This window comes from Melanostigma gelatinosum (genome assembly GCF_949748355.1).
Source record: "Melanostigma gelatinosum genome assembly, chromosome: 17".
Taxonomy (NCBI): domain Eukaryota; kingdom Metazoa; phylum Chordata; class Actinopteri; order Perciformes; family Zoarcidae; genus Melanostigma; species Melanostigma gelatinosum.
Window position 1 is genome coordinate 15208115 of NC_136650.1, and position 72089 is coordinate 15280203.

At 42.6% G+C, this 72089-nt stretch overlaps 3 protein-coding genes across 3 annotated transcripts in view; 2 read left to right on the forward strand and 1 right to left on the reverse strand.

Moving 5' to 3' along the window:
- Window positions 1–3017: 3017 nt before the first annotated feature.
- Window positions 3018–44392, reverse strand: kcnh8 (potassium voltage-gated channel, subfamily H (eag-related), member 8; the record flags this gene model as incomplete). The annotated part of the gene is made up of 16 exons (XM_079287581.1): window positions 3018–3608; window positions 7945–8024; window positions 8297–8412; window positions 8676–8983; window positions 9970–10008; window positions 11172–11386; window positions 15676–15925; window positions 17196–17395; window positions 18619–18828; window positions 21247–21451; window positions 24347–24504; window positions 24635–24872; window positions 26116–26243; window positions 28139–28270; window positions 31118–31351; window positions 44317–44392. The coding sequence occupies 16 exons, from the start codon at window positions 44390–44392 to the stop codon at window positions 3018–3020; spliced, it is 3180 nt and encodes a 1059-aa protein (XP_079143707.1).
- Window positions 44393–51827: 7435 nt separating this feature from the next.
- On the forward strand, window positions 51828–63432 carry satb1a (SATB homeobox 1a; the record flags this gene model as incomplete). The annotated part of the gene is made up of 11 exons (XM_079288563.1): window positions 51828–51909; window positions 52583–52744; window positions 52901–53077; window positions 53151–53277; window positions 54582–54705; window positions 55880–55991; window positions 56503–57041; window positions 58416–58613; window positions 59762–59917; window positions 61529–61732; window positions 62539–63432. The coding sequence occupies 11 exons, from the start codon at window positions 51828–51830 to the stop codon at window positions 63430–63432; spliced, it is 2775 nt and encodes a 924-aa protein (XP_079144689.1).
- A 3095-nt stretch (window positions 63433–66527) lies between these two features.
- Window positions 66528–72089, forward strand: part of tbc1d5 (TBC1 domain family, member 5) — a 23397-nt gene continuing 17835 nt past the window's right edge. The window contains 3 exon segments of the mRNA XM_079287786.1: window positions 66528–66594; window positions 71300–71351; window positions 71874–71992. Coding sequence (XP_079143912.1) covers window positions 71893–71992 — 100 coding nt within the window. The 5' untranslated portion in view covers window positions 66528–66594; window positions 71300–71351; window positions 71874–71892.

Here is a 72089-nt window from a genome sequence, read left to right on the forward strand (position 1 = left end):
GCTAAACCCACAAATAATCATCCTCAGTGTAAACACACCCCCATCCACCTGCAAGTTTATTCTCATGAAAAAACACACAAGAAATGATCGAAGTGGGGGATATTTTGACCTTTGCTCTTCATTTTCACTTTCCCTAAAAGCACTTGGAAGTGTAAGCAAACACACGAAGAGAAAACACTGCCACATAACCATAAAGTATATGTCATCATCCCCACTGATGTATCTATCTAATTCAGACAGATCCAGTATTCCCCTCAATCCACTTCCTGCAAACACACACACACACACACACACACACACACACACACACACACACACACACACACACACACACACACACACACACACAGTGGAGCAGCATTTTGCCAGGTGAGAGCAGCTGGACCTATGACAGACGTGTCAATGTGAGCCACAGCACGCATACTTTCTCATTTTTCACCCAACGCCCACGTCAACAATGCATGAGGATTGCATGCGCTTTCACCTCAGATGAACCGTGGCAGCAGCTAACAAAAGACAGACACACATGCATGCACAAAACAAATACACACTACTTCTACAAACAATGTGGACAAACAACAGTCTTGTATGACAGAGGTCTGGCATCATTAACTTTGTGTGTTTTGTTGGCGAGTCCAAGAACAATTAATTCAGCAACAGCTGTTGGAGGGATTTCCATAAAACTCTGCACACATATGCAAGTCTCCCTCACGATGAATTATTATGGCGTTGGGGTTCCCTAAATGTTTCCACTGCCGTCATCATCAATGTTTTAATACGTCCAATACTTTAGTATGTGACCAAAAACTCCCATAAATGACATTCCCATCGGCTTCAGCTGTAGGTTCCTTATTGTTGGGTGCTAATGAGCAAACGTTAGCGTGCTAACATGCTAAACTAATATTGTGAACATGGTTAACCCTTTGGCTCAAAGCACAGCCTCATATGTCTATAGACTTTTACATTTTGAAGTGGCATAGCATAATTTACAGCTGGTTTATCTGTAGTCCTGACATCATAAATTTGTCTGGATGTCAGCAGATTATTGCAGAAACCGAGGCACAAAGAAAACTTTGATTTGCTGGAGGAATCGGCTTTGAGCCATCTCATCAAGAGTGATTTGTTTTTTTATTTGAATGTCCATGAAACTGATCAGGAAGTAAATTTTACTCTGCATGAGCAGACGTTTTATCCACGGACTTCCAAAACACAACAATTGAGCGAAATGAAGGCCTCTGATAGCCACCAATCATTGTATTGCAATGTACATGTTAAGGTTTTAAGGAATATACTTGTATCTGTTTCGTAAAAGAGAAAAAGGGGGACTCCTGATGTGACAATCTCATAAGCTCCATCATGCTTTAATGAATGTTTCTGTGAAAACTGAACAAAAACAACAAGCCAGGGGAATAACAGTCATATTTTTCATTTATTAACATAACAGTTATTTTTTTTATCTAATAATATCAAAATGCTGTGGGAAAAAAGATGTTTTATTACAGTACATTCCATTTGCAGAGAAGCAGATGCAAACCAACATGAAGTCAAAAGAGTACAGTAGATCTGTCAGGACAAGAGTTCGGATCTTTTTCCTGGTTTAAGATTGCATTGGCTGGTACCAGCAACCAGCACCACCATAACTTCATATACACACTCTTCATATCCCACACTCTTGCATTACTTCAGGTAAAAAAATACATCTTTAGTGTTGATACATTCATAGAAATATAAAAGCCTCTTTATTTCTTTGTTGTGCTTTTATATGGGAGTATTGCCTTTGCTCTGAACAGCTCTGAGATCTCAGAGACGGTAACCCTGGGTGGCGATCGGGGATATGGCCTCCAACGTGGATCAGGAACCAATTTAGTATCGGCACTTTGCTCCAGGCCACTTCACAACAGGGGCGACTACATTGTCCCTAAATTGCCCAGTTGTTGGACTGAGCCAACATACGATAAATATGCATCAGTAAATGCCAGGTTCAGGTAATAAACGATTGAACCGTGGTTCCTTTAAATAGATAGATAAATGGCAAGCTGGATTTCCACAGGGTGTCATGCAGCATGTTAACGTGTGTCTACAGGCACCACTCGAAAGGCTTGGAAAGGCATGCAGAGAGCAAGAGAAAGATAAAGAAGGAGGGAGAGAGAGTGTAGGTGTGTGGAGAAAAACACTGGAAAAGAGAAGCAGAGAGGGAGAACGGGTCCTTGTGCTCAGTGTGACAGACGACAGCAGGGGCTGTGCTGCCCGAGGCACAACATACCCTCCAACCCCCCCCCCCCAACATCTCCATAACCAACTTCCTCCACCCTCTTCCCCTGAGGGCCAGCTGTAAAGAGCACAATACGTCCCATCTCACTCCATTCTGTGCTCCCAGTCCAACCAGCCTCAACAAGCCACGCACTGGTACACACAATCCAGAGCACCATGTGGGGGTTGAGTGTGCAAGGTTTAAAAGGAGAGGAAAGGCCAGAGATAGGAGGTTGGGGGGATGGATGCTAAGAGCCCCCATCCCTCCCCCTCCTTGTCTACAAACCCCATCACCACTTACGATGCTTTCTCCCCTTCCAACCAGACCAGCTGACCTGAAACCATCAACAGCATGGAGCAAAAAAAAAAGGGAGGACTGAAAGAACTCTCTCCTCCGCTGCATCCGTTTTGTCTTCCATTATGATCCCAACACCCCCCAACCTCAAATTGGGGGGTGTTGGGGGTGAGCTGTGCCCAGAGAGCTGCCACGATACAGATCCTCGACTGATCCAAACCTCTGCAGCTTGTCTAACGACACTACATTTCTATAAGGTAAAGCTAACGCACCTAAACCTTCTGTACTTGTTTTCATGCAACAAGATTTTTAAACACGTGCCTTTAAAACAAAAGGAATCAAAGTTGAATCCCTGCAAATGCCATCCAATAATATGATATGATCAGCCTGAACTTCAGTTCAGGAACATATCCCCCCCAAAATATCCTGGATTGAGTCCTGCACAGTCCAGGAAAGTTCAGATGGAGTGCTGCTACAAACCCTTAGTTGGGTTGTGGTAGGTGTCCGCAAGTCCAGATTGCAGAGAGCACCCAGAGCTCTGATGAGGGCCCTCATCTCCCCCGTCCTGTGATAGTGGATTGTGGTCTCTAGAACTGATGGAGACAGAGACCCCGTCTTTGTAGTGGGAAATCTCTGGTGAGCTGAGGGGCGAGGAATGCAGGTGAGGCTCTGAGATGACGGGCTGTAGTTGAAGTGCAGATAAGTTGCGAGTTGGAGGGGGAGTTGAGCTGGGGATTGCAGAGCAGCGCAGCTGGAGGTCCTGGGATCTCTGTGTGAAGACGTCTGTGTGGCATATCGCACCATGTTGCTGAGGGATAGTGAGGGGAGAGGAGGGCAATGAGATGGGCATGTTCGTCCAAATGGAGGCAGTCTGAGAGGAGCATGGTGAAAGGTAAGACATAGGAGGGGTAGGATGGGGCAGGTACGTGAGGTGTGCTGGGGAGTAGTGCGTTGGGCAGACTACTGTAGGTTGCGGCGTTGACGACATGAGGGTCTCCATGAGTTGGGCCATTCTCCTCATGACTTGTCCAAGGTCGGCCACTTCCCTCCCGAGGTTACTCACCTGCAGAAACAGACAATTTATATTTTTAGAGAAGAAAAATGAATGCCTCGTGCATCCTCATCCATGGGTGGGGTGTGGCATGAAAATTAAATTATAGGCACTCAAGTGGATGGTTAGAAAGAAGGAAAGAAGACGAGCAGTTTTTGTTTGGTAGTGGCAGAGTCCATTATTCCTGCACTGGATTATTTGAATTTTCTAAAAAGAAAATTCGACAGTGGATTAGTTTATTAAATTCAATATTTTTGCAAGTGTTGCAATCATTTTTTACTCATTCCTTATAATAAAAAAAGTTTACACTTTTACATTACACTTGTTTACAGTCCTGTTATCTGTTTGTCGTGCACTTTATTTTATATTCTTTTAAATTATATTGTAAATTTTAATATGTTTCTATTTCTTGCACTGTTGATTGTTGTTTATTATTCAATGTTATTGTCTCATGTTATGTACCACCTGCCATGACAAATTCCTTGTATGTTACATACATTGACAATAAACGGTTCTGATTCTAATTCTGATTGTGATTTAAAAAAAACCTGTTTCTGCTCTACAGGTATTTGCTTTCGTATTAAATTGCACTTGCTATTACCGTTATTTCGTCAAAGTCAACCAGGTGTCAGGATCCAGGGTCCCTGTCTGACCTGTTCGGTGTTACCTCTGTTTCCCCTGATCTCCTCTCCTCATGTGTTCTGTCATTCCCCCATTTGTTATTGTGTGCCATGTGCTCTCTGTTTGTCCTCTGCCTCCAGACGCCTCCCATGGCCACACCCTTGAGTGTGCACAGCTGAGGACACTCCAGCCGATCACCTCCTGCTGCCTGACACACCAGACTCAGGGCCCACTAATGAGTCTCCTGTCACTACATAAGCTCTGGCCCTGCAGTCTGCGGTTGTCAGGTCGTACCGTCTTTCACCCGCGTCAACCCCGTGGCGTCCTCTGCCCTCCTTGGGTGTACGGATTACACTCCGCCGCTCTGCCCTCCTTGTGTGACACGGACTACTCTCGCCGTCAAGCTGCCAGCCCTCCGGTGTCGAGCCACGGGCCTCACACCGTCGATCTGCCACTCGGGTGTCGGACCACGGGCTCCACACCTTCACACATTCTAAATAAAACCTGTAAATAGTAACTTCTGTCTCCTGTGGTCTTGCGTTTGGGTCCTACCTGTGAACATAACATAACACCAGGACCCAAACCAGGGTATCCAAACCTATGGCCTCTACTTCTATAACTCTCAAAGTGGATTCACTGCCACATACAGTAGTTGACGTTTTTGGTGTAATCAAGACAAACTTTCTCGGGAAAAACATACTAATTAGCAAGAACAAAAAGCCGCAGGGTGTACTTTACATCATCATGAATTTGGTATTTTCAGGTCAATCATTTTGGGTCAAAAATATTTCTGTCTCCTGCCTGCCGTTTAGCATGTTATCATCGTGCTGCTATAATTGGTCATTACACTGAAGGGTGGGGGGGGGGGGGGGGGTGGTGATGATTAGCTGCTCTCTGCACGTGGCGTGTCCACAGAGGGCACGACCAGGAAGCCCTGCCAATGTGCCATCTGCTTCTAGCAGTCAAAGCACTCACGACCATTCATCATGCCAATCATGCACATCAGTGCTACTGGAGCAGCCCTCAGCAGGACACACAACTCCAGGTGGGAACTGCTCCAGTCGCGGTGTGAATACGGCAAGAGGTGATCGAGTACATTGTGATCACGACAGACCAAACAAGGCTTCTCTCCTCTTCTCTGGGAAACATGGACACACAATGTTACGTACTGTACACATATGTGAATTTGAAAAGTTGTTACGAATTCATTGTCGTATCAATGAACATTTAATTGTAAACTTGATTACATTTCTACATTCTTTAACATCAAGGTTGTTGATCTACGATACTGAGTCGCACACAATAGTTTAAACAGACACATGATACATATTCTCTCTCCTCTCTCGCCCTCTCCTCTTCCTCACGGAGAAGCTGATAAAAGCCAGCATGCGTCTAAACTCTGGCTCTGATAAAAATAGAAAAGCTGAGAGCGACAGGACAGTCCAATCTGACACGCTGTCAACAAGATTCTCGTACTCCCACCTCAGAGACAACCGTCTGTGGAGATAGTCAGACAAAAGAGCAGCCATGGATGACGAGAACTCACTGCAGCTACAGGTACGTGTTACGCCCAAAACATATAGTATTAGCATCTTGAGATCAAACAATGCTGAACTTAACCACGAGAGGTATAAAAAAATATCAGAAAACTCACTTTGCTGGAGAACCTTGGCCTTTAGCTGTTGTAGTAAGCAGCATGGACAAAAAGGGACAGAGGGGACGACTTCCAAAAGGTGACGGATGCTCTAAAAGTATTTTTTAGGGAATCATCACCCCTTAGCTCAACTGAGTGTTTTCTGCATCATTCAACTCGTTGTTATCGTCGTATGGCACGCGGCTTTAAGATTTTGGTTCACTTTCAGCAGTCTCATTAACCTTGTTTACAGCTACTCAGCATGCTGTGTATGCAAGATCAGCACTAAACAGCAGACAAAAAATGAGCCACTTGCTGGTGTATAAATGCTGGTGCAGCATTTAACAGCCTAAGAAGACAGAATGTGTTCCACCATTGGTGGAGACCAAAGCAAAGCAAAAATATAATGAGTATGTTCATCCGGTAACCAGAAACACGCCTCTAAATAACTGCTGTTGCTCAGTGTCTGTCAGATGTGTGGCTAGATAACACGCACATGATGTGTGAACACAATTGTTGCTTTCAGTGTTTGATTTTATTTCCCACTGTTCATTTACTAAAGTAGGCCACCACTGCTGTGCATACGTGTGTGCACCTATGTCTCATTGTCAAGCCTCTTCTTGCAATCATGAGTGCAATTACTTAGACTGTTCAGGCAAAGCTCTCCTTCCTCCAGCTCTCCTGTGTAGCTGCACATTATGATTTCCATGACACGGTACACAGTTTCCATGTTAGACCTCTCTTTGACTGCACTAAGTGTACTCATTCATCTCCCACAATGAACCCTCCAGTGGCATAGATGTAGCATAAGGCATCATTTTTCACACATTTTGTAGTTCATTAAAACACTGCCACTTTGTTTCAGGTCAGAATCAGCAAAGACCTTTACAGTTGTTTTTTCAGGTGGCAATAACTCATATTTAAAATTGCAGTTTGTTGTATTTGTTTGTTAAGAAAAATAACACTGCCAACCACCACATTGCATGTGTTTGTTTGTGAAGTTAAGTGTGTCTAATGGATTTCTACCCACAACTGAGATGTAGCAACAACAACTGGAGTGGAACATTAGCTGATTTTATATGCACTTGATGAGAAACTGTGCATGAGTTCACCACAGTACTGACAAACAGTAATTGGGAAAATCAATCCTTTTTTCTCCGCAAATCATATACGGTACATTATAAAACGTCCCTGTGTGTGTCAAATAACAATGGCCTCATTTGTCATTCATATTTGAGTTTGTGTAGAATGAATACAGGGTCTAAATACACACAACCCCTTTCATCTCCAACGGTGATCTGAGTGGATGGATCCAAGAGAGGATTACCAACCTACAAGACCATGCTGAGAGACTTCCTGTCAAACACCGGTAACCCGCAGAGCCACAGACAGGACAACAGAGCCAACAGTGTGTAACTGTAAAGATGCTGTGCCATTATCTGTCTTTTCATAAAAATATCTGCCTTCTCCCCTTTCTCCCTCCACTTCCTTCTCCTCATGTCTCTTTTTCTCTCTCCGCCTCTATCTGCTCATCCCAGGACAGGCTTAGCGGGAGCTAGCAAACACCCCTTCTCACCTGCTAAAAGTCTAATGTCAATTTAGCCACCCGCCAATCAAAACCATAGGCAACAGCACGAGAGGCTGTGTGTCTGCGTGAACGGATTATTTCAAGCTGGACAATGAACCACCAAAGCCTACAAAACCTCAACATGTTATATTGTACAACGTGACTGACGAGGCCCAGTAGGTCTGATGTAAAAAGAAAAAGCTGCAAACGAGACACTGGGGTCAGGATTTCCTGAGATTCACCAGACTGATTAAATGTAAGGCTCATGAAAACACATAAATGTAGGGTTTAGGTATTAAAAAATGATAACTCTCCGTAAGGCCTCATTATAACACCACATCCTCGAGCAGACTTTTCTACAATGTCACTATTACTTCTCACAATCCTTTTACCTGTCTTGTGCCTGACATGCTGATTCAGCCATATGGCTCGTACTTATTGAGCCCACCTGTCTCTCTCTCTCTCTCTCTCTCTCTCTCTCTCTCTCTCTCTCTCTCTTACACAGACACACACACACACGCACACACCTGCTGGTCGAGGTGTCGCAGTTGTCCTCTGGTCTCTTCGGCTTTAGCTGCTAACTCTGCTGTGCTGATCTGCGGTATATCTGTGACACACATCAGCAAGTTACAAATCACTCCACGGATAAGAGGTACAAATTTACACCCAGCAGATGTTGCATCAAGGCAGCTGATACATACTGGAGGCATTGACAGGAAGTGCAAATTCCCATTAATCACCCTCATTATACAACATCACTGCAGGCATGTGGATGTTCAAATGTTTTCACTTCCCAGAATGTGGGAAGATGAAGATATTGTAGACGGTATCAGGTCATATTTGTGAGGTAAATTGCTGAGTAGTGTAGTATGGGAGGACCTGTGGCGGACGCTGAGGCACTGGTTGGTTCATTGACAGGACAACCTCGGCTGGTAGAGAAGGGGAAAGCCAGGGAACCCTCCGTCCCCTCACTGTCGTCAGTACCGTCCACTATCCTGCAGAGAGACAGAAATGTGTGTGTGTGTGTGTGTGTGTAGGAAGGTAAAGATTGGTACTGATGATGTAATCGGATAATTTAGAAACAACATTGACGTTACCAATTAATAATATGGTTATTGTAACATTGTTGTATTGTTTCAAGTTTCATGGTCTAAAAATATCATCGTTTGTACCAAAGGTACTGTGTTAAAGAATGACAGAAAATGGACCCAACACAGAGTCACAGGGAGGCAGACAAATCAATGGCGATCAAACTCACCTGGGGCTGAGGTTGGACGGGTCTAAAGTGGTCAGAGTAATTTCCTGGATCTTCCTCCGAGACCTCCTAGAACTCTGTACCGAGGTGTTCTGGCTGGATCGGCTCAGCTGAGACTTCCCACCCGTGTCCCAGAGGTTCACCGCCTGTTTCCTCTCAGATGATACAGACACAGACATGGCCTCATCTTCCTCCTCCTCCCCCTCCTCATCCTCCTCCTCCTCCTCCTCCTCATCTTCCTCATGTTCCTCCTGTACCTCTATGATGCGTGGATAGCCCTGAACCACTCCTCCATTCCTTCTCACCCCAGACTGTAAATTAAATGAAAAAACAAAACAAAAAGAATTGTTGAGGCATTGTTGAGAATTAAAATCTATTCATGACATTTCAAGTCATCTGAAGCGTCAGCCTTGATTATGTCAAATGCCTCTTCTTGAAAAAACTAAAAAAAAGCTCTTCTGTAATCAGCTTGCTCTGAAGATGCTGAATACGCTAAGCTGTATTTATACCATGGCCCTGAAATACACAATGGTGTTTTGAATAAATAAGTGTGCACTTAATATGCAAGGAGCAGAGCACTCAGCTGGATTTATGAACGACATGGTTGACCAAAAATCCCCAGACCAACATTTTAGACTGAAACTGTGACCTGCAGAGTAATGAAGGCAACAAAAGTGAACTCTGACATCAGTCTTGTGCCCTCTTTTGTCATGCATGGGTCTGCAAGTTGAGCAAAATTGCAAGGACGCTGATCAAATATACTGATGAAATAATGAAGTAGCTCGTAACAGTAACCTATAGATCAGCCGGCGATGACCCAACTCTCTTCAAAGGAAGCCAACACCTGCGTGAGGTTAATGGCTCCGACAGCTGAATTGATCAAAGAGCAGCCCGACAGCGTACAGATCTATATCACCCTTTATTCAGAGGAAGAATGATTTAATGACTGCCAACACAGAATTGATCTTTCTCCTCCCTAAACCTACCAAGACAAAAGATCTCTCTATCAGAACTATTAATTCCAAAAGAGTGATTGAGTCCATCATTAGCGGGTCTACGCCCTGCAGACTTTCATAGATTCAGAAGAATTGATCTGCGGTTGAATGTGAATTTGATTTTTATTGTTTCCTATTGCGGGCTGATTAAAACGTTGCGGGCTGGCATCAAGAAATAGGGCGAGGTGATCGAGGTCGGACAAGCCTTTTGGGTCAATGGTACCCGTGTCACAATCTATTGCCTTTAGATTGTTAATCATCAATCAGTGTTTGAGTGTGTTACAGTGCTCGCGGTGCATTACCTGAGTATCCAGAGCTGCTGTGGAGAGTCGGGCCTTAATCTGGAAGAGAGCCAGAGAGGAAATATACAGTAAATGAACTGCAGGAAAAAGCAATCAAGATGTGGCCTTTCTTCTCTCAGTGTTGAATTACGGGGGAGCTATTTCGCAACGCTCAGCAGTAAATTTGACAATACACTATATATACTAAGACTATATGGCTTGAGGTGATCCAATGATGGAAAATAATTCCCCTCAACACACTGATGCTGGTGTGTTGTGCTCATGTATCGTATAGTAATATTCGTGCAATCTCACCCTCTCAGCCACAAACACATCCTCTGACTCCTTTCTTCGTTTTTAACACATACTCGGTCCTGAGACTTGGGCTGCCCTCTCTGCACATTAGCTTCACCTAAAAGCCCAGCGGCAGGTAGAGTGCATATGTGCGCAGTTGTGTGTGTGTGTGTGTGTGTGTGTGTGTGCATGTGTGTTGGTGTAAGTGGTCCAGTTGTGTTTGGGCTGGAGAGACAGAAATACCCAAATTAGAGCTCCTACAAGTGCCCCGGCTATTTTTCTTTCTTTCTCACACACACACACACACACACACACACACACACACACACACACACACACACACACACACACACACACACACACACACACACACACACACACACACACACTCACACACACACACAAACACACCTTCCTCTTTCCTCTCACCCAACACATCAGTCATTCTCACACATTATTGCAGGACCATCATTCATTATAAAGAGAAATTGGCATGTGTATAAAGTGCTTGTCATGCATTGGTGGGCTTATAGGGCTCATTCATTTCTGTTTTTTTTCCCAATACAAAAAAATGAATATATCAGGAACTATCAGAGTTTATGTAGATTATCAAAACAATGGTAAAAATCGGATGAAAAAAAATGAAGAATACAAAAGTCAACAATAAAATGACTTGTTGTGTTTCTTCATGAGAGTCCAGTGCATAATCAACACCGCATTTGTATTTACTCCACACTCCACACAGTATGATTGTCAGTGCATAGGGACATGAAATCAAGTGGAAAACCAAGTGATGAACCAAGCTGCTCATTTGAAAGAATCTGCAAAAAAAACAACAACAGTAAACCTCAGTTATACTGTATTGATACCATTCAGAGACTGCGGCAACTTGGCGACTTGGAGAATCTATACTTATTGGATGGACTTACATGGGTCTCATGTCCCTCCCTCAGATTGTATGTGAGGTCCTGTTGGATGTCCTGGACAAAGCGCTGCGAGTATTCAGGGTAAAGATCCAACACCTCGTACAGCCCCCTGAGGTTAACACACTGCAGGTCACAGTAGGTCAGGGCTTTCACGTCCGCGTTGGTTTTTATCACTCGGTCGTCTAAGGACAGGTTGGCCCCGATCAGATCGCCTTTACCTGCTCAGAGAGAGAGAGACGTGGACATGGGTCAGAGTAAGGGGTCACAGCATACCGATTTTTCTCTGGTAAAAGGGTATGAGGATGTAGTCTCTGTAGTTTCTCTCATGTAAATGTCGATATGATTTAATTCAGTGGTCAAGTGATTCATTGATGAACTACAAAGCTACAAAGACAAAGCAAGTGTCATGCTAGAAGAGGATTAACACCAGCCTGGCTAAAACAAGTTCATATTAATCGTTTAAAACGGACCAGCAGCGTATTAATAAAAAGATTGATGAAGCAATAAATGATACAATTCCTCTCTTGGGTCTGCCATAATCTGCCCTGCCTTTGGGTTATGTTTTTTTTAAACTTTCAAGTCATTCATTCATGTTTAGTGTTTTCTGTTTTATTTTGTCGCCTCTAATTTCTAATATCGCCTCACTTCCTGGCCTTTATTGTCTGCCCCGCCCCAATTACTTTCACCTGTCCCTCCTTAGCTCTGCGGTCACCTGACCTGCTGCTCCTGTTCCCACTACCCCAATTTCTGGAGTACTCAGTTGGTCACTATTTAAACCAGCCCAGTTCCTTTTTTGTTGTTGTTGCTGGATGGAGTTTTGTTTGTTTATTACCTGCGTGCCGTTACCTGCCTGCATCTTAGACTCTCGGTCTGCAAGCCTCTTGTTTGTTGAATCATTCAACTGCTCCCGTCAGCCTGCCTTTGTGTGTGTGCTTCCCCTGCTCTCCTGACTGTAACACGGCCTATTTCCGTCGACTAAGACCAGACAGTCACAACTGAGGAAAACATGAGGAAATGAAATTGGCATCAAGACCGTACTTCCACAATCATTTGAGGTCACTGTGTTTTATGCTTTTTCCAACTGAGACTGTTGTGGTTCAGTTGTGGCTGAAGGCAACTCTGAGTTATATTTCAACTTGTTGCAGCTTTTTTCACAATACATTCAAATAAAGCTGACAAGAAGCTTTTCTTTACACTTCTTACACTTTGCACTCTACTGTCTGTTGTCCATCAATCTGACACTTGTCAGATTATGTTAAAAGCACAACTGGTCATCTGAACGCATTGAGAACTTGATGACGCAAACGAGATGAAACTCATGAGGTATTGTTGGGGAATTTACATACCACCAAAAAAACAAAAAATAAGAATTAAGTAGACTGTACAATGTACAGAATATAATGATTTACAGTTTATTATTTAAAAAACATAATCACTCTTACTGTTTTTAGTAAATTTGAGTCTTTGAATGAAGTTGTGCTGACAGCTGTTTCCTGTTCTCATACAGAACGAAGCTGTACGAAGTACCACGTTCGTGTTAATGCCCCTTAAGCAGTGATGAAATATGCATTACGGTCACTGTGAACCGTGAACGCTGTTCAATTTCACCGAAGCTGATGGAGCAGCAGTCGTGACTGTCCCCCCCCTTCTCTCTCCCCCTCTCTCGCTTTAGCGCCTATCTCTCAGTCCATTCCTCGCTTCAACCATTACTTCTCTCCCTCCCTCTCTCTGTTTCTAGATTCCTCTCTCCTCCTGACATCTGCTTCACTTTTAATACTGTCCGTCCGTTCTGTTGTCTCTCTTCTTTGCTGCTTCTTTCCTTGTTTACGTTCCTTGCGTCTCGTACTTTCTTGCTTCCTTCCCTTTGTTTTCTGTCTTCTTACTTTCCTTCTGCCTGTTTTCATTTCATTCTTTCTTTCCTTGTCTTTCCCCCTATTTCGTTCCTTTTTTTATTCCTCTTTTTTCTTATTTCCTCCAGTCCTTTTTTCTGTTATCCCTGTTTCCTCCCTTCCTCATTTCTCTATTTTGTGTTTCCTGTCTTTTCTTCCTTGCTTCCTTACCTTCTTCTTTTCTCTGGTTTTCTTTTCTTTTGTTCCATCCCTTCTGTTCTATGTTCCTTCCTTAAATTCTTCCATTGTCCAGGTTTCCGTCATATCTTCTTTGCTCACTGCGTTCCTTCTTTTTCCGGTGCTCCTTCTCCTCCTTTCTTCCTCCATTCCACTTCTTTCTATGCTTCCTCCATGTTTCCCATATTACTTTACTCCATTGGGTTTCCTTTCCTTTCCTCTGTCCTTCCTTCCTTTATACCTGTTTACCTATTTTTCTTCCTTCTTGTTCTTCCTCTTTCATTCCATTCTCAAATATTTGCCCCCGCCTTCCTCCCGTTCCCCTCCACATCTTAACTCAGCTGAAGTCTCTTGTGTATTTTAAATTTACTCTCAACTTTCCTCCCTCCCTCCTTTTTTTCCTCTTATCTGTTCCTCTCATCCTGCAGCCCCTCCTCTTTCTGTCACGCTATCCCTTTACCTTCAATCCAGTTGTTTCATTTGTTTCAGAGATTCTACTTCGGTCATTCTCTCTTCTCTCCACCAACCACACTTTTTCCTCACCCTCTCTCTCAACATGGCCTCTCTAGCTCTCAAACACTCTCTACTCGGAGGTTCTGAGCTGTGGCTACAGACTCGTGTCCTCTTCTTTGTCACAACACAGGAACGAGTAACAGTGATTTGTTCGCCTTCAGTCAGACACTCGATGCCACCTGACCTCCTGCAGTCAACAGGCAAGCACAAAGCACACAGACAGTGCTCTCCCCCCCCCCCCCCCCCACACACACACACACTTTCCTGACACACACGCTTGTGCCAGATTGTTCTATAACTCTGTGTCATGAAGGTCAGATAGCAAAAGCCATTCAGGTCACTCTGTACAAGAGGCTGTGTTACACAGCAGATGTGAGTAGTTGGAAATACAACGAGACTGCGGGATGTTCGCATCTTGTTTCAGATGCATTCAGCACCAAGAGACCTGCATGATGGCTATGGGGCTTTTCATTACATACTCAGACGATCGCACAATGTGTATGCATAACTTAAACAGGAAATTCTCCACCAGGTAGAAATGTGTGCAGATGTACTGAAGGAAGGGTGTGATGATGACAGATCATTTTCTGTGAGAAGAGCAGCGCTAAATTAGTTCCAAAACCAATTCTCCAAGTAGTTTCTTTCAATGAAGATGAGAACGGTACTCGAACGATTCTTCTGGGCAGAGCCATAGCTGTTTGACACTGCTTCCAGTCTTTATGCTAACCTAAGAGCTTTTGATATTACAAATATGCATTTGGTTGCAAACACAGTAACGAGATTATCATCTATTAAGCAGTCCATCTGCTGTGGTCGAAGTCTCTGCTGGACCAATTTCTTCATCTAGTTAAATATAAATACGTGTATAAAAAAAAAAGTCAGTCGTTTCTTTCAACAGTCCTTTCTTCCATACAATCGAATTAAATTTCCTGTCATTAGAACTTCGCATAATAACCTCTACGGCATTACTAGCACAACTCTTTTTTTTTTAATCATCATGATTACTATAGTATGATGACTGAAGATACCCAAACATATTTTCTTAGTTTGAGCTGAATTGCAGCTTCAGCAAATGTTTTACAACCTCGTTTCTCCATTAATGAGAAGCACATTTGGAATTGCTGAATCGGTTATACCACCACTGAAATACACTGAGTATTATTCTGTTTCTGTAAAATGCAAACAAGTCAATGCTGGCAGGTGATATAATTAGCATGCTGCCTTTAAAAATCAAATATTAATTCAACACTGTAACTGAAAAATGCATCCAATGGTGGCTTTGAGTAGCCTATAAGGACTGATTTCACCCATCATGGACTGGCCCGGACAGCATTGAACTGGCCTAGACGAGATGAAACTGAAATTGCCTGACTCCGATGAAATGGACTGATGAAATAGACTCGACTGAACCGGACAACACAGATTGAACTGGACAGGACTGAATTACAATGCCGTAGAACAGACTTGACCATAATCTGCCAGACATAGACTGGACTGGATTAACCTGTATGGGATTGCACAATCATGGGATGGTCTGAATGTTGTATATAACATAATATATACTTTATATATATATAATATAACACAATCTGGGGTTGAATGTTTGTGTCTGTTTTCAACATCTCACCCACGTATTAAACCAGCTCCCCCATCTTGCATGCAGAGGTAAGTCTTTGACTAACTACTAGAACATAATATTGAAATAAATTTGCATCTATCTAGGGTTGCTTTTCCAGGAGTTTAGTAACAATCAGCTCTAGCTGTAGCCTAAAGTTTAGGCTATAGTGATGCTCCTAGTTCTAAAGACAATGATGCTCATTTGACAGCTTTATCACAATAAGCCGCGCAGAGCTTTAATATGAAGTTTGCTGCCAAGAGTTACTTTGTAAAACTATAATCCTTCTTCCCCTCCCATTCCTTTATCGTACCCAGGATGGCCAGCACCATGCCGTCTTTCAGAACCTCCATGGATCCGGAGCAGACAAAGAAGATGGCCTGGAGTGCGTCGCCCTGTCGGAGGAGGTACTCTCCGGGCGCGCAGAAGGACGTCTTGATGTGCAGCGAGAGGGAGCGCAGGCAGCCGCGACTGGCAGAGGCAAACAGCGACAGCTCCAGGATCTCCTTGTTAAGGTGCATGGTGATGTCGGATCGCAGCTCGTCCGGGAAGTCCTTCAGCAGCTGTAAAGATGATGGGAGGAAGAAAGAGAGAGAGAGAGAGAGAGAGAATGAGGCAAGAGTGAGGCTAGCAGGACAGCTGTGAAAGCACAGCCATGCTGCAACTCAGTGATTACATTTCCAGCCTCGGTTGCCTATGATTTGATTCCTAAGCTATACCACAGGAAACATTAGTGTCAAGGCAAGTTTATTCACACAGCCCAAAGTCAATTGTTTGCCTGAGAGCGTTTTTACAATCTACACAACACACAAAACCCTATTCTCTTAGACCCTAAGATATAATGAGAAAAAACTTCCGACACAATTTAAAAACCTCCCTCTTCCAGGACATTGTTGGAAACAAAACCAACACGATTGGTTTTCTATGTCCTATAGTAAAGATACAATACATTTATGAACTCGTTGGAGCCTAACACCTTGATCAGAATAGGCATGTCTGTTAAAAAACACTGAATCACGAATATTTCTAATATGCTGCTGTGTAAATCAACACAAATACAAAGTTGCCACACGCACAACACACAAATGCGATCTGAAAAGGCCCGTCTCACAGTTCAAAAAAAGACAAGTCAAATCATTGAATATCATCAGTCTGTACGTCTCTTTGACCGGACTAAGATCTGGAGCTCACCGTCATATAGAGTCGATCAATGAGTCATCAGAGCCAGGCTGACTTTAATCAACAGGCCCATCTATAATTCATCTGGCTGGGATTCGTCATCATCGCTCCATCTCAGCGCTGGTCTGGGCTCTGACAGCTGTCTCGCAGGCATTCACAGCCTGGGGGGACGAGCTGCTATTAGACGACTAACGGTTTGCCTCCTTTTGCCTCGGTTTGTCAAGAAATGGTGTCGTTCCCCCTCCTTTTCTGTTTGTCTATTCTCTGAGCTGTCCTCATGCCATAATGTTGTTTATGTTGTTCAGTGCCATGTCCCGTTGTCCCAGTTTCATGTGTATTGACATGCATGGTCCTGGAATCATGTTACCTAGATCCCCACACATCTCCAATTTCCATACATTCATCGTACGTTGCACTCAAACTGAGTGTGACTTCAACTACAAGCATGAGGATGAGGATGAGCATGAGGATCATGCAGTATTGATCATATTATCACTTGTATGATGGGTTTGAATGTGGATGATGAGGATTGAGAAGTATGTGATCTTTCAGATGAATTAATGATCCCTGTATGTTGGCAAAAACAGGAGTTAACAGAAAAAGGAGGGTGAGGTTTTACACTAATGTAAGTGTGTATATGTGCGCGTGTGGTACCTCATTACAGTCGATGCCGTTGTTGACCGACCAGGTGGTCTGAAAATACTCCAACATTCGCTGCTTGACGCTCTGCGGCAGGTGATGGACACGTATGAAGTCCTTGAGGTCTTTGGTTCTGGTGTGGTACTGGGACCACCGTGAGTACATCCTCTGGATAATGGCTGTCACATTCCCAAAGACCAATGCATGCATCAGTGCTGCAGGTGTAGAAGCAGAGGACAGGAAATGGATTAGGGAGAGTTAGACAGGGGAGAGATCATTTTCAGTTCCACGACAGAAGTTCACTTCTCACCTGGATAGATTAGCACGGTTCCATGGAACCTGCTCCGGAGCAGGTTATGTTGGCGATAACTCGTATAAAAGCACCGCCTACTGACCAATCAAAGCTCTGTACGGAGATGTATATGCAGTGGGACATGTCGTAGTCGTGTCTTACAGAAACAAACTGGATGCAGCATTACTTTGCTCCGGTTACTGTAATGTACGCTGTGGGAGATTATAAAGTATGGAAGTAAACCTTCTTACTGCTTTGAATTGTGTTTTTATATTTACTTTTTCATTTGCTCACAAGTCACACCGCCAGAGTGCAGCTGAAGGAATAAGAGTGCATCCAAGCAACATATCAACTTAACAGAATACACACATGTAATTATGATCAGATCTATCGTGCTCGAGATGAAGCAGTGATATTAAAGATCTGTTCATTTACGTATTCACAAATGTGGAAATCTGTGGGATTCCACAGTAATTTTTCTACGACAAGGACAATATTAGCTACTTCTACATCCAGAAATGATGCATGAAGAGTGAAGATTGTGGACACAGTGGCAAAACACAAATGTTTTTTTCACAAGAATCTCAAGCTGCTCTTCACTCTAACGGTGACATCACACACTCTAAGCTGTGCAATACACACCCATTATAAAGTCAGAAAAGGGCTGAAAAATCATAAAAGTTAAATTGCTGCAGTTCAAAAAGTTTAAAAGATATCGGAAAGCTGAATTACGCGGCAACATTTTAAAGTTGAAATGGTGTCTGTAGCTGAAAGTATGAGGAAGTTGAAGGATTTGAAAGTTGAAGAAGTTTAAGAGGATTTGAAAATCTTCTTCATAGAAACCCATTCAAAAAAAAGTTGCAAAAAGCTTAATAATTCAAAAAGTTTAAAGGTTAGAAAAAGTCATAGCAGAGATGAGCTGAAGGAGCTGAACATTTTGATAGTTGAACGGTTTCTGTAGCTTAAAAAATGAAGAAGAAGAAGGGGGACGGAAGAAATAGTGGAATAGTTGGAATGCTTAACAGCATTCCAACAATTACACGCTATGATTGTATATGCTGTAAAATCACTGTGGACCCAAAAGTAATGTGACCTCAAAAAACAAATTTGATTTGTAGACAATGCTGATGTGTGCATTCTGTGTACCTCCTATGAGCATGACGCAAATAGAGAAGATCTTTTCGATGTCAGTGTTGGCCGACACGTTGCCGAAGCCCACGCTGGTCAGACTGCTGAGGGTGAAGTAGAGGGAGGCGATGTAGACGCTGCGGATGGCGGGGCCACTGCCGGTCCCGTTCACGGCTCCTATGGCATAGTACGGAGACTCCAGGCGCTTCCCCAGCTCATGGAGCCATCCTGTATTTAAATGGAGATAGTGAAGGATAGAAGGAGCAATGGATGGTTATAGCTGGTATCGAATGCACTCTCATTGTGTTTTACAGTAACATGATTACAAAAGTCAAACTTGCGAGAATATAAGGACAACGTATCTGTTCTGAGCAGTTTTTATAGTAATTTTAAACAATCAAAAGGTGCCTTATTACAAAACCTTCCATCTTGCAAAGTTTCCAATCTTCTAGCATTCCTGAAAGTCTCCATGCTATCACTACAAGTGCACCATGTAATTAGTTGTTTTTTTACAATGAGCTGCAGTGTTCATCTCAAAGCGCAGTGCAGTGAAGCATACAGACGCAGACAATGCTAGCAGCATTGTTTCCAGGAAGTTGTGGTGAGCGGTGCTTTCCTCCGTCCTGCATCTAGAACGACGCACTTAACAGTGGAAGCACACACACAAGCACCTGCATGGAAGCAAGCACACACACACACACGCACACACACACACACACACACACACAGCTGATGTAATTGTAGCTGTCATATTTTCCATCCAATACGGATTTTACAACAGACTTAAGGAATCAATAAAATCGATGAGGAAATCATGAACTTAATTTCGCAGTTAGCTGAAATATTGAGGAACCAAGACAAACACCCGATCAACCCGATGAGGCATGACGATTCAACAACATAGTTATTAGCAGGGACCTCTCAATACAATATTTGGGGTCAAGTCGATTGCTCTACGAGGCTTATCGTATTACAGTGTATCTTCAGAAACAGAAACACGTACATAAACATCTACCTTGATTTAAAAAATGAAATAGAACTGCAGGTTTTAAGCATTGATAGCTTTTCAGAGCCATTGTTCTTTTGGAAATAATGAGCAATGAAACTTCACCATTGAATAGAATAGAATTCATACTATCTTTATCCCTTTAAGGGGGACATTTTTCTCTGCATTTGACCCATCCCTGTATACAGGGAGCAGTGGGCTGCCAATGACAGGCGCCCGGGGAGCCGGGGGTTCAGTGTATTGCTCAGGTACACTTCGACACGTGACACGTCCCAGTCGGGGATCGAACCGTTGACCTTCCGCTTCCCAGACGACTTCTCAACCCAGTGCGCCACGGTCGCCCCAAAACGTGTCAATGAGCCCAACACATGAAGTACATGAAGCAGAAATGAAATCGGAACACACAAAAATGCAAGTGGACATGGAATACATGCAAGATTTATGTGCTGACAAATGTAAATAAAATTGCCATTCTTTTATTGATGCCAGAAGATCAATAAAAAATCAAAATGTCTTCTTTAAAGCCTTTATTCGGAGCCTCAAGCCGTGAGTCATTTATTCCATCGATTATTGCTCATAAAATTCAATACGGAGCGCGGCTCTGGATGACAGATCCCTCGGATAGAACAATGGAGATGAAAGGAAACCACATTGTCTGGCTTCATTACTGCACGCATAAAGTAAAACAAAAACCACAGACAAATACATGTGTATCAAGAGCATGTCATGCTTTGAGTGCCCATTTAAGATCACTTTAAGAAAACTGCCAATATTGCTGTGGGTCTGAGGTTAAGCCCCTGCCTTCTCGAAAATCTCTCACCGAAAGCCTCAACTGCTGTTAGCTTTCAGTGCCTTCTGTCTCAACCTGTCATGGTTGATGCTAAGGCCCTCATTCCTTTAGCATCATGTGCGGTACACCATACATGCCATTCAACTCTCACCACAGCAGCAGGTAGCACTCATTTAGATTCACACTTTGATGTTCGCTGCAGCTCAACCGCTTTTTGACCTGGATTATTTCTTCAGAGTAACTGCATTAATGTCAGAATTCTGTATGATAATGCAGTCGAGTGTCTCTTGGGACATTCGTCATTTTCATTCATTTTGGGTCATGTTTCGTGCTGAATCAGCAGATTCAGTGTCACGCTAACAAAGGCCCTGTTCACACCTAGAATTTATTAACATGCGTCTTAGGTGATCCAATCGCAAATGTGAATGAACCCAAGACGCATTGCGGACACATTGAGATCCGATGACTCAGACCACATCCGGAGGTGGTCTTAACCACGTATGGCCACGTTCTTTTAGCAGTCGGTATGTGAACGTGTCCAGTGCCACGTTGAACTGACGTCCTTTGCGTAAGCAGAAGTACGTACTCATACGTGCGTATCAAATTGTGGAAGATGGCTTCCTCGCTACGTGCAACATTTTTGTAAAGCCCGTGGAGTGCGTAAAACATCTTGCGCGGTTTGGTTTGCCTGGAACACGCTAAGAATTAGAGCCGGTCTGTATTGTTTTGATTTCTTCTTCTTTTAATTTCCTGCAGACCAGACACGGTTTTGTTTAGTTCGTTTTCAAACATCAACAACTGAACTTGGAGGTGTTTTTTGACTTCTGGGGATTATTTTTCCTTCACTCACCGATATCCCAGTTGTAGGCGTTGGCCTCCATCTCCATCTTGCCGATAATGTACCAGATGCAGGCCATCCAGTGGGCCAGCAGGGCGAACATGGACATCAGCAGCGTCAGGACCACTGTGCTGTGCTGCGAGTAGCGGTCCATCTTCTGGAGCAGCCGCAGCAAACGGAGCAGACGGACTGTTTTTAACAGGTGGACCACTGACACCTGGGGATAAAGAACAAGCACCCAAGGTGAATTCATTCTAAGGATGTTGTCATATACACGGGTATCATTTGTGAGGCGTACATTGAAGGTGCCACTAAAACAAAGCATTGTCTTCACCTCCCTCTCCACGACCATAGCTCCTGAGGGCAACATGGTTAGTATTCCTCGCAAAGCAGTGATTCAGTATCACAACTACATAACTCCCTTTTCATTTCTTGAGATTTGAAGGTGTTCTGCTGAGGGCAAAGTCAGAGAGACACACAGATATGAAGAGAGCGAAACAGAAACTGTGAAAGTGAGGAGCAGGCGCCGATCGTCTCCCCGTCTTACAGACAGTTAATCTCAGGGGAAGAGTGATAAACCAGCACACACACACACGCTAATAACACTGCCTGAAGTGGTGAAAAGCTCTTAACCATGCTTCATGTCCTCTCCAACATTAGTGGCTGCTCATATTCTCTCATATTCTGTAATTATACCTCGACAATTGCTTGCAAATACATCAACATAATGATCTTTATGAAGATTTTCTGATGCAGGAGTCCTTGATTATAAAACGACCCATTAGAGCAATCAGGCATTGCTCAAAGGTGTGGTTTAAATTTGTTTTTATCTCCAATGCATCACCGTACAGTATTTCTCGACTCGTGCTTCCTTCATTTTCTGTCTTTGCTCACTCAAACAACTTCCCGCGACGGACTTACGCACACAATGTTCCCTCAAAGTTCCCTTTTACTCCTTTCCCACTGTAGATGTGACGTGAATGTCATCTATTGTGCACCTGCTCCTCAGGCAATCTCCACTGACAGTCTATCATTTGGGGCTTGCCATCGTGTATTCCCTTCGGCGATACACACACGTATACACTCACACGGATGTATGTCGCGTGTGTATTTGTGTAGTGTGTGTGTGTGTGTGTGTGTGAAGGGGTGGTGACTGGGGACAGGTGGAGACTGAAAAAGTGGGGCGGATATTCGGAAAAGGAATATATAATGTAATAACTATAATAAATAGACAGGGAAGTTAGACATGGGCAACAAAGTAAGGATGGCAAAAGAGGAGAGAGGAAATGTGTGTGTGAGAGAGAGAATTACACAATCAGCGCATTTAAACAAAGCTAAGAGGAGGAGATGTGAGAACAGTCCTGATCAGAGGTCGTGTCTGTGTCTCCAGTATGTTTCGTGGTGGCTTTTTCCACACTCTGGCTGTGAGAAATAGAGAACTGGTGCAGCTCGAGGGGTAATGAAGCCTCCTCCTGAGCCCTGGGGAGAAGCTCCAGCTCCTCTCCACCATCTATCAACACCTATGGAGAGAGCAGGCTGCGCCACGTCCCATTCTCCTCCAACAGAGACACTTCAAAATGTGCAGCTGCTCACACAAAAAAAGGGAAGAAATATGACGGTCCGGTGAGGGGATTATCTGGGAAATATGAAAATATGAAAAGGAAATATGTGGAAAAAAAGCAAAGATGACAGAGATACGACAAAAACAAAAGGAAGACGAACACCAGGGAGGGACAGCGCAGAGGCCCCTTGGCTTATTTCCGTGAAAGATGGCTTCTGTCCTCAAAGAGGACATCAGTCTAAATGCTCCGTCCTGAGAGAGGACATCACGCAGAACGCTCAGCAACTACTGGCCGCTGGCGCTCTGCCTGGCGGCGGCAGGGGAACTTGTGGCTCAGTCGCTCTACACCCGGATCCCATCCTACGTACTGATATGTACAGCTATTTTCACTCGATACGTTGCAGGAGGGCAGTTTATGTTGCCAATAATGAGAACAAAATCGAGCCATATGTCCCTCGACTGATTGTTCATGGAACAATGTGTCTTGTTTTAAAATTTAATTTAAAAAGAAACTTCAGAAAAGGGACTTTGTTCATTTGAGTCTTTTGTCATCTTTGTTTCTTTCTGAGCTTGTCTGTCTGTGTCTTTTTGTGTTGGTTCTAATGTTGTTTGTATGACTTATATATGTGTCATAGGGATGTCATCTCCAAATTACATTTTGTCAAGTTAATGTCCATTAGTGTAACTTTTGGATATTGTGTTGCGTATCGTGTTGATTTGTCACTATATCTGTTTTTTTCATATGCATCCAAGTAAGAATATGACACAACAGCTAATGGGGATCCAAATAAACAAACTTTGAAAGCTAGCGATATGAGATCCAAAACTGTAGATTGGACATTTTGACTTGCATTACAGTGATTGAGTGAGTGGAAACAGCCTCTATTTTCCTACATTAGAGGCTGGAAAGCAACAACTTCCATAAGCAACCCATCAAAAACCCCCTGACTGTGCAGTGGGTGATATCATTCAACCACAGACAAGACAAGAACGTCTACCTAATTGCTCCAGATCTTTGTTTCTTCCAACATTCAAGTACTCTTAAGGGGCCCATGTAGTCAACCAGAGAAGAAAAAAAGGTTTTAACGACACAGGTTTGATTGTTTTCTCAGCCCTTGTACAGTTTGTGGAATCAATACGCAGAATCAAAGAGGCGCTCGAGCAGCGCTGGAAACAGTCCATGCACTCTATTCTCATGAAATGTCAAATGTGCTGGAGGTGTTGCACTTTATAACGGATCTCTGTTGACGGGGATTAGAGACTGGGTCTCTGTTACTGGGCAATCCATCACTCATGAGATTTCGATTTTTACATGTTATTCCATTCATTTGTATATATTTACTCTTTTTTATTCTCTCTTCCTTCCTTCCACGTTTCTTTTCACTTTTTTAGGAAATTTTAATTTAAATTTGATATAAAATATTAAAATACAACTTTTATTGACAAAAAGTTAGATCCAACGAAGTATTAAATCAACAATGTGAATGTACAGTAGCCGACTGATTATGCATTAAACATTGGGGGTTAAGCACCAAGCCAACTGTTACTCACCACGCTGACTTTGAAGGCATAGAGCAGGTCAAAGGGCAACGCGGCCACCAGGTCGATGACGAACCATGTGGTCAGGTAATGGATGCAGATCTGCCGAGCGTCAAAGATCACCTGGCCCGATTTGCTGACATAACTGGTGCGAAAATTACAAACGATGTCTGGCAGGAAAGACAAATGGAGGTGGGAGTTTGGTTATTGTACATTCTGGTTGTTATTCCTCTATAATTGCACTTAAATTAGATTGAGTAGCTAGTTTATGATTCTCAGGTCTCCAATTGTGAAACTGACCGATGATGAACAGTATCTCCACTGCGATGTCACTGACAGTTGTGCTGCGGGTCAGGTCGTCATCATCGCCGATGAAGCACACATTGTAGGGCACCGTCACAGCCACGTAGAAGGTGGCGAGTAGAATCAGCCAATCCCAACCCGCTTTGAACGTGCTGTAGTGGAGTAAGATGAATTTCGATTTCTTGGCATCTGCTACCTTGTACTCCGGCAGAGCAGGCGGATCCCCAAACACATTCTGGACAGGACAGGATAAGAACACAGATAAAGTAGCAAAACGTTACCTCCACTTGTTTTGGTGGTCCCATATGGTTTTGATTTAAGCACTTCTGGGATGCCCGTCCTGAAGTTTTGGGCATTTTGTATTTTATTTGAAGCCAAGAACCTGAATCTACAATAATAACAATCTAATTCTACAGGCTACATTCATAACATAATTGTTGGAATGCTGTTAAGCATTCCAACAATTATGTTATGAATACTACTGGATACTACTGATACTACTACTTCTACCACTTCTTCTAATTACTAATACTTCGACTACAACTTCTACTACTACTGCTACTACAAATATCACTACTGCTACAACTAGTACTTATTCAAATGCCACTAATACTTATACTGCTAATAATACTTCTACTACAACTAATACTACTACTACAACAAATATCACTACCGCTGGAATTCTTTTAAGCTACAGAAACCGATCGAATATCAAAATGTTCAGCTCTTTCAGGAGAGGGGTGACATAACTTCATATTTGTAATCTTTCAACTTTTTTGAATTATTCAGCTTTTTGCAATTTTTTAAAAATTGGATATCTATTTTCAGCAATGTTTTTGAGATTCATTTCAGCTTTCAGCATTCCAACGCATTTTCAGCAGGAAATGCATTTTCTAGTTAAGAACTGCTTTTTTAATTGGCTGGTTAAACTTGTGGTTGAATTGTGTTTAATTGCAGTTCAAGGACATGGATTCAAATGATGTAGCTATTAACTAACTGATATTCAACAATATTAGTTGAATCAATTACAAAATATAAAATGAAGCACCTTAATCACAAAAAAAGAACTAACTACAAGCTATTTAAGCTCATGCTATTTGTCTGGGACTTTACTTCTTTTTAACACACTCTCGGCTCTCGTCAGCCTTGTTTCTAGCTGCAGAAAGCAGCTGTTTTCAGTGGAAAGGTTAAGTACCGTATGTTACCTGCTTAGCGTCAACCGGCTGACATAGTTAGCGACTAGCGAGTGAACACGCTGTAATGGAGCATTGGGCAGTTTAACAGCCAGGCGATTGCCTCAGCAGTAGGTGAACACCAAAACAGGGCTAAAGGAGAGCGAATATAAATTCATGAGCTTCATGCTTCAACTAGCAGCATTGAGCTTCTCATTTCCTACATTACAATCCACCCACGACCACTCTTGAGTGATCTTTCACCCTGTTACGTTTTTCCCTGTTGTTTGAAGAGACCGATGATACCTTGTTGAGTTTGATCTTGCTCTTCTCTCTGCTGTGGAGGTGACCAGAGATGTGGTAGAGCACCGTACTACTCCGCAGACGAGCCGAGCTGAATTGAGAGCCTGTTTTCACCCTGCCGCGCCGTCGCTCTGTAAACACACACAAATACACAAAAGTTAGTGCACATCTCCCCCCCCCCCCCCCTACAACAATACTTTACCCCCCAATGTTAACTCCTGATGACTGAATCAGTCATTATGGTGGATGGAATACACAATATCCCGCCCTGAATGAGAAAACATGAATATGGAACAGGACGAATGTGTCATTTCTCAGCAAATTGAACAATTCCTGAGTGAATTTTCTTTTCGTAAATGCCAAAGAACATCTGTTACCTGTTGTGATTTACATTATTCAGCCATAAATATTGGTTATTGTGTAAAAACACGATCTCCAGCTAAACAGTGCAATTTTCAGCTTTGATAAGTCGCTACTGGGGCAGAGAGGCACTTAAGTGTATTGTGGTACATTCTCTGTGGTTGATTGCCACTCGGGTGGCTTTGTGTGTGTGTGTGTGCGCTTGCGTGTGTATTTCTTCCAAGTGTATTGTAGTAGATAAAAAAGTGGATGGTGTAGGAGTGAAGTGTTCAAACTGAGCAGATGGGTAATGGGACAAGGCACTTTATTGCTGCTGGGTTCTGGGCAACATTCTGAACCCACAGGACTGAGGCCAGATTGGCTTGAGGGGGATAACGGCAAAAACAAAGCTGGAGAAAAGAAGCGATAAGTGTGTTTGAGTGTCCTTTTGGAAAGTGTGCGCGCGGACCCCGGACTATAGGCGAACAGACAGGGCCCATCCATAACGCGGTGCGGCCTTGGGGGACGCGGCACGGCAGGAGCACAGAGACAGAGAAGTGCTTATTTTTTAGAACTAATGAATTTCCCTACACTTCCATAGCCCTTCTTGTAGGGGTAGAGGAGAGGAGTGTAGGTGGGGAGGGGGTTATGCAGGCGTGTAGGGCAATCAGGGGAGGTGGGACTGTCGTGTAAAAGCAGCTGTAGAGGAGAAACAGAGGCGATGGAGAGAGAGTGAGCGGGTGAGGAAAGGAAGAGAAGGTGAGGAGAGGAGACGGGGTGAAAAGAGAGGAGACTGAGTTTCCCCACTGCCCACACTCTAACTGGGTCTGTCTGGGTCTGTCCGTCCTTGAAAGGCTTCCCCAGTACAGATGGAAACGCCCCACTAATGCCATAGAGTCTGTTTACCTCCAGGTTCTTCATGTTTCTCTTTCTAAACACCTTTAGTGAGTTTATATCTGTCCGTTCATCATTCATATAATTCTTCTCTCTACGCACTTTGTAACTTTGGCCTTATACAAGCCAAGTTTAGTTATTCGGCATGACGTTGTACAATACAAAGGTGTGTCTTTATAATCTAATCTCGTGATTTTGGCTCATCCGGCTGTGCATTTTAAACAACCCTGTCTCACAATAATTATGTTTGTATATGTTCCAACTGCAGCTACATTTTGAAAGTTGTGTTCACTATCTCATGTTTTCTTACAAAAGTACAAAAGGTATTAGCATCAAAATATACTTAAAATACCAAAAGTAAGAGTATACTCATTAAAATGGCCCTCATCACATATATGTACGGTAAGCCTGTATCACTGTATTATGATTATTGATGCTTTAATGTATTCATCATAGAGATCTAGCCTTTTCATTTCTTTTCCCCATGCTTCTACCCACCACAGTCTCACAAAACCCGGTTGCAAACACTGCTGCAATCATACAGACTTTGTATTACAATGGACACTTCGGATTGTTTTTGTCCAAAATAGCCGGCACTACGCTAGCAATTTGGTGTGATGGATAAAAAATGGTACACACTTGTAGCACTTAGCAGTGGCCTCAATAACTAAAATCCACATACTAAAAACAAAGAGTACACATTTGAGAGCTTCGTATAGTGAGTGGAACCGTTAGAATCCATTCAACAACAATAACAACCCATCTTCCACACGACATGCATACTCATGCTGACCTTCCTTCTTGTCCTCGTGGATGGCTTTGACTTTAGTGTCAGTGATGTCCTTAAATGAAGCCAGAAAGAGCACCACGTCTCCCTTCTCATTCTTAATTGGCACAATGTCCAGCAGGCACCAGAACAGCACAGCTAAAAGAGAGAAAGACACTTATTCACATTTTTATACGCCGTCTCTGATCGCCCTCGGAGTAGATTAACCATGTGTGTGTGGAGCAGAACAGTTTTGATCCCCAGATGTATTAGTAACCCTCTCTACAGTCAGAGGTCCCAGAGAAGCAGATCTTTAAATGGACCGAGTCGCTGTTCCCCAGCCGCAGAAACAGATCAGCCCATCTCTGAGGTCCCGTCTCCTGCTCGATGGATTGCTGTTCAGAGGAACTGCAGGTCAGCATGTGTGTTTCTGCACCAGCGTCCGTGTGCTTGTGGTCATTAATGTGTCACTTTGTTTTAGTTTTATTCATCAGAAAGATATGAAAGGAAACTGATTATGTATTATCATTTTGTTCATCCGTCTTTAATACATACAGCTGCTAAAATCAATATTTTATATGAACAGTAGATTAAATGACGATGTTTAAATGTAAACGGGGTTCGCTTGTGGTGACCAACCCACTGATAACTAACACCAAACACAGCAGTTCCCTTCTGCTCTACGGAGCATTTTAACCTCTCTAAGCATGTTGAAGCTCTCTTGAACCTGGTTTACATCGAGTTAGTTAAAGCGACTAGCTGGTGAAGTTAGTCGAGCATCTAGCAGCGTGAGAGACAGATGTTCTAACATGGATGCTAATGTACCAACGCTGGTGTATAATGGTTTTTTGGGGGTTTTCGTCTGAGAACTTTAACCCGTTCGCAGTGCGTTTTAAGTTCATCAAGTTAATTGAAACATTTTTGGTCGCCTAAAATGTCTTATTCAGCGTTCGCTTGTAATGAGCTCCAACCTCTCGTATCGTTTCTGGTTGCAAAAAGCCAAGAGGGCGACGGCCAAAATGCCAAAAATTGATCAGATGTGGGGTATTTTTCGTGTTTCCTCTTTGATAGTTTGTGTATATAAGGAATTCTTTATTCGAGGGCCAGCTTATATTTTTGTCATCTGGTCACCGTTTACCTTAACCCTCAAATACTTGTTGTGTAAGATGGATCTCCTCAAAGCAGCGGTCATGGTCTACCGTTCATTCTTTTCTATTCAGAGACTGGAAGTAAATTGCTGATTACAAGGGAATTCCCACGGAGTTCCCTCCCATCACTCCCACTCACTTCCTTGCCTGGTGATGACTCAATCACAGCGTGTGTGTGTGTGTGTGTGTGTGTGTGTGTGTGTGTGTGTGTGTGTGTGTGTGTGTGTGTGTGTGTGTGTGTGTGTGTGTGTGTGTGTGTGTGTGTGTGTGTGTGTGTGTGTGTGTGTGTGTGTGTGTGTGTGTGTGTGTGAGAATGTCTGCACGCCTGCGAGACGAGGCAGCACTATCAAGCATGCAGCGAGAGAAAGAGCGGAATGAGACATCAAGCAGCAGGGACAGAGAAAAAAAAGAAAAATAAGCATTGGGAGACAGACAGACAGACAGACAGAGACAAACAGTATTACTGTATGTAAATGGTAAAAGGAACAGAAGGGAAATGGAGATCTGTTGGGGGGGGGCAGAAAAGACAACAAAGCATGAGACGGAGTGGCGTAGTAGACGGTCACGTCTGTGCTGGTATTAGCAGAGCTTTAACTTTCAATCTCAATGCTTATAGTTATATCTGCAGAAATGAGAACGCTTGCAGTGTTGATATCTAAGTTACTGACTGTCAGAGGTCAATTTTCAATAACATTTAGGGGAACCAAACTATGGAATGACTTTTCCCACCTAACAAAAGAATGTCCCTCTATAAAATGTTTTAAAAGATGCCTAAAAGAAAATCTGATTGCTGTTTTGTAACAGTTTGTTTATGTATTCGTTTTCATGTCTTTCTTGTTTTAGCTGTTACATTACACACGCACACACACACGCTCACTCACACTCGACACAATGACATCTTTTTCTTTTCTTTCTTTCTTTCTTTGTTTTGTTGTAATGTAATGTCTGATGCATATTTAATTTTTTCTTTGTAATTTTGTAAAATTTTAATGTTATATAGGTGGAGGCTTCAAATAAGCCCAGTTGGCTTTCTGACTCTTCCTGGACTGTGATATTCATTTATTTCTGTTATGTTTGATTTTTTTAAATTTCGTTGTTTGAATTGTGCAAAATAAATAACTCTAACTCTAACTCTATCTGTACTGTATTACAAACAACTGGTTTCTCTTGATTTATGACGGAGCAGATGTAACAAACAGAACACAACTGCAAGAACATGAAGCATAAATGTGAAGAAAACTCAAATAATCATGCAAGGGCACATGGCACCATCCCACACCACTGATGCCGAGATGTGCTCATTATTTTCGGCTTCATTTTGTTCAATGGCCAGCTGTCTATTCAGCGAGGCACACGTCAAACCACACCACGGCGAGCTGCCGGGCTCAGTGTAATCAAAGGAGACACGGGTTGAGGAGTCACGAGCTGACGGCTATGAAAGTTTAATGCGTGTCAACGTTAAATGATAATAACTGGAGGACTTATGTGACTGATTGCTTCGTTTAATGGCCTTTTAATGAGAATGAGCCAATAAAAAAGTTATGCACTCATTAATCCAGCCACTGCTTCGTCTATCCACGGGTCCATATCAGCCAATTTAAATGTGACTTCCCCAGAAATAGCCACAGAGAACTGCCATCCATTTATGGAAATACACAGGCAAAGTCCAGCATGGTACCCGCTCTGTCTGTGTGCACTCTAATGGCTTTCTGTGCCTGTCTACTTGCCTCGGTTCCAACAGTTAATTGGTAAATGGTATAGGAAGACTGGGAAGTGATTAGATATGAGCACTAGAGAGCAGCAAAACGACGACGATTGAACCAGCGACTAAAAGCAACACTGTGTTTCCACTGCTTACCTGTCTTTTTGTAGAACATGATCTCATCTTTAAATTCCTTTCGCTCCTCCAGGGAGTCGTCGATGCTGAGGATGATGCTTTCGCTGCTCTCTGGCCCGTACAGGAACTTACAGGCACAGCTCTTCTGCATGACCTCGGCCCGGGAGAAGCCCGTAAGCTCGCAGAAGCCATCGGAGCAGTAGACGATGGGAAAGCCCTTCAACACCTGTGCGTTAGCCAGGATGAAGTTGCTGTCTGCAGGAGGAAAAGGAAGAAGAGGGGAGTTGAGAGGACAACTGGAAGTACGGTGACATCATTTTATCTTTCCTGCTTGAACAGAAAAGCTCATGGATGTCTATTGTGTCCCTCATTTTAAAGGAATAATCGAGTTTGGCTCGATTCCCGGTTTCTCTTAAGGAAATACACGGTTTAACATATCTTCACACTGAATCCAGTGGCATAAAAAGATAACATCTAATATGACTTTAGGTAAAAAGGAAAAGTGGAAAAACTCCCCACAGACCAATCTATGATTTTATACGATTCATTATTTTGCTCCTTTTGATCCCTGGAGGTCCCAATAATAACGCCTAGACAACCATAGACCCTTAGCGCTACAAACATCTGCCAAAGCAACGTATTAATAGGACTAATTAACACTGGTAATTGACATTACCAAGAGAGGTTGTGTTTTTAAACTTCAATTGACTAAGCGTGAAAACAGCTATACTTTTGTTTTGGCCACTTGGGAGCAGCACAATAAGCTGTAAACACAGCATTGGCATCGTCTCAGCTGAATATATTTAGCTAATGGTTGCATATTTTCACATCCAGCAGAGTTGTGTTTCTGGTCGACAAATGTAAGTCAAACGCTCACTCTCTTTACCAGCCAAAATGTGATCCTGGAGACACCAACTGTAGCTGGAACTACCACAGAAGCAACTTACTTTGCCAGGTGTTTATATGTCTGTCTGTCTGCGGACAGATTTTGTCACCGCGATAGCGTCACAACCGTTCAAGATGCAGTCACGAAACTGTACAGGTGTGTAGTTGAGATCAAAATGAAGGCCGATTTCGAAGATGGATGTGGTCCGAGAAAGCGCTCTGGAAATAGGGGGACATGGATGGTTTCTAGTTTAGCTCTGTTTTTGTTTTCCACCAACAGAGAATACAATGTCTCTTTTACTAAATGCTAAACACTCTTTAACTTTGTCTGTTTTTGTCAGTGCTCAGCAGTAGTGGGTTCATCAGAGCTTTTTGCTGAAAACAGCTGCCTGCTACAATATGACTAAAAAAGGAAGTTGATGAGAGTGAACCAATTTGCAAGCAGTAAACCTAAAAACAGTGAGCTGAAAGATGCTGAAACGCTGAGGGGGAAAAGCAGAGATGGGTGGTAATTCACTGTGGGTTGGTCAGTAATGGAGACACTTATGCATCGTGGTGTGATTGATCAGAGCAGCTTTAATGCTTTTTTTTCAGATAACTTCAGTTTTCAGTTTCATTTTAGCCATCTAATCTATTACGTTGTACCGCCGACAGACCACTGGCCTCTCAGCTCCCACCACCCACTTTTTAAACTTCAGATCATCATAATGGAAACAAATTCAACCGGTCAATTTAAGTAGTAGCTCTGCTCTTTCACTGAATTGCTCTCAATTGCCATTGGGGCTAAAATGTGACTTTTTAACACACCGATACACAGACTGATGAGATCCTCAGCTCAGGTTGACGAAGGCCTGTGTGGGCTGCAACACGAAGGCCATTTACCTCAATAGAAGAAGAGCAATACAGTCCGACTCTTGAAACTCATTCCCTCCAGTCAAGAAACTGACCTTGAGTTAATAAGACTTTCAGTGAGAGTTGTAGAGAGACGGTTGGGTGTTAAGGAGAAAGGTGGGTGAAGAAAATAGTGAGATAATAAAGCACGAGTGGAGACTCAGTGGGGAAGGTGCTGGAGTGCTGACAGTGAAAACAAAATCGCATTAGTGCTGAAGTCGATCACAATTAATTAGACTGCTAGTGTCTTGCTCTAAATACGCCGTTGAAGTGGACCAGCTGTTTATACCTGAATCCATCTATAATGGCACACAAACACAACCACACAAACAAACACCCACAGTGCCAATGAAGCGCGGCAGAACGATGCTGAGCTGTGCTGACAGACAGCTAATGTTTACAGCACAATGCCCATTATACAAGACAGTGGATCATCATGGTTTGGCAGATTCTATAATGTGCATGCTGTAGGCGTGTGCATTTGTGTGTGGACGCTCAAACTAGCACACACACACGCATATATTTAAAGGTATATGCAGCATTTACAAATTACACCCAATACATTTGGAGACATTAGTATAGTCACAGTAAATAATTGAGCCACACATAGAAAAACACAAAGTGCCGTGAGCTTGTTTATAATCATTGCTTGAGACATTTTGCGAAGCGACTTGTTTCCATTACATTTCATTACAAAAATCAATTTTCTGCATCAATAATTCCCTTTTTTCCACCTCCCCCAATGCTTGATTGTTTTATGTTATATGTCAGGCTTTGTTGAAGGAAACCACCGTCGATTTGAACCGGGAATACAACAGCGGAGAACGAAACCCTTGTATGCGTCCCTCAAGAGGAAAATCCCATTCAGCAATCAGCAGCTGCTTCTGTCGCCTGCTGACACTCACTTTCAGGAAGGTGGGACCAGAGAAAATACCCAGGGGTTACACAACTACGAATAAATGATGATTCGGTTTTATTTATGCTTGGGTATTATCTTCATCATTTCTGTTACTTACACTCTGCAAAGTATTTGCTCAGAACGAGGATCATAGCATCATTGCGAGTTTGACTACCGTAACTGGGGTTTTAGGCTCGCCATTTCTGTCTACAGTGTCAACAAATGTCATGAAAGAACCAAAACCAACAATGCATCAGTCCGTCTCTCAATCATTTCTGACTTTGCTGACCTGTCTGTGGCTCTCAGCCCCAAGTCCGTTTGTTTCTGAAGGCGTACATCCTTAAAAATGGCTCATGAATATGTACTTTAGTGACTTAAAAATGCTGAATACTTTCATAATGCAGCTGAAAAACGTGAATAAATATTTATATTTCCATTCGGTGCTCTAGTGAGTGTGTCTGGCAGCAGGATGGAGGATGTGGGTTGTGCCAATGTTCAGTGACATGAAGGTACATTCACGTGGCTCAGAAAAATTATATCAGGCTTTGAATATTCTTATGTGGACAAATGTCTTTTCCTGAGATGAGTTGCTATTAACAAAAAATATAGATTATCACCAGACCCATTCTTTAAAATATATTTCCAATTTAGAACACTTTATTATGATTTAATGTTGGTGATAATCCCTCATTGCACAGGGAAACTGTGCAGCCGTGATAGATGTTTCCAATAGACAGTTTGGGTAATTATTTAACAGTTCACCTCCATTTTCTCTTCTGAATAATTTGGCTACCTGGAGGTCTGATTGTCTCACTGCTCATTCGTGTCCCATCTGATTTTTTTTGTTTTTGTTTTGCGTGGACGTTGCTTGGTTCGCTCTTGTTTCAGCAATTGACAATGGAAATCAAGTTGTAATAAACTGGATTCATGTTTCAACAATGTTTTTGGAATCGACACGGATGGACAAAACGCATTGACAGTGATACCCGTTTAAGAAAACGGAAAAACACAACGAGAATCTCATGTCAGCAGTTCTACTGTCTGCATGGCGCAGACAGATGGTCAGAGCGGGATCTCGGCATTGGGACCGGCTGTCAGACTTTAGGGCCCCTCAGGCTCGTGGTAAGCAGGCGTGAACCCGACAGGACTGGTGGCAGCTCCCGAGAGCACGAGAGGATGGTGTTGACGGAAAACGCATGTTTACAGCCAAATACACAACTGTGTTTGAGGGTGGATTACTCTGGTTGGATATCATTGACAGATGTGCTGTGCATTGTTTGAGGGTACTTAATTCATTGTGTGTATGGAGGAGAGGGAAGGTGTATCTGTCTTATATTTTGTTTTGTGATGCAGGTTATCAAATGTACGGTGACTATGTAAATGGACACACAAGGACACTGTAAGCTTGTTGTTCCACAAAAAGGCACATTGCAACCACGTAAGTGCTAGACTGACCTACTGTATAAATACATCTCCATATTGCAGAGTATTGTGTTGTAGTGATTTGACACTTTAACGTGGTTCCTTCAACTTCCTTGTATTAAACCAGGCGTCAAATTCCGGTTCTGAAAAGTGAAGCCAATGCAGAAGTGCCTTCAAATTGGATTCTTTCTAAAAACTATTTTAAAAAAGCAGGGGGCGACTCCTCTGGCTGCAAAAAGAAGTCTGATTGTATAGAAGTCTATGAGAAAATGACTATACTTCTCACTTGATTTACTACCTTAGTAAACATTGTAAACATGTGTTTATGGTCTCACTCGCTAGTTTCTTAGTAGTAGTCTTCTTCAATGCAGTATGATGTTCATTATGGTCCCATTTAGAGTCAAACAGACGGTAAAGCAGGTTATGCTTCAGGGCGTGGCTACCTTGTCATTGACAGGTCGCTACCACAGGTGTTGTTTGGTCTGGGAGTTGTCCGTGTTTTCGGTTTACAACCTTTCACAGTGTGTTTTCAGTTGATGAAACTTAATTGTAACATTTTTAGAAGACCTAAAAATGTCTTGTTCAGCGTTGAGTTCTCCTGAGCTCCCCTCTCTTGCTTCTGGTTCCTTCTGGTTGCAAAAAACAACAACGAAAAATGTCCAAAATCATCAAGAAAAACAAGAATTCTAAAGATGAACTGAATGTTCATTGCGAATTTTAAAGGCCCTAAAACTATACCAGCTTCTTTTATGAGTGATGGGGTCTTATATGATCATAAAACTTTATTATGGTTATTTCACTTGAGAGATTTTGGCATTGGTGTTGTCTTTTTTTGTCAGCCACACAGCGGTAGGTTGACACTTGTCTTTGGTTGACAAGGAACCTGTTTGACATTTTCTTAACTTTTATATATATCTTTTTTTTACTTTGTCCTTTCCACCAAATGTCCTCATCCTTCCTTTTCTCTAACTTTTTGTTCTCCTCCTCCCTCCTACTGCCCTACTTTCCCTGGCTCCTTCCCTTCCTCCTTTGTATACACCAGCATTACACCCCCCTTCTTACCTCCCCCAGCCCTCGAATAGTCCTACTTTTGCTCCCTTCTTTCCTTCTCTCCCTATATTCCTCTTTTCTCTCAATCACTCTCTGTCCTTTGCTCCTCTTTCCTTCCCTCCCAGCTGTTCTTCATGTCCCTCCTAGCGCTTTGGATCTCTCCACCTAGTTACTCTTCATCTCCTCTCTACCCGTGAAATTCCACCAGACTATCCCTCTTTTCCCCGATCCATTTATTTCCTTCACTCTATGCACATTTTCACCTTTTTCCCCACCGCCTCTACAACAGCATCATCTGTGTACTTTGACTACCTTTTCCTCTGCACTCGAAACGAGAAGTCTGAATATTTCATATTTCATATTTCATCTCACCGTCTACCACTCTACCACCTCCCCTTTGTCTCTTCCTTTTGTGTCTATTTATCTCCTCTGGATCTTTTTTTCTCAACCTCTTTGTCACCTCCCATTTCTCTCCTGTATCTGTCTCCCAATTCTGGCCAATTGCTCTGGTGTAGAAGCCCATAGATCACCTCCCATCATGCTCACACTATTGCATGACAGCTGCTGGAGAAACCCCACAGGGACACAAGAGGGGGAGCGGAGAAGGAAAGACTGAGACAAAGAAAGAGAGAGGAAGGGAGAAGAGAGATGGTTACTGAGCCTTTTTTTATGCAATAAAAGTCAACAGAAGTGCTGTGTAATTGTTGGTGAACGAGTGGTTTGTGCGAGCCACTAATAAAAGATAATTTCAAGTGTAATTATACCATCAAAACACCAGCAAGAGGGCTGTTTCCTCCTCTCAAAATACATATCACTTGTTGAGAAAAATATATCCACGTGTACTATTGATTGGCTAAAATGTGTGTACCGACATCACAAGTACAGCACTTGTTCGGAGCAGCATCTGGTACTCTGTCTGAGGTAAATTGTTGAATAACCTGAGCTGCAAGCTATTTCATTTAGTTTTCTTTCAGTGAAATGCTCTGAATATATTTGAGTCCCCTCTTTGTAAACAGTTACACAATGTACATGTCTAGGGCTTTTATTGTGAAAGGTCAGAATGGAAGGAATGGATCTGGTATACACTGCCTCTGTCAAGGTTGAAAGGAGTAATAATCTTGGTTCAGACTTCAGAGCATCCCTGTTTTTGCACACTATAGTGTACATTGTGAATATGGTGTTCATTCCACTCAACATAAGTGGTTGATGCCTCAGAGAAATGCTCAGAAAAATCATCGCTTTTGTGTCAAAGTACTCAACAACAGTTCAAGGAAATACATTGACGCGCGAAAAACACGGCGCCGATTTATTCTACCATTTTACTCAAAGCACCACTGTGCCCAAGTCTGACTCTTTTTATCTTTTATCCTTTTATGACAAAACACACAAAAAAACATTCGAGGACTTGTTGGAGTTTACTTTCTCAGCAGGTCAGTTCTACAGTAACTAGGTGGGTCACAGGAAAATCTCAGGCAGAAATTGCACCATCAGGTACATTCACTACACTCTCCTACACAGATGGAATAGTGGGGCAGAGGTGAGTGTTTGTTACCTTGTACACACACCGCTTTGTCCCAGATTTGTGGGTTTTAAACACACTCACAAATGCTCCACATGCACATTCACCAGCTCCCAGACGGCCCCAAAGTAACCACTGAGCTATTTACAGCACAGCAATTGATGGGTGAGCAAGCATATTTTGAAGCAACGGAGACGTAGAAGAGAGAGAGAGAGAGAGAGAGAGAGAGAGAGAGAGAGAGAGAGAGGATACTGACAGAGACACAGCAGGGAAAATGGATTACAACCCAGGTGAGTAAGTGAATGATTGGGGGGGGGGGGGGGGGCAGGTATGGGGAAGAGAAGAAGAGACTGAGACAGATGAGAGTGGGGAAGGAGACGCAGGGTGATGTGGCAATGTGAGAAGTTGAAAGTTAGTGAGATGGAGCCCTGAGAAGTGGAATGACGAAAGATGGAGATGGAGTGTGGTGAAAATTGGCAGGGAAGTGGAGAGATGGATGGAGGGACCTCCTCACCTCTTTGCCAGAATTCACGGCAGCCTCTCGGGAGCCGCTACAAGAGCCGTCACATGACCACAAAAAAAAAGCCCCTCTAGAGTTACCATAGTAACACACCATAGCAACCAAACTGTAAAGTGTCTCGAGTAATGTAGCACACCAAAGTCCCTGTAAACAAATTGTAGGCATCAATTTATTTGTGTTGATGTCAGAGAATACACAGATTTGTGAATTTGCACTCAGATGCAGTCATGGGACACATTCAGCGGTAATCCTCTCACTCACCGAAGAGAGAAAATCATTCGACAAATATCAGCCTTAATCACTTCTGTGGCATTTTATCACACAGTCCCCCGAGGCTCTCACCAATTGAAACATTACACCAGTACATTCCTGTAATTTGCAAGCCTGTCTCCCAGCTTTTTATTTTTTTTAATCCACCTCTCTTTGTCAGTTTATTTTTCACCTCTCATTGTCATTCTCAAAGTTCCTCCTTCTCTGTTTCGCACAAATCCCAATCCTGTCATTTTAAAAAAATGAATTGAGTCTGAAGATGGCCAAGACTTCTACAGCGGTGAAAGAAACCCTGTCTGTCGATCGTGTTGGTCAGGCCATTCGAGACGTCGATTAGGAGCGGAGTCTCGCTAATTAGGCGGTTTAACAAGGCAGAACGTCCACGGTAACGAGGAGACACTCGTACAGAAGTCCCAGTAGTTTGGTGTTACAGACAAGGTACTCTGCACCTAAGTACACAGTAATAACCAAGTTTAGGGATCTTTTAATGTGTCTGTTCTGATGGTGATGATGGCTGTATTCTCTTAATAAAATACTTTGTCAAAGCAAAGCCAGTGGATTCTGCTGGGTCGCTATTAATTCAAAACACAAATTGACATTTTCCACACGAAGCCAATGCTAGCTACGTGCGTCGAGAGTGAGTGAGTTAGTCTTGTTACGTTTAACGGGACATGCAAATGATGACGTTGTAGGAAACCTTGTTCTGATGAATACAAGTTAAAACATGAAAAGTTGTTCTTGAAGTGCAAACACTGCAGCAGCAGGCAGCTATTTTCAGCAACGAAAACAACTATTTGGTGAAACATTTGGCTAAAGCGGTTATTTCTCTCCTCAAACTCTAAAAGAGAGACATTTGTCAAGATATTTGTCAGGTCGTCTGCATCACTGCCTCAAATGAGTGCAGTGTCTGCTTTATGTGTCAACAGACAACCATTTGCTGACAAGTTGATGTGATAAAACACAACATGACAATAATGAAAACATTCAATATTAGTTGACAGCTTGTTGCACTTCTCCCTAGTGGTTGAAAAAAAACCTGTTAATGCAGGCTTAATAATACAATATTTACAATTCATAGAATAAATTATAATTCATGGTACAAATACTGCATATCCTTCGAATAAACAGTGTTGACTTTTTGTCCGGTTAATGTGTGATGCAGGATTTCTACGTCAACCAGATTCCAGCACCTTATTTCAAGAGGACACGTGAATATACTTCCCTGTACTTTCTGGTGTACCCGGGCACCAGGGCTGTGCTTTGATATATGAATTCATACAAAGGGTTCGTCTGTATTCTACAGTCACCAGGATACAGCACAGCTTCATCCTTTCTGCTTATTTTTACCTGAAATAAAAGAGTCTCGATATTAAGTGGGCTTTGGAGAAAATGGGAACAGCAGTGCCAATCCACTGGCGGTAAGCGAGAGCCCCTCTGCACCCTGCAGCACTACTGTCGATGATGATTGATTACTCCCTCACATTCTCATAACTGCATTCATTACTTCTTCCATTCTTTTCATTTCTCAAGCTGAGGACAACATCAGACCTGCCTTTTCACAAGTTGGCATAATCAGATTGTTAAATAACAATGTGCTAAGCGTCTATTAAGGGCATTAAGGAGTTGCTGATGTTTTTGAGACTGTGACATATGTAATCCTGGCAGTTCCCAACAAAGAATCCATCTTATCTGTTTTAACAAACCTCAGGGAAGCATATGTGCGTCGGCATTTGGTCCGTGGTCTTTCATACGCAGTAATTAGCTCCCTGGGTCTTCCTCCGGGTCATGGAGTTTTCTGGTGAGACTGATCCAAAGGGACAACAACAATATATCCTCTGTCTTCTCTGAGACAGCAGCTTGTGAAAGTCACGATTCTTTCTGTTGTGTGCGATACTCAGATACGTTTTTAAACACTCAATTAAATTCGCTGCATTCAAAGAAAGTTAGTCAGTGGAGAGGAAACTTCTACTTAACTATCCTTCTGCTCAAAAAACAGAAGCAGCTGAGTACACACACACACACACACACAGTTAAACACTTACACACAAAGTTCTGTGACAAATCAGCAAAGAGCTGAAATGCTGCACACTACACTATCAGTCTCTCTTCTTGCTCTTCCTCCTCTGTGTCTTTGTCTTTCTTTACACATACACATGCCTCTCTCTCTCTCTCTTTCATTCACAGACACACTTTAACATACCGACTTAACACACAGCTATTGTAAGTCTTGTAAGTCTTGGCATCAGTGATTGTGACAGTAATTATCTGCGTAATGGAGGTGGAACTAGTGTGTGCTGAGAACTTGACAATCTGGAAGAATGGTGGAGGATGGGGAGCACACAGCAGACACTGGGAGACTTTGCACAGCCGTCTGCTACAACTCCACCACCGAACCGTCTGCTTAATTTGGCATAAGGACGTCCCAATACTGCCAGCGGAGGCCGTCATTGGTGGACAGAAAGGCAAGTCAGCAAGTATTCTGAACTGGTAACAGGATCGTAATGACTTCAGTTTAGAGGTGTTAAGTGACAGTTCGCTGCCCGTATAAACGCATGGATCCATTTTAAGTCCATTCAGTGATGAGCAGGAATGTAACTAAGTACATTTATTCAAGTATTGTACTGAAGTACAGTTTTGACGTACTTGTACTTTATTAATACCGTTCTATTTTATATTTTACTCCACTATATTAATGTGCCACTTTGTGTTTGTTTTACATATAAAAACACATGATATGCTTCTATGGTATGGTGCAGTACTAATCTACCAGTAGCATACAAAGTATCTCAATTTGGCTCCACATTGATGCACCACAACATTAAAATGCTCTTGAATGTAATGATTATTGATAAAAACAATAATATAATATTCTATAAGAATATACAGTAGCTCTGTCAAAGAGACATTCTGCAAAATGTGTACTTTTACTTTTGATATGTTTTGCTGATAACTACTTAAGTACCATTTTGAATTCAGGACTTTAACATGTATTTTTACTTTTACTTAAGTAAAATATCTGAGTACTTCTTCCACCACTGGTCATGTTGTCACCTATACAGAAGGCCAATTAGAAAGGTACTGAAGATATTTAGTGTACATTTATATTCCATACTTGACATAACAACAATTTGAATAAGTCGACTTGAGCTTTGGAAGATAGTATTGACTTTTTTATTTATTCATTTTTACAATTTTATGCACTAAACGATAAATCGAGTAAATAATCACGAATGAAAACATTTTTTAGTTGCAGCCCTAAATGTACACACGCTTTAAATGACTATGGGCTGAGGGACAATGTGTGTGATTGTAATGAGCTGCTCCAGTGACGGACAGGTGGTAAGATTCGTCACCTGGATGGCACACTGTTGTAGTGATGACAGAAGGTGTCACATCACTCTCACACAGTCAGCACAGTGCAGAGCCACAGATTCTGTTATTTCAGTTACACTACAGGCAAACAGGGACACACCGATCCTCACACAGTGATCAAAGGTGTTTGTGTCTGTCAACCGATAAGTCGAAGAAACACACAGTGAAACACACACACACACATACAAACTGTTGGTCTTTTGAAAAGTCATGAAATGAATTGTGAGATGACTTTGTTCAAAATAAACAGCAACTTGGCCGAAGTCAACTGTGGGAGGCTGTTGAAATATTAAGACAATTATTCAAAGCTATATTTTAGGTCTCACATCTGAGTTATTTACATTTAATTCATCCTGAAAGTTTCCACTAACTGCCTCTGTAACCACTATGCTTTGGACGCCTTGATTTCTTTAGATAAACCTGGGTGTGAACATGGATACCTCTCTCTTTGTAAGCACTGGAATCCATTTGAAAGGCCACCTTTAAATGTAAATAAAATGACTTTTCTCTGAGTACAAATCAAGTCAAAGACTTGCTGACTTTCACTTTCATCCATTTGTCACACAGTGTTTCCAGGTCCGTCCTGCCTGCCCGGGCTTTGGATGACGTCAAAGGGGATCACATAGCAGTGAACCCAGCGTATCCCTTTTATTTGCTCCTGGCCAGGCCATCAGAACCAATTTGTCCAGTCGGGCTTCGCTGCCTCCAGTCTTCCCTATCTTGCAGTTGGAATCCAACGTTAATTACCTCTACCTCGCAGCTCAAGGACAACCCATTAGTACTGTACAGTACCACTCCTATTCCCTTGTGTTAGAACAGAGCTGCTGCTCAGGTAGCCAAATGTTTGTTGCCACTCGACATACAGCCTGCTCTTACTCAGACAGTGGTGCTCAACCTGCATATATGGGTACTGGAATAAGGGTGGATGTCTGTGGTTATTATAGTGCCTCACTGAACGTACCAGACAAAATGGAGAATGTCCCAAAAAGAAGGGTATGAGTGGGGTCAGGTGGTGGGTTTGGGTTGGAACGAGCCACTATAAATGCAGGATGTATTATCAGCCCTGATGTCTGTGATTAGGATTTTAAAAATAAGCGGAAAGTTTTAGTATTACACAGACATAAGTAGGGTTTAAAAAGTGGCTTTTTTTAATGCAAATTTAAAACACCAATAACTTACTGTTGGTGTATGTTTTGGACAAAAAGACAACATACAAATAGTTTCCATACAATATTACTTTACTGACCCCGCCCCCCCACCCCCCCACCCACCTCTAATTAGACGCACTAATACACCGATACATGAAGCTGCAGATATTAGTGCGTTGATCGATTTGCTGGCAGCTAATTTGATAATCAATTGCCAAAAATCCATTGGTTTCAGGTTCTCTAAACCAAGCAAACCATTGAAGAAAATGCCTGACCAAGGAGGTGTAAGCTTCCTAATTAAGATGTTACCCTTAAAAGCCTGAAGATGAATTCAAGCTGAGCGTGGAGAGAGGTATAGGCCTGGAGAACGAGAGCAGGGCAGCTCAGCTTCACTAAACCTGAAGCACACATCAGCTGCTCATTTCTAAGAATCCTCCAAGAGAAAAAGAGAATGATCATTATGAAGAAACAAAGTCCACAAAGATAAAAAAGGGCAGAGTTCACACAAAAGTTCTCGTTCAGAAATGCCTCAGCCTCTCTGCCTCAGCCCAGGGGGAAGACTAGCTGTAATGCCGCGGCCGACCAATTAATTTTGATAAATGCTGTGTCAGGAAGACTGTACTCGCCGCAGGCCTTGTCGGGCCAAAAGAGCAGAGATAATAAAGGTTAACTTCACGGGGGTGAAAAAAAGCATGTGTGGACAACTCGGAAAAGTTAGATTTATTTAGGTGGTGTTCACAAATATGTGCATCAAATATTTGACACAGGCTGCAACTTATGAGCAAGTTGTGAAATGTGTGGTGTTTGACTTGGAGCCAGCGGGAGCGCCCTTAACCCTCTGTCGCTGTCTGTGGTGCTGAGCTGTACAGTTTTCAGCACCGCGGATAGCGACAGAATCAACCTGCTTATTGTTGTAGGAGCGTCTCCGGCTCTGCTCCTGAGACATGAAACGATTTTGAGTAACAGTGAAGTTAAAGTCTGTCTCAGCAAAAAAAAAAAAAAAGGAAAAGGAAACGGGCCTGAGATACCTGGTGCCCTGCTGCCTAGACCATTTACAACAAATACAACACATCGAGATCTTTATTAGATGTTTGCAGGCTTTTAATCTGCTCAAGGGTCTCCAGGAAATGTGCTGCAGTCCGTTTACACACCAGAGGATACAAGTCAGCCGAAAACTTAAACCAAAAGCTATACCTGCAAAAAAGATTCGGGTGTTTAAAAGAAAAAAAATGAAATCAAACTTACGAGTGCCATCAAACCGTGTGGCTATAGTGTCCAGAAACGTGTTCTGCGGCGCTAATAATCCCTTCATCACAGGCATTTTCCCTGCTTGATATCGAAGTCCCCATCAAAGTTACTGAAGAGACGGTACAAATCGTCCAAATGTGTGAGTTGATCCCATTTAAGCCGCGGAGCCTATATGGACAAGGAGCTCTCCGGTAAACTCGGTACAATGCGATCCCCAGTCGGCGGAGGGTGCACGCGGTGCGCGCACCCGCGTGTCTGGCGCTTTTGTCGCGTGTGTAACTGACAAGAGAAGATGAAGCCCACAGGTGCAGTTCAGGTAGAAGCCAGGGCCGACCGTGAGAGAGTGGGACTCTCTGTCAGCGATGCCGTTATTATGCCGTTGGATTCAATGATCATCTGTCCACAGCGTGCAATGGTGGGAGACAATCACTCTCAACAACAACTGTGATCAAGCGTGGGAGTCTCTCAGTGTGGAGACACGGTGAAATCACAAGTCACACACTTTTTATTTACCGCATTGATGAAGTAAGTTGTGGAATTATGATTGAGCAATTACTCAATCGAACAACAGCCAACTAATTGCTCATCGATGGAAATCCCATTTAAAACAATGCACGTGGAACATTGCTTTTATGTATAAATCATTGTTGCCTCAAAATGTGGCAATAGGAAGAAAAAAATAGTTGTCCAGGCATTATGCAAAAGAGACAAGCAAACAGAAAGGGAGGGAGAGGAAGAGAAATGTATAAACATTATTTCGTCCTCCCATCATCCCGAACCAAAAACAATTATGCACAGGGCCTGCAGTTGCACAGCCGTTGATAAATCAAACTGAAACAAAACACGTTTTTTTTTGCACACACTGCAGAGTACACATTCAATTACCCATGTTGCGTTGACTGTCAACCTGTCCACGCTGCTCTCTCCAAGCGCACACAGTGCTACCCGTCAGCAGGCGCACAGCTGGCCATAGTAACACGCGAGTTTTTACCGCCATCTAGAGGTGAGATTAAGGAACGACCTGCATGAAAGACGTGTCTAATATGGCGGGAGACAAAATACCATGATCTACAGAGAAATGTTCAGCAGGCCTATCTGTTGCACCATAGCGCCCTCACGTGGACAGAAAAGTGCCAATCTCCACTACATCACATTTCTGTATTTCACATGTGACTTTAATGTCATTAATCCACATACAGCCTGGAAATGCAGATTATGTATGATACATCCATGTTCTGAGTAAGAGTTACAAGAAATGTGTTAACATGGGGTGTAAATTAGTCAAATGTGCAAACCTGAGGATCTGTGCTTTACACCAGAGCAAAATATATTTTGAATATAAATGTAAATGCACATTTATGGTTCAGCTCGAAAAGTTCTCTAACAAAATCCATTTTATTCTGAAGGTGTCAAATCAGCTCATTAGAGATCAGAAATGGAATTAATGAAAGTGAAATCTGTGAGCTTTTGGGTGACGCCAACAGAAACTGATCCACTTAAAACAAACAAATCCTTCCCTCAAGAAAGTGGGAAACAACCACATTTTGACGCACACAGGTTAGTTGGATCACCACAAGACGGTGCTACCACAACGCTTTATAGCTCATTTTGTTCATAAGGACCAGAGCTATTGACATGTTGACAGATGGCAAGACGCCAAATTGGGTCATGTGCAAGCCTCACCAAAATGGCGTACGGGTAATCATGAAAATCATATTGAAATGAACTCAAGTACTTAAAAAGTATCAGTTTGCAAACTCCAGTCTGTAAATCCACAAATGGGATTGCACCCAAAGTTTTTCAATTACACGCATCATGTTGCAAGTGAAAGACACCTCTAGCAAGTAACGAACCTGGAGAACATCCACACACACACACACACACACACACACAGGCAAACATATCAGACAGAACCAAACTCGAATCTAGGCCAATCCCATTACCATCAGTGCCACAGCATAGAACTAAACACCAAAAGTCAGAGGAGTAGTGCCTCCTACTCAGATCCTCCACAACTGTGAAGCAGCTGTTCCAGCTGTTATGTCATTTAGACAAAGTGAGGTCATCAGGTGCTCTAATGCGGACTGCTGTGAATCATATATCACCTCAGTGGCTTTAAACAAGCACACACACACTCTATGTGCCGACATGTACTCATGCAAAACACATACATGATACAGCAAAAGAAACATGTGAGTTATGTCCCTGAGGTGAGGCAGCGTGAAACCGAGCGATAGACTTCCATAAATGTGTCAGCTAATAAAATGAGAAGAGACAGCCAATGCACAGTGATGCTTCACCTGAGTCATTAAGTGCTTAATGCATCATTTAATCCTGATCACCGCTCGAAAGTGTGTGTGTGTGTGTGTGTGTGTCAAAGTTACGTTTGTAGTGAAGTGACAGTTGAGTCAAAGTGAGTCACTGCTCACAGTGTTACCTCACCAGAAGCTTTATTAAACCTGCATCAACATATTTATTTTATAGCACTTTTAAAAAACTAAATCACAAAGTTCCTTTTCTATCACAGCCACGACTTAAATGCAATTAACAACATCAATAAACCAAAGCACTATCATTTCAATAAAAAAAGACGATTTCCTTACAATAAACAATGTATAAAAATATAATGAAAAGGTGAAAATATAAGAAGGGAACTTGAGCAAAGACAATAAAGTCAAACTCAAAACTATACTACAACCTTAAGTCTATACATCACAAACTCAATGTGTATTATTACATCCACACACACATGTAATGGGTCCTCATCTTCCAGAGTTTGGGTGGGACGAGACAAAAGCATGGATCCCTCTTTCCAGAAAAGGGAAAGTTGGAAAGTGTTGCACTATTCTGTTTGATCAAAAGCTCCAACATCATAATTGCTTCTAAAAGCGAAGTCCAAAGATGTTCATTTACTAGTATAATTTAACTGCCATGTTTTGAATGAAGGAAACGTATAGCACTGTAAGGATATCATTGGGCTTCGTTGAGTTGTGAGAGATTCTGCCCGATTAAAGCCCCTGTGAGCCGAGTATATTACGTGTTTGAATCAAATACACCAAATTATTCAGATTGCATCCATATGTGTGTGTTGGAAAATGAGACATTTGCAGGGAAATTTGCTGCAGTCTTTGTTTTGCTCGCAGCTGTTCATTCTGTCTTCTTGGTCAGATGTAGTTCTTTATACAACCACTAGGAGTCGCCAGAGTTTTTAATTGTTTTTATTATGTACATATATTCAAGTTTAATGTATTGTTATTGTACAGCACAGGGCTGCACAATGAAATGCAGTTGCAGTTTTTTTTTTATGCTTCACAAAAAAAAACAGTAGGAGGTTTAACATACACAACTTGCATTAAACTACAAAATAAAGAGACATAAAACACTTTCATTAGCAGACATAAATAGACATAAAACACTTTCATTGGATTCATTGAATACATATTCAGTTGTCGTGCATAATGACAAGAATTGTAATGTTATTTTTTCCCTGCACGCTGTATGACTTTGGTTTTGTGTGAGTGACGTGCTGCTCTGCTGTGACCTGAACTCCATTCCTCCATCTCTCTGTTTTTATTGGTTTCATTATTAGCAGTCTTGGTTAAACTCCAATCAGATCTGGCCTTGTGCCTGCATACAGTCATGAATTTATGCTTTAAGACTCCCTTGTCGAGTTGCAAAGGCAACACTGTGCGGGCATTTTAACTTAATGTTTTTTACGATGTCCTCGGGCGCCATACAGGAAGTGGGCATGGCTGTTTAAAGATACAGCTATAAGTTCATTTTACTCAGTTTGACAGAGCTAATAGTCCATATTGTATGTGCAGCATGTACACTGCCACATTCACACACACACACACACACACACACACACACACACACACACACACACACACACACACACACACACACACACGATGTAGTCATCGCTTACCAACCACACTGCACAAGCCATCCTATTACAAGCAAATGTAAAAATGGCACATGACTTATCATGCTGTCTTCTCATCCTTATCTCAAACAAAAGCTCAAGCCATTTATTTTCCTTCTCCCTACAAAACAAAACCCATACAATTTTTCAATCTACTTGGGCCTAAGGAGTGCACATCTCACATCTGATCCCGAGCTCACAATCTCATCTGAAATCTGGAGGTCCCTGCATTCACACGTGAACTTCTTTTGTCGAAGACTTTCTGATTTGTATACATACAACATAACCACCTTAACCTGAGGCGATGTTTTTCTCCGACAATATCTGATACCTGTGCTGGTATAACAGGCCGAGGAGCCGAGACACGCCCCGGGGCAGCAGAAACCTGAGAGACAGTTGCTTTCAAGCCTGGTTCTGGCACAACGTCAGATAAGATTATTGTATGGCTGTATAATATGTCTGTAGAGAAAGGTTTCTGGGGTGAGGGAGATTCTGATTCGAGGCACAGGACAGTGGGGGATAAAGTACTCAGATCCTTTACTTCCACTCCAGTAAAAGTCTTCCATTAAAATCATAGATAAAATGCACTTAAAGTATCAAAAGTAAAAGAAAAGATGCCATGTGACTGTTACTGTTTATTATTGCATATGACATAATAATAATGTCGCTGATACATCAAGGTGGAAGTAACATTTTACTCTTGTAGCGGGTTGAAATGGAAGTTGTATTCCAGTGGTTCCCAACCTAGGGAGGGGCCTCCTTCAAAAAGGTCGCAGAATATATCTGAAGGGGACGTGAGATGAGTCATCAATTTGTATTTATTTTGAAATAAATACAGAGTTGTAAAAAGTTCAATATTTTCTCTGAAATATAATGCAGTGGAAGAATGAAGAAGCATAGAATGGAAATACCCAAGTACCTCAAAATTGTATTGAAGTATAATAACTTTCCACCACTGCACAAGGAGATAAATGGCTGTCTACACTTAGAGGTGACTGATCATGTGTGTGTTCATGTAAGGTGTTTGAGTCTGTCGGTCTGCACAAACACATTCATGCATTTGTGAGTGTTGTCTATGACACTTCAGATTGTGCAGTCGGCGTCTGTGTGTGTGCGTCTTCAAACATACTTCAGAACACAAGCAAGAGAAACAGAGATGTGCAATACTGAGTGTTGGCAATCTATTTCCCCTTTAACGCGCCGACATGATGCCTCCACCCAGCTAATGGCAGTAGGCTCACTAACCATATCATGAGTTTATAATAACCACATCACATCCATGGCGAATGAGGTGGAATGAAAATCTAACCTAATTTGGAGAGATACACGACTGTGTGAGTAGTAGGGTGTCCCCTGAGATGAGGCTCCGATTGAAGGAGCCGTGTGCTGCACTGGTAGCATGCTCTGTGAGCGTGTAATGGTCTTAATTATCATTTAGCATGCCAGCCTCATTGACGACGTATCAAGCCAGTGATAAAATAGTGGAGCGCCGAGAGAGAGAGAAATATGAACATATCAACACTTAAAGGCACAGGCACACACTAAACAGCAGTACATATCCCTGAACACACACACACACACACACACACACAAAACAGTGAACTTATACACCATTGTACCCAGAGGTGCCATTAGATTGATACACACACACACACACACACACACACACACACACACACACACACACACACACATTTCCATCCAGCTGAGTGACATCTCTCTCTCTGAATTAGTCACGATGAATGATGTGTAACCAGCCATGGCTCGTTCTGGCTGGGGAGATAGCTAATTCACTTTGTTTAATTAGTCAAAAGTAGTAGAGCATGCTCTCTCCCCGCAAACATATTTGCTCAACATCCACCCATCTATGTGCCCGTTCTCTCCAGAAGGCAGACCTGTGATCACACCGGTGTAACATTTCATGGGGCAAGTCTTTGACTCTTATCTGCCAGAGTGAAGGCTCTCTGACTCTTCCTCTCTCTTTCTTTCTCTCACAGACACAGTTCACGCACACCTGCCGCCCCTTTGCTTTGTGATACCTTCACAGAGATTTCAGACACCATTTTAGGGATCCCAAGCCAAGAGGTGCATCTCATCAGTGGACTGTGCCGGGGAGATCGGCTGATACTTGGCTGAAAGTTTCTGCGAACAGAAGACAAGCTGTGTTCTCGGCTAAGTATCAGAACTTTGAGGTACAGTGATGGACATTTTTCCTTTCATGTCTGTTTCGATGGGTTGCTTTTTTGGTGGTCCTACTTTGAGATATTTTACAGTGTGATTTAAATTGGTTCATGTCAAATGACCAAATTATAATTTTTTGAGAATTATTTATCACTTAAGCTTGCTGCCTGAAGAAGTTGTATGTGAGGAACTACCATGCTGTGTAATGTATAATATTAGAGTAAGGGCAACTATAATACAATAATGCATAATACAAGCTACAATATCTTGTACCGCATATACTAAAGTGGTAGTGTGTGTGTATATATGTATGCATATATATATAAATATATGTATATGTGATACTACAATATTCTACCATTTTGTCTTCGAAACTATACTATAGTACTATATAGTATTATGTATATGTAGCCATTATATAGTATAGTATTGTATAAGAGTAGGATAGTAGTAGTACTACTGTAACAATATACTGCATACTATACTTTATTATAATATACTACATTATATGCATTGTTATATATGCCCCAAAATATCATTCATAGCCTATTATAGGCTACTATGGTATAGAATAGTATGGTGAGTAGGCCTATATTACAGGCTACTACTTTTTGCTGTATTACATACAATGTAGGCTGCAATTGCAATGGGATATAGAGCTTTGCTGCATACAATAAAAACTATTGTCTTCATCGAAATCATAAGCCACAGATAATCTTGTGACAGTAAAACATCAACGTTCAAAAGTTAATATCAGTCAGCCAGTTCCTCCTTGCCCTGCTCCACTTTGTTACCATGGAGAGCTCCAATACCCTAAAGACAAGAATAAGTGCGTGCACAGCATGCGGCAGAAAATAATAAATAGATTTATGCGCAATTGTCACATTTAATACATTTACGGAGCGCGCTAGTGAATTCATTATTACACCATATGCTAATGCAGCTGGGTCCGCGTATTTATGAGTCTGTGTGTGGGTGTGTGAGTCTCTCTCCCCCCCTCTCTCACTCTCCCTCTCCTCCTCGCGTGCGCATAGGGCTTTGAAGTGTAACCAACAACTGCTGTCCCGGAGTCAGTGCTGTAGCCGAATATATGTGATAGGGGATGTACTCCAACAGCTCCAAGCCGTGTATTGTTCTCTCTGGAGCTTGATCCACAGCAGCAGCATGTGCTCTGGATGGGAGCTCGCTCTGAACTTGCGCTGAGGCCATTTATCGGTACACCGGAAAGCGAAGCGCGGTCGGAGAACAAGGAGGGATCAGAGGCAAACTACTTAGACAGTAAACACGACATCGTGTCGATGGGAAGGAGACGATTAGTGTAAGGAAAAGGACGCATACCGACAGCCGAGAGAAACGGGTCTGTTCCTCATCTGGAGATCAATGGAAGCCAGGATAACATATGGATACAGCCGATGTCTTCAGGGACGGGCTCTCGATGTATGATGGCAGGTCGGACATGCACGTTGTGCCGACTGAAACAGGTTGGTTTCGCCTCGATCAAACTTCAGCGGGATCAGACGTGGGACGATTAGCGCGCATTTAGGTACCGAAGATGAACTGAGTCACTGTCGCTTACAGCGGCGCGTCTGGAGATGACAGCAGCTTTATTATGGGAAACTGCGCTCTATCATTCACTGGACTTTTACTGGATTTAAAGGGTCGTCCTTATCGCTGCATCTGGTTGAAGGTCGTCCACTATCACTGATCCGGATATCCTTCAGATCTGCGTGTGTACGTGTGTACAAATGGTGCTTTCTAGTTTTCTTGTTGGACACGGAACTGTAAATAACTGAGACAGCTTTGTTTCACACTCTCTAGACGCTCGCCAGGTTTTTTAATATACTTCTTGCTGTATTTATGTATGCTTTTATTTCATTATGGACGCATATAGCCTATTCTATCCTGATGAAAACATTATGTTTGTCATTGCAAAATCTACTTTGAAATATATGTCATATAGTATCATGCATAGGAGGCCACCATAAACTCACGGTTGACCAGAGATACTATCAAGAGAATATGAGGGCATTTTTATTAGGGTATCTCATACACTGTTTGATTTTTTTAAGCATTTGTGTCTCTGTTTTAGTGTAAGACAGATGGACGCCCTGTGTAATGGAGCCAATAAACCCGAGGGCAGTGATCCCGTTGTAGACCCCCGGCCGCCTCCTGCCAAGCTGGCTCGACTGGAGCAAAATGGAGCGGGACCCTCGGCCCAGGAGAGGAGCAGTCAGGAGAGTCCTGTGGCCAAAAACCCCTGTCTGGCCCAGAAACCCACCGCAGTGAGGCCACAGAGCAAGAGCTGGCACAGCAAAGGTACATGGGCTGAAACGTGATAGTCATTGGCAGCCCACTGCTCCCTATATATACAGGGATGGGTCAAATGCAGAGAATGATTTTCCCATGGGACTAATAAAGGAATGTTTCTTTCTCATCCGATATGTCTAATAGCTGTCCTTTCCATCACCTCAGGGAGCCTGCTGCCTGTGTTCTGTGTGGTGGAGCACAAGGAAAGCTCTCAGGAGGGAGAGAGGAGAGAAGAACACGCTGAGTTTGTGTTGGTCAAGAGAGATCTGCTGTTTAACCAGCTGATTGAGATGGCCCTGCTGACACTGGGCTACTCACACAGCTCTGCTGCACAGGCCAAAGGTACACAACACAAAGATTCAAAAACAGAAATCCACCGTTTTCTTACATTTTTCACACTTGTGTGTGTGTTCAGGTCTCATCCAGGTGGGCAGGTGGAACCCGGTGCCTCTGTCCTGTGTAACAGAGGCTCCTGATGCCACAGTGGCTGATATGCTGCAGGATGTTCACCACGTTATCACCCTTAAAATACAGCTGCGCAGGTAGGAGGCTGGCATCACATCTATGAATATGTCTGTCTCACACTCCGCTTATTTTCCTCGTCTTGTCTGTGTCGAGACTACGGACTCTAAATTATCTGTATGTGTGAATGAGTGATGGACTCAAGACTGGTTAAGTACTTCTCAGCATTTAGCTCAGTGCATGATGGGAAAGACTCAAGCCACCCACCATCTCTAATTTGTATCAATAAAAGAAAATAACCAAAGGGCATGGACCAAATCAGACCCAGCAGGGAATGATTAAACTCTTATATTTTATCTTATCTTAATGCTATTAGATTAAGTTTAATGAGTGATTTTAGTTGCTTCTTGCAATGAATATGGATGAGCATTTTAATGGTGTATGACATCAAAAGGCATTTCCTCGGGTAACATTTCCAAATAATCAGTGTCCCCTTTTTTTGACAGTAGTCCTATAGTTGTGTTACATATTGGGTCTTAGGTCAGATCAACCATAAAACATATGGCAGTGCAGCATATTTATTATCAAAAGATACAAAAGATAATTTAACACAGGCCTTTTTTTCAAAGGAGAAAAAAAAAAGAAAAAACACAGGTGTTGCTAATCACATTCATGATGGAAGCAGCTCAATTGAATTCAAACATCATTCATTTTCTTATTTACACCCAAGACTGTGCTTTTCCTACTGTGACATGTCAACATGTCTTCCATTAAAAAAAGGCTTTTGACACTGGAAACCTACCAATCACTCCACAGTGGCTCCATATGATCGAGTAAAGAAGTGTCGGGCAGACATTCTTTTTAAAGGGGCACTCCACCAATTTTACACATTAAGTTCTGTTTACTCGTCACACGTATGGCAGTTTTTGTTGTCATGTTATTCTCTCATCAATGTGTTCGAATTTCTACACACGTAAGAGATGATATTGTAGATAAGTTATAGCCGTAGACTGTCTTTTAAATCAGACTTTCACAGAGAGGAACATGTCTGTCATACCAGCTAGATCAGCACTAAAAATGTCCTGGAAAAGTCCTGGAAAAGAATCTCTAGAAAAGAGAGGGGGCCCTGTTCTGTCTTCTGTGTCTCTGAAGGGAGCTTTCTTGAGTCTGAGAAATAACCCTTGTGATGTCATGAGGGTTTAATAAAAGAAGTCAGAAAGTTTCATTATGGGACTTATAGGATCCGGTGTTTTTGGAGCTGAAACCACTGTGGGTACTAAAAGTCTGGTTGTCAATTGTGAGTTCCCCAACTTTATGGAAGTGCAATACTAAATTGCAATCAAACTTATGCAATTCAAGTGTTTTTAATTTGCTCTTTGTCTAGCTGTCCCAAATTGGAGGACTTGCCTCCCGAGCAGTGGAGCCACTCCACAGTGAGAAATGCTCTGAAGGAGCTCCTCAAGGACATGAACCAGAGCTCCCTGGCTAAGGAGTGCCCTCTTTCCCAGGTACAAGACACACACACACACACACACACACACACACACACACACACACACACACACACACACACACACACACACACACACACACACTGAGAGTCTGCTTGCAATATCTTTGCCCTTCCATGCCCTGCAAACGTTTTTGGGTGTGTGTGTGTTTCTGCCTCGTTTGACGCACGATGCAGAGTAAGTGTGTGTGGTCCAATCGTTAGACAGGAAGTCCAGATGCAGAGGAAGATAAGGTGTAGGGGCAGAGCGGGAGAAAGAAACAGATAAAGAGAGATGGCTATCTCTTAAAAAGCCTTCCTGCCTGGGCCGCTGCCTATCTTGATTATTCCGACTAACAACCTGTCTGCCTGTCACTCTATCTGTCTGCCAGCCTCACCCGCCGTCTTACTCTCACTTACTCTATCTATCACTCCCCCTCTTTGGTATTTAGCTTTTTCTCTACATTCTTGACTGATTCAGCAATAACATCCAAATCTGGTTTCACGATCTTGATCGTTTAATCAAGCAAATACAGACACAACTGCAGAAATAATTTCACATTAATCATGCCCTATTTGGGGACGGCCTTTTTATGAATATTCATAATTATCAACTTCGTCTATCTGTTATTTTGCCGGAGGGACATCTACAAATTGCTCACTCTCTCGTCTTCAGATTCCTTCCTTCTCTGCAGATCTGATACACACCAATCCTCCCTCCCCTATCTCTCTCTCCCTCTCTCCCTCTCTCCCTCTCTCCTATCACTCCTTTTACCCCCTCTCTTGTTTGCAAGAAGCAGATTAAAATAAATGTGAGAAGATGAAATCTTATTTATCAGATGTAAAGATTGCACAGGACAGTCTTTGAGGAAAAACTGTGTGTGTGACAGAGACAGACAGAGAGCACTAGTCTCTGATGACCTCTAGTGTTTTGTTTGATTGCACACACACACGAACGCATGCATGCTCACACACACACACACACACACACGCTGTACATGTGCACACAAAAGAGCCCACACACTGACGCACTCATCTGTCTTTATTATCCTATTTACCTGGGGGTCTTTTTAATAACACAGATCTGAGTTCATTAATATCAGATGTGTGAACAGCTGAGACACCCAGTGCCGCCCATAGCAGGAGCTTGGAAAATGTAATGAATTTCTATTGTCTTTTCCCCTCTGTTTCAGAGTATGATATCATCTATTGTAAATAGCACTTACTATGCAAATGTCTCAGCTGCCAAGTGTCACGAGTTTGGTCGATGGTACAAGCACTTCAAGAAGACCAAATGCTTCAAAGGTGAGGGCTTTCAATCAAGCCTGCAAACATGAAGTGTGTCTAATAAGTATTACATCATGTTCCAAAGCCATACACTAATTCTATAGTGTATATGTACTATGTACTAATCTTGATAGCGTACTGTTTTAGCAGTTGGACAAACCATTTCATACGAACAAGAATTTATAGAATATGTGCAATGTCAGACATTAAGATGTTTCCAGGGTTGTTTCACCGCCACCCACAATTTATTTATTGAATTTCCAGCTGTGAACAGCCTCTCTGATTCATTTGTGGATTGCATTGTGGGAAAATAATGTTTTTCTGCAGCACACTCAAAAATCAACCGTATTATTTCGTAGGATATGCATGAGTCTGTTTTGAGTATACTTCATTGTGACACTTTTCCAATGCGAACCCACCACATACTCAAACGCTGCTTAGAATTAGTATCTAGTGCGTATTTGGGACACACTGTATCTGGTGTGTTAATAACTGAACATCTGTCTTTGCTTTCCTTTTCCTGCACCAGAGATTGACAGCGTCTCTGACCAGTCCACACACATCACCCTCACCCAGCAGTCAATCACAAGTAGCCCAGCTGATCAGAGCTCAGCCCTCTTTTTCTCTCATGGAGAAGTAGCCAACATATGTGGCCGTTCCCCCTTCGGCCTGCACCCTCCCGGGTTGGTAACCCAGCCTCTCAGCTCCCAAATTGTCAACCAGCAGCTGGTGATGGCCCAGTTCCTCAACCAGCAGTATGCTGTTAGCCGCATGCTAGCTGGCCAGGGTCTCTCACCGTCCCCGCAGCAGTATCTCAACCACCCGCCTGTTGGAAGGGTTCCCCCCGCCATGGTCTTCTCCAAAGCCCCGGATTCCCAAGCCTCACAGCAGGCACAGTGTGGCCCAGGAGGAGGCCCTGTAGCCGGGCCGCAAACCCAGACATTGGCCGGGTCGTCTGTGGGGTCAACAGATGTGCCAAATGACATCTACCACGGTGTGAGGGAGGAACTGAAGAGAGCTGGCATCTCCCAATCCATCTTTGCCCGGGTGGCCTTTAACAGGACCCAGGTATGTAAGGAAAGAAGGGGGGGGGGGGGGGTGTAATCCGCATAAGAGGTGTTGAAAGTCAAAAAAGGCTGCAACTGTTTGCTGGTGATTATCTTTTGGAAGTGTTTTCTGGTATTGCGGTTGCAGGTAAGTGTGTTTTGTGAATATGTGTGTTTGATGGTTGGCACATTGGCATGGCCTTTGCCGCAGTGCCCCCTCCCCCCGTTGCATGTGTGTATGTATGTGTGTGTGTGTGTTGGTGCCAGCCCTCTGCAGCACAAAGCTGGTGCCAGCACTGAAGCATCTGCTGGGCCAACTAATCACAAGCCCTTAGAGAGAAGCTGTCTCCCTCTCTACCTCTTCGTCTGTCTTACTGTCCCTCCATCTTGCCACCTTTCACTCTGGCAGCCCCTCTATCGATTTAATATCTACCTATGATTGTCAATCCATCTTTTTTTTTGTTTAATCTTTCCCGTTTTCCTTCCATTGGGCTCCCTCATTTCATTTCCATATCTTCCTCTGCCATCGCCTCTAACACATAAATACCACATTATCTGTGTCTATCATCTTACATTCACCACCACACCCGCGCTCAGAGGACAGCCTAAGCCTATTGGTATTATTATTATTACCGTCATTATCATTTTCATCACAATGGGCAGAGCTAGTTATTATCCACCCCCTTATTTCCCCATTGCCAAGTCCACGGTGCTTTGGTGCCAGCCACACAAGTTGGGCGTGATGCCAAGATGCCATATAGAAGTGAGGGGAGCATTTATCATTTGTCATTTCACGTAAAGCTGCCATCCATTTGTAAGGAAGGGTTTGCTGGGTGGATCCAAAGATGATCCATGATTTGAATAAGAAGGCCGTTTCCTCCCTTTTCATTTTACTGCCAGCGTGAAATCTGATTTATTTTCAGGAAGGAAGCCTTACAATCTGCATGTGATGTTTGTGGGTCTTTCCTCGATACACAGATAGACCCAGAATAATGGGAGCTGTACAGGCGAGCAGCGTTCTTAGCACTGACTGGGGAACTGGCTCTGTGTCATCTGTGAAACACTAAACCGCAGGAACTTGATAGCGTGGCTCTTTGAAAGAGATCCAAAGTTGGATATGAGGAGCTTTTGCAAAATTCCTTCAGGCATATGAGAAACTTTATAGTTGCCATCTTTGCGTGTCAATAATGGGAAAATCCACATTTCACAGCAAGACTTTTTAATTTGGATGCACAGCAAAGAATTAAACTATCGCCGTAAAATCATTTTGATCGTCATTTTCACAATATTTTCACACCAGCAACCCAGCAGTGAAGTTGACATTGCATGAATGTATCCTTGTGTATTGTTTGCTTATACTTATAAAGAAATATCCACTTGTGTGTGCCTTTACCAGGGCCTGCTGTCAGAGATTCTGCGGAAGGAGGAGGACCCGAAACACGCCTCCCAGTCTCTGCTGGTCAACCTGCGGGCCATGTACAGCTTCCTGCAGCTGCCCGAGGCTGAGAGGGAGCGCATCTACCTGGAGGAGAAAGACAGAAGCCTGACTGGATTCACACCAAGCTGCAATAACACGCCACCAAGATCCACACAGGTCAGCCAGCAGAGAGATTAAATCAAAGGGTCACAATGCTGCTGGGAAATGTGTTAACTGTCTCTCTCCATGAAAGAGCACTGAAATATCGAAGAGGGAGTACTGATCGGTGAATAAAAAACATAGACTGCTTTGAAAGACAATCTTTTGCATATATTGTGGTGATAAAGAGAGAAAAGTGATGAACTTAGTTCAGTTAACAAAGACAAGTAAAGAACATAATCAACAGCAGACTATGAATCATCTGATTAGGGAGTCGTTGTGAAGCTTACATACCATGAGGTAGACATTTGTGGTTTTCAGGGATATATTTTAACAACTGAGGATATATTGCCAAGAAACTTGGTACATACATTTATGCTCCCCTACCCTAGCCAATAATGTTGTCATCAGGTCCGATCTGTACTTTGGTTTTTGATCAAATATGTTCAAAACTAATGTCATTTTTATCAGTGAAAATCAGCATGGGGAGATTGCCGCTGTGTGCGTGTAAACTTCGCATGCGGACACTGTTTTAAAGTACAGCTTCACAGAGCAGCTTGTATGTTGTCTTGTTATTTGCTCAATTTTCACAGAACCGCATTCAAATCAAAATATATGAAAGTATTGGAAATGACGACCCACTAACCAAGCCTTGAAAACAAATTACAATATGGATTTTTCTGTTATTCTATCCTTTATTTTTCCAATACTGCAGTGCAGGAAAGATGATATGAACTGTGTCAGCGGTAGACTTACCCGCCCCCCCCCCCCCATTTCCTGGTATTTCCAATCTGCCTCCCTGTGAACTACACTGCTGCCTCCCTCTGTTTACCTGGAGACGGTGCAGACTGCCACGTGTTTCCTTTAATTTACACAAAGTTGCCAGCTGCTTCTCCTGCAAGGGAGGAGCTTTATGTTGAGAGAGTATCATGTGCGTTGGTTCATGCTGCCTCCCCAGATCACACACCCCTTTGTACAGGCACCCCCAGGGCTACATTAAAGACATGATCGCTATCCGGCTTCTCAGTTCACAATACTCGTTGGACAAAGTTCAACAGCATTGTTCAATCTGTATGGGATTCACTTCACTTTGTTGCAAATGCCCAGTACCTAGACACTCACTGTGGCTCGCTGGTTTTTCTGTCCACTTGTATGTCTCTTTTTAGTCGAGACTGTCCCCAGTTACAGGAGACATCGGGTTGAGGACCGACAGCTGTGTTCTCAATGTCAGCGCTTCTATCTACGAGGACATCCAGCACGAGATGAAGAGAGCCAAGGTGTCTCAGGCTCTGTTTGCAAAGGTGGCCGTCTCCAAGAGCCAGGTACTTACTTGCTTGCTGTTGTGAATCTGATGAAGATTTCCAATCTTAAACACACATATTGCAGCCAATTTGTTGCTGAGTGTTCAAATTTAGCTTTGATGAATCCATGTCTCACTGAGGCGTAACGGGTGTGTGTGGAGGAAACCCAGATAATCAACCCAGCTGCTGTACTCTGCAGAGGACTATCATCGGCGCATCAGACTGCTATTGTGTGCTAAACTATCGCTTTAACAGAAACACGTGCACCCATACACACCGCTTCTGCACATAGACATACTGCGTGAGCACATGTATGCACACACGATACCACAAACACACACACAGGCAAGCAAATGCACTAATACAAGTACACACATGCATGATTCGAGTGTTTATTGTTCTCGTTTTTATGGCGGCCTCATAAGCTTGTTATTGCCTTTTGTTTTGAGGATAATTTCCCTTCATGGAATGGGGGGATTTTCAGCTGTCTCGTTTTTTCTTCCTCTTGTGTATGTCTCCAATTCTCACTTTCCTTTTTTTCTGTTTCTTTTTTCTTTGTTTCTTTGGTTCATTCTCTCTTTCTTCCCCCTTTTCTCCCTTCTCTCTACTCATCATAAGATGTTTGAAGGTCATTCAGCGGTCAAGCCAGTACAGACAGGTGGTCCAAAACCCCTGTGGGGTTTTTTTCTATCTCTTTGCTGGCCCCCCATTTTACTTTACTTTCCCTCTGTTCTCTTTACCTCTCTCTTTCTCTCCCTCTCCTGCTCTCTCACGCTCGTTCTCACTCTGTATTACCCGGCTGTTTGGCAGGCACAACCATGCTGGATCTCTCTGTTCTATCTGCACTGTGCATCTGGATAGCATTGTGTGCTAGACTTGGGCTACAGCCAGGTGTGTGAGTGTGTGTGTGTGTGTGTGTGCATATCAGCCTGCTTGCAAATGCAATCATGCTCCAGTTCATGAATCTAAAACTAGCTTTGCTTTACGTTCCTTAATCTGTCACAAGTTTCTTCCCTTGTGAGGCAGAACACATTCTAGCTAAAAAAAAAATCTCTCTTTCATCTTTTGTCTCTGCTTTACAACATTAACTTTTGAATAAATGATTTTGAATGTATAGTTTCTCGACCAAGGGAAAGCTGAATTCAGACTTGAATGTTGGAGTATTACCACGTATATCTCCTTAAATTCGAATAAGTCACCATATGAATAGGAGAGTGGGTGTATGGGGGTAACATGACTCAAAGCTCATACATGTACATGATGTTGCCATGTCAATGTTGATGTCCCACCGCTATGTTAGCCTTATACCAGAGGTCCACATAGAATAGATCAAATAATTCGATTTTTGGTGCCAGAGACACTTAGAAATGCCTTTTGTTTGTGCAGTAAGTGTTTAAAGATATGTTGCATGCAAGGATATCTTAGCTTAATACATCTTTACAACCAAGTAGCAGCGCTATTTGTAGTCTGCACCCATAAACCTCTCCAGAGATGGATACCTTGTCTATCTATGGATACCTGATATGTCCTTTTATCTGAACTATAGTGTGTTATTAACCATTTATTCAATGTTTATTCTTCTAAATGCTAAATAGGGAGACGTAAAGTAAAGTGTTGCCGTTCCTCCTGTAGGGCTGGCTGTGTGAGCTGCTGCGTTGGAGGGAGGATCCCAACCCAGAGAACCGGACCCTGTGGGAGAATCTGTGCATGATCCGCCGGTTCCTCAGCTTGTCCCAGATGGAACGAGACGCCATCTATGAACAGGAGAGCAGCAACACGACAGCACAGCAGCAATGCGCTGACAGGCTTACACTGCTCAGCAATGACAATACACTGGTGAGACTGAAAAAACAAGATTAACACGGACTGTTGTGCGCTGGTAGATATTGCTCGTCAGCGATAGAAACAGCAGTTTGGAATGAATTGGAAAAAAAACACAAGCCGCAAAGGCAGAAAACTACCTCTAACGATTAACAATCATCGTATTTTAGAGGGGAGTCTGTCCTTGTGAACGGACATATAATGTTTGCAAAGCACTTAAAAAATCTATTTACGAGAACTGATCAAAAAAAGTTCAACATAAATGTCTCCATGAATTTAAAAGAGAGTATATCACAGTGAATGCCAAAAGATCTCTAGGGTGTCCAATGGAAAAGCAGCTAAATGCCACAAACGTCAGAAAAAAAAGATGATTACCACGTTAAGCGATGATCCGTGAGGCTGATCAGTTTTCTTTCACTTCCATAGCTCGTGCATGGATGGATGGCTTAATTAAAGCACAGACTCACAGTTGGTTGTGAATGTACAGTATGTTCTGTGGAATACCATTACATTAATAGCAAGACAGAAAGACCCCATATGTAGTGGTTCAGAGCCTGAACAGACATGGACCCTTGATGGTTGCATTATAGACACGTGAAATTATTAAATAGCTTACATTAGTTGTACATTTTAAATAGACTTCAAATCATACAAATATATTTCTGTTTATCCTGACTTCACTTTACCATCTTCCGTTAAAGTTAAAAACAATCATATCCAGATGAACACGATGGAAATTAGTTGGTGTTGAAAATATAAAATCCAAAAGACCAACACAGCTTTTGCTCTAATTACTTCTGATGTCTCTTTTCCCTCGTCAGTACCAACGCAACTCTCCGCTGCCACAGCAACACCATCTTCAGCCCCATCAACCCCTGCAGCCAGAGGCAGGACCTCACCTGTCGCCACGGCAACCATGTGCAGCATCACCAGCCGAGTGTGAGGCGGGGGGCAACTGGGGGCACATGAGAGTACGTCTGCAGGGCAGGGGCAGTAGTAACGGGGAGAGAGGGGACAGTAAGGACTGGGTTGAGGGGGGACAGGGAGAGAGGAGCAGTGTGGGAGGGGACTGGGGTTGTACTGGTCGGGTGAGGGACGAGGGTTCGGAAAACAAGGAGCCGGTGAGGGATGGAAGTGTGGGTGAAGAACAGATGGATGAAATCATTGGAAACAGCGAAGAGGAGAAGCTCACTATGAAGTGGTGCGGTGTGAAGGATGAGGACCGAGGCGGGGTTAGGGTTCATTCAGATGCAGATAATGAGGCCAAAGGTGCAGACGGGGTCCAAGATGAGGGGTTAAGAGTCTCCCACGAAGCGCTGGGAATCCTGCAGAGCTTCGTTCAGGACGTGGGCCTCAACCCAGACGAGGAAGCCGTCCACACCCTGTCGGCTCAGCTGGGCCTGCCCAAACACACCATCCGAAGATTCTTCAACAGCCAGGATCACGACCGGCATCCACACGACAGCCAGAGCCCAAAACAGAGTCGAGACGACCAGCATGGCTGCACGGACCCAAACCTCTCGCCGACGGACATAACTGCAGAGGAACAGAAGGAGGAAGGCGATAGAAGGACTGAAACAGAACGAAAGGAGGTGGAGGAGGAGGAGAAACAAACGGGGAGAGATGAAGCAAGCAACATTACTGTTTTCAAAGAATCTGATGTTGGCACTCAAACCATCTGCTCTTTGAAGGAGGAGCAGGAGAGCTACATCTAACCCAAATCCATGCAGTGACATACGAGTACTGACTCACAGTGTTTTGGTGTTTTATAGGTGGGTGTCTTCAAATGCTGTGTAAAGACTAAAAGCTGACTTATTGTATATGTTTATACCACAGCTTAGAAGGACAGTGTTCATACCCACACAGCACACCTGCAATAGAAAGCTGAGACAGCATTTCTACTGCAACTTGAGACAGAACATAACTGTGACTGTGTGTGCAGATAATGTTATAACACATTGTTTCTGTGTCAATATATGTGTGACTGGTACCCAGTACAAACAGTCTCAGATTACATATCACTGTTTTAAAAAGAAGAAGAAGAAGAAGAAGAAGAGTAATTATAGTTGGTTGACTGATCTAAAGTTTGAGAAATGTTCATGCCAGAAATGCCTTGTAGAAAGTGGCACTGCCGATCTGTTTTTTGTGTGATTTCCATTGGTTTTGTTTTTGCGTTGTGTTTTGGATCAGTCGTTTTAAACTGTTTCCTTCAGGAATCTCACTGTCGTATCTTACATTGTTGTTTTTTGTCACATTGTCGTAAATATCAAGTTTCTTGATTCTGTTTTAAAAGAAATGATAGTTGAATTTGTAAATTATATATAGCAGTTTGAATCAACCCTTTCGTAAATGACAGGGTATCCTCTGCATTTTTTACTGCAGTGTGTAATAAATCAATCGGTAAAACATTGAGTTACTAAACTGATCAACATATGGACATCTATAATGTTTCTTCTGCAAATGAGTCCATTTGTATTCCTATTTCTCAACTTGAATCTCAAAGTTGTGTTGAGATCTAATTTGCTCCTGAACACATCATAGTTTACAGACAGTGTTTCTATTGATGCATGAATCTATAAATCCCTCAAATAGCTACGTTATTTTGGGAAGTGTTATGTTTACACATCTTGTGGTTGTCATATTGTACTGATTTACATACTGTAGCAGAGGCACGAAGTGTGCTGTATGGAGTGCACAATGTTTAATGTTTCTTCATGAAGAAAGATTGTGGACTAGAAATATAAGACTGAAGCCGTGTAGTGTACATGAAATGTTCAAATTAAATGATAGCACTTTCATTTGTAAAAAAAAAAAAAAAAGACTAATTCATAATTGTACTGTATGTTCATTACTTAAATCTGTTACAGTTGGAAATGTTTATTTCACAAACAATCTGTGTGAAATATATTAAAATGTTTTGAGAGTCCAGAAGCTTGGACGATCACTTTTTAATTTTAAAAAACGTCCATTTAATTGTATAAATCAACATGCAAATAGAAGGTGGAAACTTTTATCACGCATAACAACAGTTATGATGTTTTTTCACCAAGAAATTCAGGTTTAAAACCTCGTGATAGAATCTGCAAGAACACACAGAGGCTGACTTAGCTGGGAGGTAAAGTGCTATTTTTGCTTTCTGCTTCTTAAAAAGACGGTTGTTTAAGTCGCAAAATATCAGCGGATGACTTTGAAAATATTTAGTTGGCAACGTATATAATTGGATTCGGGACAGTGTGAGAATTATCATGTCAGAAAGACTTCTTGAAACAAGTAAATAAGAGATGAAGCTCATTTATCAGACTGCTATTTTAAGACAAGCAGAGGCCAGCTGTAAAGGACCCATTAATAAAGATTAAACGAATGGTTCTGATGTCTACTGAAGTTAGAGTTCGATGATTTCCTCGTATAAAACTGTCTCTGTTGGTGAACTGCTGTCATTGTTCGGCCATCAGACAGTATTCTTCTGTGCCGATCACCAGGGCTCTCTGTACCAGTGGATCTGTGGCTGTACAATCACGTGACCATCAGTGCTGACAGCGTTTCCTGTCTCCCGTCTCTTTTTATTCTTCTTTTATTTTATCTGTCTCCACTGCTATTTCTACCCAGCTTTCTGTCTCCCTCTCCCTGCCCATGACTCTCATCGGTGTCTCCCGCACTCAGACAGAGCAAAATGCAAGCCCCATTTGGTCAGAATAGCTTCATGGAGTAATTCAATAAAGCTATGCTCCTTTTTCGGTCATCTGTTTCCATGACGATACCTAAGTCAGGGCCAACAAGAGGCCGTGAAAAACCTCATCGTCAGCAATATTAGCCATGGTAATGATGATAATGGCGCTCTCGAAAGGCCATGCCTGGTGTGATGATGATGGTAATGGTTATCATGGTCATTATGACTGCTTTGTGTTAACCCCCACCACAACATAAACACATGTACACACACACACCACTACCAAAGCACAAATTTGACTCATTAATGCTATTTAATGTCACCTTGGCTATATATTTTCACATGGACCACTGCCTCGTGTATCACGACCGTCCTGCTTCTTCAGTTTATCTCTCCTTCTGTGGGAAGCACTTTGTGATACAGATGTTTGATAAAAGCACTCGTCAGATAAATTTGACTTGTCTGACCACAGAGATTTCTGCAATTAAGTCCCCATAAAACTGTTTTAATCAACCCTCATGTTGTCGAACCCTCAACTTGAATCTGTTTTATTTCTCCTTGGTGGTGGGGATATTGTAAATATGCACAACTTCATATCCTGTATGTTTCAGATTATCTCCCTGACAGTTCAAATATCCAGCTATACTGTAGCTTTGCCGGCAGAAAGTAAACAAGTAATTTATTATACGCATTAATAATAACAATTGGGTTGCAAGGTTTTAAAAGTCCTATTGATTGGTTTTTAACCCCCTCCAGCGAGATACTTTCTTCATCAGGTAAACTCTGACCTATTGGGAAACTAAAACAATTTAAATAACAACTAATCAACCAATAAGTGCAGACTTGGGTTATTCTATAAAATGCCTTTGTTGACTGATGAATAAGCAAGTGTCCTGCTGGAGGAGGGCCTACTCCTGAGAGTCTCCACAACCTGGCAACCCAAAAGTTCTTATTGATCATTAACTTAAAGCATCACTTACAATTTACTACCGCCTTGAATTATTTTTTATTTATTTATGCCCGCATTAAAAGCTGCATTTCTGTTGTTGTAGTACATTTGCGTTTCTGTAAACCCGGAGCCTCACGAGCGACAGCTAGTGGGTCACATGATCAGTCAGCTGGTCTTCAGCACATCCGCCTGACCTACTGTTTACAAATCAGCAGACAGTCCGAGCACAGCAGAATGAGGAGTCCTGCGTGAGCGGAACAGGTATCGCAACCACACTAGGAGCCCACAGCGGGTTATGATGACTATGTGGCATTACTTACACGTATATTATCCTCTGTGTGTGTGTGAGACATAGAGAGTGTGTTTTTCTCGTGGCTTACAGCAGTGTGTCGGAAGTAAAGACGGGCCCGTGCATCGGTCGGTTACAACTTGCTAACAGCCAGGCTAACACCACACTATCTCACCTGCTTTCCTTCACCTGACGTCGTGTCACGTCGACACTGACAACCACAGCGTGCCATCGTACGTGAACTACGTGAACTAGCTTAGCCTTCATTTAGCATTGTTAGCTGACAGCAGGATACAAGCTAGCGTAGCAGTTGTTTTGGCGTTTTGCCCTCCTGCCTGCCTGCATGTCGCTGGTCCGTTGCTGCACGAAAGACGGACACTGCGTGCGTTTTACGTTAAATTATCGATACATTTGTCAGTGCTGGCTATCATCTATGGCGCCAAGATGGTAGAAAAATCGGTTCCTCTGGTTGGCCCACCCTGCCTGACAGACTCTGTGATGGATTCATTGGAGTGCAGAGGTTTGGTAACATGTTAAAAATGTGGTTTCACACAGCTCGCCACGAGCCAGTTCAGTACAAATATCTGTGCGTGGGTCGTTTAGGCTGAATCTCTGCAGGCTTTTTCGGATTAGAGGGAAAAGCCTCTTAACTAGACACACAAATCAAGAGCTGCTGTTTTTGAAGGAGGGACGCTGTCACATAGGTGACCTGGTTATTGAGTTAGGAGACAAAGGGTGACGTTTACTACACCTGTCTGCATTGACTAATGTGAGGAAATAGGTTGTAGGTCAGTCAGGTCTGTTCCTGCAACTTACTGAGCATTCCTGCACGTTGAAATGTTTCTCCTTAGTTCTTCCTGCAATGCAGACCTTCCCCGGCCTAGTGCAGTGAGTCCAGACCTTTTTTGCTTGTGATTTGTCAGAATAAATGTACTTATGATCACTCAGCACTGCTTGCATAAGTCCGTGAGCTGTGAGCAGCTCTAATGAATGATGCTTCTTTAGAGGCCGGAAGAGGTAAAAGCAGCGATTCACCAAAAAGCTAAGATTAGAGTAAAGATATTGTTGATTGTATTACATTCCCTTAGTTTTATCTGGTGGGTCCTTGTGTAGGTCTATATTACTTGTCCTTTTTAACTAGTTAGGTCCCATTGAGTCCTGGTCAAGATGAGCAACAAAGTAAAAAGTATCATACATACAAGTACAAACAGGGACAGATTACATCACAAAAACATACCAAAACACAACAACGGACACGAATAATAGCACTTGTTAAAACTGACTTTAAAGTACGTTCAAACATGTCGAGACTAGAAGCCCCACAGGTCAGCAACCATTGCTCTAGTTTTTCTATACAGACATGTATTTGTCAGGGTTAATCCTTCGTCATGTATTCGGTCAGCGAATGAGTCGAGACCCGGCAAGTTCCCAGTAGTTTGCCGAGGTTGAGGTCGCGCTTGTTCCCAGCCTGTTGCGGAGCATGTGACCGTGAAGCCTCCTGGGCTCTTGCTGTGCGCTGATGTAGAGGCATGTGAGTTTGTTTAGCTGGCTTCTTTCACTTTGACTGAACTGCAATCTTTTCGCTCCGACTGCAGCTGCCAGAGACGGCTCCCCCTCATCGCCGTCTGCAGAATCCTGTTTGAATATTCATCCACTAAAGAGCGACTAGAGAGAGATGTACTGATTATGTTTCTGAATCTATTTTACGTCAGACTGCTCTGACAATGGTTCGTGGAAACGAAGACAAGTGTACAGGTTCATCAAATTACTTCCTCTTTTTTTTTTTTTTACTACTGAATACAAAACAGTTATTTCCAGAGCTGAAAACAAGGCCTGTTGATTTCAGAGGAGCTACAGTAGTTTAGTCAGATGTCTCCAAATGTAAATTCTGCTGGCACTTTATCATTTAATACAGTTTAATCTGGGTTTAGTCTCAGAATACTTTAGCCTTTGTGCCGTTGGGCCAATGAGCTTGAAGCGGGCTGAAGCTTTTCTTTGTGTCAGCTCGGCTTCAACGTGGGATCTCAGCCTCACAGGCTGCTGTTGTACATCTTCCACCTCAGAAACAGATGGACGCACTGTTATTTGTCTGTTGATTTATTGATGCATTTCATTATGTATTGATTTGATTATTTCATGAAAAGATACATGTTTTGAATTATTGAGGTGTCTCCAGGTGCTGCTCTTTAAATTATGCACAAGCTATGATTGTTGTGTAGTAAAGTCAGGGTGTCGCTCGACTCTGGGAAGAAGTAATGAAGGCAGCGGGAGGCTAAGAGGAGACCCGCTTCAGGCTAGACGGTGCTAACACGGCAAGGGCCTTGACTCTTTTACCCGCATCGTCTTTCATTCACGCACAAAGGTTTACACACGCGAGACGGGCCTCCGCAAAAGCACAAGGGACAGTGGGAGATCTGAGGAGGCCTCTTTAGAAAGTTTAGAGTTACTTTTTATTTTTGGAAAGAAGGGACAACAGATGTGGTTGCGGGCCTGTAGGGAAAGATGTTCCTCAAAATATCTTTTGACACTTTGTGCAATGCACATTGTAGTCAGACGGTGATAATATGAATTGATATTCTGTGTGTGAGGTGAGTACGGTTATATTTGTAGTTCCTCGGGAGAGTTTGATGAATCTTTCATGTCACTCTTTTCAAAGTAAAACTAAAACAACAGACTATTATTGGAGATACCTTCCTCTGTCGCTCCCTGTAGTTGTGGATTAGTTACGATTATTTAACCGGATAACATCCTTTTTATGAGGGAAGGGAGAAAAAGAAACCCTTTGACTTAAAGAGCGCATTAGTCTTTGAGGAGAACAGATGTTTCCTAAGAAAACAGGCCCATACATTATGCATATCAAATTATTTCTGTTTTGATGGCGTGTGTGTAGCTGATTTATCGAGCGGTGTCCCATTCACACGGCTAATGGGTTTAAGAGATGCCTTTTTGTTGTGTTATTTCCACAATTAATAAAGCGAAAGGAAACATAATGCTCTGTGGAAGCGTGCTTGTTCTGTCGGCCTGCGTAATAGACGAGCCATATTCATCAACGTGGAATAATCCCAAACCGGATAACGACTGGAGGAAGACTTGTTTAACCTAGATAGTGATGTCTCACAGAGGAAGTTCAACTTTCCTCATAGCTGTGATTGGATCAGGGTTTACCTGCTACAAACTAGTACAATGTTGATTTTTTAAAAGTGAATTTTCCTGCTTTGTCTGCTACAATTTGAGCTAAAATCATTCTAAATACATTTTAATATTGATGTACAAACTGCAGAATATTGTAATGGTTTATAGATTAATAGTTTTATAGATTCTAAAATGTCAGAAAATAATTCCCGTTATGATTTCCCGGAGCCCACGGTGGCATCCTTGTATGTTTTGCTTTGTCCAAAATCCAAAGATACTTTCAGACAAAAGAGTCAGTCGCATGAAAAGCTGGAACCAGAGAATATTTTTGAAGTTTTGCTCGTTAAATGATGTAAACAATTAATTGGTCATCATTGTTTTCAGATGAGTAACTGGTTATTAGACCGATTGTTCCAGTAGCCTAACTGTGAACTATTTACTCTGAGTGCACACGTTTCTTTCTGCTGATAGCGAACCTCTGAGTAGTTTGTCCTGTTTATTTACATCATCATCAGTTCTGGACTGTGTCCTGATTGGTTGGTTGTTGGACGTCTGTTTGGATGTCATAACTATTAACAGGGTCGTTACAAGGGATTCAGACTACTTACTAAAACCATATGAATAACTTAGGATCTGTTAAAGTTTCATGATGGTAATTTGCACCCTCAATTTGGTGACTTTACTAACGCCATATAGACTCGGGTTGATAATGTTGAGCTAGCAGGAGTACGTGCGATTTAAAAAACAGCGCAGCACTCACTCCAAAGTCTACAGAGAAAGTCGCCTCGTCGGCAACACTACAGCCCGTACCTTCTGACCTCCCTCCAAAGGCCCTGAATTATTTTTCTATAAAATGTCAGAATGTGCAGTGAACGGTTCTCGTAATCATTTTCTAGGTTCCATGGTGATGTCTTTAAATGTTTTTGTTTTATCTGCTCACCAGTCCCAAACCCCCCCCCCAAATATTCAGTTTACTCTTATGTAACACAAAGAAAGCATCAAATCCTGACATTTCAGACGCTGTAATGTTTGTCATATTTCAAGCAAAAATGCCAAACATTAACAGATTCGTTGATTTATGACTTTATATTTTTTTGACTCGTATGTCATTGCGTGTTCATTCATACGGTTCATGTAGTAGCCGAGTAGATGCATCTGGTCTTTGACCAAAGTTATATTCACTGATAACTATTTATGATTTATTTATGTCATATATATATATATATATATATGACAGTTGATCTTCATAATTACGGTAGTATTAAGGGAATTGGATATCAAATATTTATGAGAGAGCTATTCTTATTATTCTAAGATAGAAGGTGAGTTTACGCTCCACTACATTGTGTTTAAAGGTGTCACATAGTTGTAATCCAGTGGCTAGTTAGTACATGATATTAGTTTTATTTTACTGTTTTCTTTGTTTCGTTTTTATCAGAAACACATTTACGATTTATAACCACAAATCATTTTTGGCCCATTTTCTTTATTTCCCTGTGGGCTGAATGTGTTTAATTTCATTATTGTTTATTCCTCTTTCTGCAGAGTCATTCTTTTCTCCTGAGTCTTGGTGGGGCAGAATCAAGAGGCTGTGACAGTAAGTTCAGAGGTTTATTTAACAGTTAAACTGCATTCAGTGTTGGTAGCGGGGCGGACGTCAGTGATTGCAGTCGATAGATTTTGATGCAACCCTTCATGAAGAGGTCAGAATAAGAGCTCAGAGGTTTTCAAAGTGTGAGGCGGGCCTCCCCACGGGGCTCCTAACAGTTTCAGGGGAGGCGAAAAATATTAATTATCAAAAGATCATATAGAATGCCCTAAATCTGTGCTTTTCTTACTTTACCAGAGTCATAAACTGATAAATGAGACTTTTTATTTGGTGTAGTCTGAAGTTATGTCAAACAGCATGTATCAGGCTATCTTGGCTCAACTGTTGAGTGTCTGTGGGATCAAATAACATAATCATGATCCCGGAGACGTCCGGGAATTGAGTGAAACTAAAGGTCTGAGGGTGCTCCAGCTGATCTGCCAGCTGTTCTGTTGCACTAACCCTGTGATTTCATTCCAGTTCCTTTCTTTTTCTTCTGGGTTCTCTCTGGTCTCGTATTACCTGCTCCAGATCCGGCTGGGTCGCGGCCATGCAGCACCCCAATTTCGAGACCCGCCACCCGCTCCAGACAGACGAGCTGCAGGAGACGGGCTTCGACCCGCTCAATAATTTCAACAAGAACCGCAGCAGTACGTCAACTCTCACAGCAGACTAGAACCAGGACTTAAACTCGCAAAGACATTTTAGATCCTAGACTTGAAGGTTCTGTCTCTGTCGCGTTGGGAC